The 71650-nt window shown below is 42.9% G+C and overlaps 4 protein-coding genes across 7 annotated transcripts in view; 2 read left to right on the forward strand and 2 right to left on the reverse strand.

Annotated features, from left to right (window-relative positions):
- Positions 1-1834: 1834 nt before the first annotated feature.
- ccdc78 (coiled-coil domain containing 78) lies at positions 1835-24348 on the reverse strand. Its single transcript, XM_007908192.2, has 19 exons — positions 24147-24348; positions 23779-23922; positions 21430-21626; positions 20273-20447; positions 18606-18737; positions 17799-17930; positions 17002-17088; positions 14028-14207; positions 11382-11555; positions 10115-10165; positions 8651-8739; positions 7780-7858; positions 6350-6475; positions 5642-5847; positions 4926-5100; positions 4507-4550; positions 3656-3737; positions 2808-2908; positions 1835-2142 (listed from the first exon to the last, which is right to left on the reverse strand). The coding sequence occupies exons 2-19, from the start codon at positions 23791-23793 to the stop codon at positions 2073-2075; spliced, it is 2115 nt and encodes a 704-aa protein (XP_007906383.1). The 5' UTR covers positions 23794-23922; positions 24147-24348; the 3' UTR covers positions 1835-2072.
- A 19056-nt stretch (positions 24349-43404) lies between these two features.
- igfals (insulin-like growth factor binding protein, acid labile subunit) lies at positions 43405-48387 on the forward strand. Its single transcript, XM_007908190.2, has 2 exons — positions 43405-43628; positions 46110-48387. The coding sequence occupies exons 1-2, from the start codon at positions 43598-43600 to the stop codon at positions 47930-47932; spliced, it is 1854 nt and encodes a 617-aa protein (XP_007906381.1). The 5' UTR covers positions 43405-43597; the 3' UTR covers positions 47933-48387.
- Positions 48388-50667: 2280 nt separating this feature from the next.
- nubp2 (nucleotide binding protein 2 (MinD homolog, E. coli)) lies at positions 50668-60505 on the reverse strand. Its single transcript, XM_007908182.2, has 7 exons — positions 60433-60505; positions 58353-58471; positions 57723-57921; positions 55026-55180; positions 52678-52788; positions 51488-51557; positions 50668-51018 (listed from the first exon to the last, which is right to left on the reverse strand). Exons 1-7 carry the CDS (start codon positions 60476-60478, stop codon positions 50864-50866), a joined length of 855 nt encoding a protein of 284 aa, XP_007906373.1. The 5' UTR covers positions 60479-60505; the 3' UTR covers positions 50668-50863.
- A 406-nt stretch (positions 60506-60911) lies between these two features.
- The window catches only part of LOC103188258 (SPRY domain-containing SOCS box protein 3), an 18084-nt gene continuing 7345 nt past the window's right edge, over positions 60912-71650 (forward strand). Inside the window, exons 1-3 of one of the 4 annotated variants that reach the window (XM_007908185.2) lie at positions 62132-62150; positions 67008-67078; positions 70524-70672. In XM_007908185.2, the coding sequence (XP_007906376.1) occupies positions 67060-67078; positions 70524-70672 (168 nt within the window). In that variant the 5' untranslated portion in view covers positions 62132-62150; positions 67008-67059. Of the gene's footprint in view, positions 60951-61050; positions 61109-61344; positions 61367-62131; positions 62151-67007; positions 67079-70523; positions 70673-71650 lie in introns of those variants that run through there. The other 3 variants (XM_007908187.1, XM_042341119.1, XM_042341120.1) reach the window with 3 other exon arrangements.

Here is a 71650-nt window from a genome sequence, read left to right on the forward strand (position 1 = left end):
GTAGGTGCGCTGTCTCCAACGTGACATGTTTGGCAACAGATTGATGGAATCAAGTCAGTTGTCTGTGGTGGTCTCGGTAGTCCGGTTCCTGACTGTAGCATTCTAGGGCACTGCCAATGACAAACCAGCCATCCTGGCTCATCTACAGGACTTGGAGGGACGGACCAGTCACTGAGAGCAGCTATTCTTCACATTCAGCTCCTGTTAACCCTGCAAAACCAAGGCCCTAACCAGGAGGTGCCCTAACTGCTTCAGGAGGACATCCTCCTGACAAAAAAGGCACTATACAAATGTAATTTGTTGTTGTAGGATGTCTTAGCTAGTCAAACAGCAGGTAGCATGCTGGACGGCAAGCTTTGGTGTTATAGCTGGTTATAAGCTATCAGTTACCCAAACACATAATCGGGGGTCTCCAAGCCTTGGCTTTCAATAAAATTTCCCTAATACTTTTCGGAATTAGGCAAGCAGGGTGTGCATCTTTAGGGGAGAGTGCACATTACTATTCCAGACCCTGCTGACTGGTTTGGATATTCTCGAGCACGGTGATGGGTTTCTACAGGTGTCGGACACCTGGTTGACACCGGAAAATGGTATGTGTTCAGCCTTTTTCCGAGCTCAGCAACACCACTGATCTAAGGTGGTTAGAACCGTGGCAGATTAACCCGAAATGAAATTAAAATGTGCATGTCACTCCACACACAACACAGGATAGGATAAAGAGTCATTTCTGAAATTAAAAGCAGCAGCACTGCGCACACGAGGTTCAGGGAAAGAATTGCTGAAAGCTCACCTATTTATATAGGATGATGGCCTGCTCATCGGCCTCTTAAAAGGTTACAGGTGTGAAGAGCAGTGGCACGGTTGTGTGCTGTACACGAAACATGGGGTCCAACATTCTGTTAGGTCAGCAGGAGTCCCTGACGGAACTGCGCACATTGTTTCTTCCCAACTCAAGAATTTCCATGGGCCTTATTTTGTTTGCTTAAACAAAATGCATTAGTGATGTCAAAATGTTAGTTAGTCTGGTTGGCCCATTCCTTTATGTTCTAGCATTAATTACTCTGTAAATTCCATCCCTTTTGCCTGTGTTAAAATGAGCATACTAATAATAATAGTAATGATTCTTGCATTTGATATAGCGCCTTATCATGTCTTCGAGACATCTCAAAGTGCTTCACAGAATACTCTGTAAAGTGAATCGACTGTATATCTGTGGGCGAAATGCGGCAGCCAATTGCGCACAGCAGTGTCCCACAAACAGTCGTGGATTGAATGACCAAATTATTGTTTATTTTTAGGAAGGGATTATTATCCCTGGAAAAGTGATCCAACAATCGACTAACAAGCGTATACAGAATATGGCGCTAACAACCTGGAAGTTCTTAGATGGAGTTGGTTGGATTTCAGTAGTTACCCCAATGCATATCCTGCAGTCACTAAGCCTTGGCTCTAGCCAACCTGTGCCTAATACTCTTAGGAATTAGGAAGCAGAGTAAATTCCCCAGGGAGAGGGGTGCATTCAATTGCAAATACAGAGAAATTTCCATGTGTAGAATGGCATACATCTGTAGAACTCTATCCGGTCTGGAAACTCTTAAGCATGGTGAAGGGTTTCCGCATGCGCCAGTCAGTCACCCTGGGGACTACAAAAATGTACTAATTTCTTTCTACGTCCATCCTTCCCCTCCAACACATACACACAGGGACAGAGAAACTCATGCCTTTATTCAGAGACTAACATGCCGACGGGATTGAGCACTTATTCAGAAAGATATCATACACACACATACTGAGACAGTTGCACACCCCATGTATACATACACTCAGGCACAGGTTGTCCTGGAAAAGTAACTAAGTATGTTTTATTTCTGTATGTCAGAGCAATAGAAACCAACCTCCCTGTGCGGATTCTCAATGATCACAATTCACTTTGGATCCTAATCAATCAGGAAGGCCTTCTCTTCTTTTATATAAAGAAACGACGGTCGGATTGACAGCATTGTGTATCATTTCCCTGCATTCCTGAGTTGGACTTTTTGTCCGATTGCAACAGGAGATGAGGCCGATTGGTGTCAACACTGATAATTCAGGGGAACTTCCGAGCCAATGAGCTTCCTGAGCCGCACGATTTCCTCCTTGTATCTGCAAAGTTTCACAGTTGAGAGAAGGATACAAGACACAACAACATACATCAATAAAAGAGAGCCTTCACACAGGATAGCGTCTCGGAGTCCTGTACAGTTGGGGGATGGGGTGGGTGGGGTGTTGGCACTGAACAAGGGAGAGGGCGGGAGGGGAAGGTGCCCACAAGTGGTCGAAAAGGTGTCTTTAGGTGGGATTTAACCAGAGACAAAAATATATAATACAATATATATTTACAATTACACGGTGCCTTTTGCAACTGGAGGACGACTCAAAGCGCTTGACACTGGGGATTGGACATCACCAACAACTCGAACGTATATCAAGAATAAAACCAAGTAGCTTTCAGCCCTCTGTAGTCATTCTGAATGGAATTGCATTTTTTAAAAAAAATAAATCAACTTGGGGACAATTAATGAACAAAATGACTTCAAACATCAAAATCCTAGAACTCGCTGACCCACCAATATAGTGTGAGCACTATCGCAACAAGACCTCGGGGGGTAAATTCCACCTGGATCTAGATTTCGCAGTCTAAAGAGAAGGCCCATCATCATCTTCTCAGTGTAACTGTAACAATGGGATCTCAGAGTCGCTCACACACCTGAGCTGTGTAAAATCAAATTGCTTTCACTCTGAATTTCTTTGATATAAAAGGCTTTTACCTGCCTAGGTGCTTGTCCACATAGTCCTGCAATTCAGCTAATTGGCCCTCGGTGACCTTGAGCCGTGAACTGAGCTGGCCTCTCTCGGACTCCAACTCCTCCTGTTAACAAACCGCAGTGTTAATACAGGGCAGCGCCCAGACCGTGTGCTGCTGACCTAGAGGGATCAGCTGTGTTCAGAGGGCTGAAAGCTATCTGGTTTTATTCTCTAACTCTCTGCTTCCTGCTGCTTTAGTGGTTCAGGTCCAGTGGACATGCACGAGGAAGTATTTCTTTACCTGAAGGTTAATGAATGGATGGAATTAAGTTACCAAGATGGGTGGTTGAGGCCAAGATCCTGGAATATTTACAGTTAAGAAACCACTTGATGCTGTAAGGGGAGGGTGCAGGGTGGGTGTTCTGGAAAGATGAGATCAAATGGGTCAAATGGGCCTTCTTCATCCAAATCAATCTGATTTAACCTTGCGTGCAAAATCTGCTAGCTAACAAGGCTGTGCAAAATAAATGAAGCCTCTGAAATTTACAGAGCCGATAAGTACCAATTAATACCTTCGATCAAAGAAAGTGGTTTAATTCATGTTGTGCCCGGAGCTCTGGCTTTAATAGCTCCCAATTAATTGCCAGATATAATTTAAATTAATCTAATCTATACTGTAAGGATGCAGTCTCTGGACCCGCACACTTGTGGGGATGAGTTTCCTTCCTTACTTTGACCGTGCTGAGTGCTTATCTAAAGACAAGCAGGGCCCAAGCTGACTCGCTCACTCTTTCATCTACGCAAAGATGATAACATAAATTATACATGAAAGATAAAGGGGATTTCCTAACATCAGATGTTCCCAGTGTACCTGTGTGGTCAAAGTAAACTCTCTCATCTGCTTCTTGAGTTCCATCCAATTTCCGTCATTGACCTTCCCACGAGTCTCTGACCTGGGAACGTGACAGTTACAAACAGTAAGACTGAGACCTGCTAATTTAACCAGCAAACATAGAAACATTCCTCTACATGGCTGTCCCCGTATACAGCTTGTGATTCTTTTTAAATAAAAGAATAATACTTGAATTTGATACAGGGTGTTTCATGTTGAGGTTCACAGGATATACAATGAAGTGTAGTAACTGTATTTTGTAGGCAAGCAAGACTGCTAATTTGCACCCGGCAATGTCCCACAAACAGCCACAAAGTGAGTGACTAATTTTATCTGGGCATCGTTAGCCAGGAAACCAGGACAAACTCCCTTCTCTTTTTGAATAGTGGGATATATCACCTGAATAAGAAAACAGGATCTCGGTTTAACGTCTCATCCGAAGCATGGCATCTCTGACAATGCAGCAGCCCCCCAGCACTGCAGCAGCACGTCAGTCTGGACTATCAGCTCCAAGTTGTGATGCGGTGATTGAAATCACAGCTTCTAACTCAGAGGCATGAGCGCTATCAACTGACACCCTTGGTGTAGAATACAACTTCCGTTTATGATAGGGCTCTTCACACAGGGAAGTGTACCAGAGCACTTAAATAAATTTAGTAAGATACAGTACAAGCCAGTCAACTTTTTTTTGAAAAAAAATAATTTGTCTCAATTTTAAGGTCACGAGTTCCTGACCTGCATTTCATACTAAGTAATTTGATACACTTTTTGCATATCCTCTGCATATTATGTCAAAAAACGAGCAGAGAAAGAATGAGAGCAATACTTACATTGGGAACAAAGTGGTTGGTAAATAACTTCCAGATGGTTTGGTCTACGTAAAGTAAATGAATAAGACATACTTTCAGAGTGATGTACAGAATGATAGAATACGCTGGGGGAGTTGGATATTAACCTGGGCTAAACCTCTCCCAGTAATGCCTCCTTTCCGCAATCTGCACCTTGCCGTCTAATTTGTGGTTATATAGCATTAATTTCAACTTCCTAGGTTTACTGCTGGCAACTTATTCCAAGTCAGCGAAACTCCAAAACACAAAGGGCTGTTTCCTCCCCTCCTGCAGGAGCTGATTGATGCTGGGCCTCTTCCACTTTGGTGCACACCATAGTGGTTATTCTTTACAAAATGGGCCTTCCAGCTCTCTTTCAACTCCAGCCAGCAATCCCCCCCCATCTCTCCACTACCCTTCACCTGCTCCAGGCCGTTTCTCAGCTGGGATTCCAGGCAGGCTTTGTCCTCTCGCAGTCGGTTCAGTTCCTGGGCCTGACCAGAGAGCAACTCGCTGTCTGTGACCACAAACTCCACTTCTGAAGGCCCAGCGTCCAGATCCTCGTTCTTCAACCCCAAGATCTGCTCCCTCTGGGACCTGCACTGAAGAAAAATGACGGTGGCTGACGCAACAAGGAGCAAAGAAGTTATCATCCTTAATAATTCTTAGATTTGAAACAGGGTCTCTCACGTCAGGAGACATTGGAGGGACAGAACCTGATGAGGAATCTGGAAATAAATACTAAATGTGTATTCAAGACATGTGCGAATATACCAATCCAACCCTGACCCCAAAATATATACAGGTTTGTCTGGTCCGGCTAAATTTATTCAACACGGTTTCTGTTTTCAATAATATCTGAATCATATTCCAAATCAGTGTAACAAGCATTATAATAATTATAATCCTTGCATTTGATACAGTACCATTTTCACACATCATTGCCCCAAAAACTGCCTCAAAGTGAATGATTAATTTATCTGGAGGATTGTTGGACATGACACCAGGAGAAACTCCTTTCTCTTTTTGAATAGTGGAGTATGATCTTCACCATCCACCTGAGCAGGCAGCCAGGGCTTTGTTTTAACACCTCACCCGAGGACACAGAAGTATAAGTGGGACTCTTGAATGTTTTAACCTGTAAGCGATCAACAGCATTTCATGCTTTTTGTATATATCCTTCATCCTTTTCTTGTAATTTCTAGCTGCAGATGCCAACTGTTCTTCACGTGCCTTGTACGCACATCGGATGTCATTGAGCATGCTGTCCACAAACCGCTTCAGGTAAGGCTGCTCAGCTGGGAGCTTGTCATGACCAAGTCTTGCTGTGTTATCCACATAGTCCTGGTATGGAACACCGAGAAGCAATGCATGTTTAGTTGGCCGTACAACAATATTTGCGGAAACCTGTGTGCAAGTCAGCCTTGCAAATTACATTAGCAATAATGATCCTTACAATTGATACAGCGGCTTTCAGATTGGAAGCCACTCCATGTCTCAAAGCGCTTCACGGATTGCCCTGTACAGTGTAGTGGTTGTGTATTTTCTGGGCGAACGCAGCAGCCGATTTGCGCACTTCAATCTTCCACAAACAGCCACAAAGTGAATAACCAATTTTATCTGGGTAATTGCTGGCTAGGTCACATGGCCTGGGTTTAACATCTATTCCCAAGGTCATCACCACTGACAATGCAGGCTCCGCCAGCATTGTACTGGAGAGTCAACTGTGAGCTCAAAGTCCCAAAGTGAGGCTTGAACCAACAACCTTCCGACTCAGAGGTGAGAGCGCTGCCAACTGACAAACATTTCTGGTATTTTGAGGTTTTGATGTTAAGTATTTTCTTACAGTAATATCCTGAATGTAGTGCACGAGACGCAAGCGATACTCCTCATTCAGTTCTTTCAGATGGAGCTGTAACTGTGAGTTCTCACTTTCGGTCTCTTTCAGGTGGCTCTGAGAATTCAGCAAGGCCTCGAGTGGAATATGGTGAAGGAGAGAGAGGGGAAAGGGTCAATACAATACAATTTAACATTTATATCTGAAAGTGCTTTATTACACAGCTGCCTTGGCAACCAAGTCACAGGGATGGGGGAAATAATACCCGAAAGTGCAATTGAAAAGGCATGTCTGAAGTTGGATTTCAACAGTGGGGATGGAAGAGGCAAAGTGGATAGACTCCAGGATAGAGTTGCAGAGAATGGAGGCAAAATGACTAAAAGCTTGCCTGGTTGGTGGGGTAGATCGGGCAGGGGGAGAGGAAGTAAGCCGGGGTTTGCTAACACAAAAACTACAATCAATAGTTCTGGGTCTGAAGTGTATTGAGGTGTTGAAACTGTGAAGGTTACAGCACACAATATATAACACAGAGTAATCCAGCCCTGACAATGAAGGTAATACTAAAGCTGTAATACTAAATTGATAAGCTTACTCACCAGTGGGAAGCTATGGTTGAGGTTGCAATCTCAATTTATCTCTGCCCATAACTTTCCGTTGCAAGTCACTCTGGGTTATTTGTGTCTAGAAGGGAAAACCGTCCAACCAGGATATTCCCTTGGGCTGCCCAAGTGGGAATGACACCCAGGTTTGGAATTGGGTTAAATGGTCATGCAATGGAACTACAGGTGAGAACAATGTAGTTCAAGGGAAGCAGCAATTACTGGCTTAATGGTGGTAAGGCCGTAAGGCATTCTAATCAGATTGGAGTCTGCAGTAGATAAGAATTCCACTCTTGCTCCAGGCGCAATGGCAGTGCATATTCACAACACAGTGAGAAATGAATAGGCAAGCTCCCCCTCTCTCACCTTTGCCTATATTCCACTGGAGCCCCTTCCAGTTGAGAGGCCGAATGACTTGTTAAAAAATCCTCCTTTTGATAGAGCGGCAGGCTGCCTCAAGACACTTTACATTATTTGTGTCTGTGCAATTTTTCTGTGAACACAGCAGCCAATTTATACACAGCAATGTCCCACAAACAGCCATGGAGTCAGTGACCAATCTTATTTGGGGGATTGTTGGGAGAATCTCCCTTGTCTTTTTGAAATGTGCAGTGGAATGTTTAATGTCTACCTGAACAGGCGGACAGGACCTCGGTTTAACATTTAATCTGAAGGGCGGCACTTTCCACAGTGCAACAGACAACAACAAGATTACATTTATATAGCGTCTTTCACGTCGGGAGGAACCCCAGCACGGCACTGGAGGGTCAGCTAGCACAGGCTTCCATCTGTGCTGACATTTTATTCTTCTTCTCCGGCTGTAACTCTCTCAATTCTTACCACTGATTGCTCCGATAGTTGGTGGTGTGTGTTTCGAATAGCTCGTTTGGCTTCTTGAAGCTCTTTTCCCATCTTGACTCTAAAAGACAAAGGTTCCAGTCAAAATCTACAGTCAATTTATGCAGTGGAGAGATCATGAACTGCAGATTGGGTACAGATAATAATAATCTTTACATTGTGTTTATTGTAATAATAATCTCAATATTGTATGGCACCACTTACTGGATAGAACTGTCTCACAGATCAAACCTAAAACTAACAATTTCAGGTGAAACATAGAAATAATAATAATCCTTGCATTTGATATAGAGCTTTACCATGTTGTCAAAATGTAGCAAAGCGTTCACCTACACAAAACATACATTTTGCAGTAAATCCGGTGGAGCACTTTGAGGCGTCCTGATGTATAATATCAAATGTAAGGATTATTTTTATTATGTATTATTTACAGGAGTTACTGTAAAGTATTGCGACCATGTACTTGTAGGTAAATGTAAATGCCTATCAAAAAATCAAGTATTTTTTCATGTGTGTGGGGTGGGGGAAAAGAAACTGCATAAAAAGCAACGAGTTATGAATAGCATCAATCTTTACCTCACCACCAGCAGAGGTTTGAAGAAGCAGAGTATATATAGAGAGGGTGTTCATAGCAGGTCAACAACACTCAGCACAACACTGCAACATCCCCCAAATAGGCATTGTAACACTAGTGACTGACTGGAAAGTTACCTGATTGCCCAAATGTGGCTTCAAGGCATGTCTACATCGGGTGCCCTGTGTGACAGGCTTGCTGCTGTATGATTAAGCTGCTGCAATCAATGGATTGAGTGATTAAGTTTAACAAGGGGGTGTACTCCCGCTGCACACTCACATTCGCTCTTCCATTATGCGCTGCTGTTCTTCGTGGCTTTTCTTCATATTTTCAATTTGCTCTTTGATCTCCTCCTGGTTACCCAGCAACTGAAACACAAGCACCAGCCTCAAACAGCAGCATCCAGTTCCCATTCTGTGACCTCAACATCTGCCGCTTTGGAAAAATGAGGGGGCAGCCACTACTCGTTGTGCACGACAGCACTGTCATGTTGTGTCCATCTCGTTCAGATAAAACTTGAGCTCTTTACAAGCGGCTCTGGAATGCTCTTTAACATTGAGCTGTTTATTAAATGAATCCAGGATCCTGGCCTCAAAACCCTTCCTGGTAACCCACTCGAGAATTAAGAGATTCTAAAGTGTCTCTAATTAGCATTAACACATTCCCAAGAACTCACAAGATCAGAGATTCAGATGAAGAAGGCCATTCAGCCAATTTGATCCATCCTCCCAGGTACCCAGCCTAACAGCCGTCCCATCACAACTTTAAACTATTCCTTGAACAAGTGCCTGCATCACGGCCTCAACTACCCTCTCACCAGTAATTATTTCCAGTCAATAACTACGCTCTGAGCAACAAAATATTTCCTGGTGTCTGTCTGGAAATTGCACTTTGCAACCCTGACCCCTGCGTTCTTGCTCTGCTACCTGGACATATCTGAAAATATTGTTCTGCGTTTACTTTCTTTAAAAAGCCATTTAAAATCTAGTAATATCTCTATAAAGTCGCCTCTGAGAGTCTCTTTTGAAGGCTGTAACACTCTGTGAACCATATCCCTTTCACGACTTAAGCTAGTTAGAATGAAAAGAACATAATGATTTCTATCCTTTTAAATGATTTTTCCCCACTGGAATCCTTTGAATTCTAGCATCTTGAAGTGACTCACTGTTGTGAGTTGTTGTGAAGGTTTTGCCCACAAGATATACAGTCAATTCACTTTACAATATATCCTGTGAAGCGCTTTCAGACTTCTCGAATACCTGATAAGGCGCAATATCAAATGTAAGGATCTATTCCACTCTTTGTGGAGTCCTGTAGCTCAGTGGTTAGAGCACTCGCTTTGCAAGCGAGAGACCTGAGTTCAATTCCAGGCAGAGGGCGAAACCTTGGGCAAGTTTCCTTACTCCACACAGAGCCTAATAATATCCCTCCAAAACAAAAAACAATAATAAATTGGTCATTTTCAATCTACGACTGTTTGTGGGACATTGCTGTGCGCAATTGGCTGCCGCGTTCGCCCACAAATATACAGTCAATTCACTTTACAGTGTGTTCTGTGAAGCGCTTTGGGACGTCCTCCCGACGTGAAAAGCGCTATATCAAATGCAAGGATTATTATTATTATTATTATTCAAGCCAACAATATCGTGGCCATATTTTTGAACCAGATTTCAGCCAAAGCATAAAAATAATAATCAGGAGGAATTCCTGAATTGAATATTAACACCTTTGATTCAAACTTACGTTTTTTTCTACTCTGTTGCGCTCGGATTCAGAAGCCACCACCTCTTCTGCCTAAACGCATCAAAACAACAAGGAATTTCGTCAACGTAATGTAAGTGGATCAAAATAATTAAAATTCAAAATTATGACTAAAAAGCTGTACGGTCCATCAATTTCAGTTCCGTCTGATACACGCGGCCATCAATGTCACACTTTTCGTTGATTTCCCACATTCTATATTAATATAGCCAGTAGCAGATCTAAAAGGGAGTTTAGGTTGAACCTCCGTACGCAGATGTGTCGAGAATTTGGAACTGTTGCAAACAAAAACTGCTCATTGTTAAAGCAGAAAGCATCAGCCTATTTAAGAGGTAACTTGGTGCATGCATGAGGCAGAACAAAATAGAGGGGTAATAGAAGAGGAGGGGTGGAGGCTCAAGTAGAGTATAATTACCCCCACAGGCTAGTTGGGCCGAGTGGTTTGTTACTTTCTATGTGATTCTATGTAAATCTGTCTTGAGTCACAAATTATCATTAATTCTTAGAAATGCATCACTCAAATCCGGCTGGTTGTTATCAATTTGGAAGAATGTTTGAATAATTCCTGGAGAGATGAATCTCGCTATATTGCATGACAAAATCCAGACAATGTCCTGACGGATGCAAATTCAACAACAATAGCGGCATGTATATAGCGGCATTTATATAGCGGCCTTCATGCGGGGTAGTATCTCGGAGCTATTTGCTACCAAGTCTAAGCTTCCTTCCTTAGTTACATTACATTCCGTGTAGTTAGTGTCAACTAGTAACCGTGGAACCATCGAAATCAATGGCACAGTGGGAGTAAATACAACACAATCGGAGGATGGCTCCTCCAAGAAACCATCCATCCTACTCCAATTCCTTGCTCTTTCCCAGTCCCTTCTGCCTGTTTTGGAGGTTGGAGGAGGGGGGAGAACAGAGAAAGATTGGTCAAAGCAAGACATGAACATATATATCTTTCATTGCGTTTATGGTCAACATCTTCAAATCACTTAATTCCTTTCTGGGTGTCCACTATTTTATTTGCCAAAGGTTTTGAGATGATTTAGCGAACAGCACTGTATAAAATAGTTAGGATATTGGAGTGTGCTGTGTGTCTACAGCAACAACACACTGCAATATCCTAAATAATTTATACAACAAATTGCATTTATATAGCGCCTTTCACATCAGGAGGATGTCGCAAGGCAGTGACACATACATGAGAATTAATGAAAAGTGACTGACTATCACTAGAAAAACATACCTTAATCTTTTCACTACTGAGCTGAGCAACAAGACTCCGTACTCTGTTAAGTTCCTCTGCTGCTTCTTCATAAATAGCCCGTGACTTGGTATAATTGTCCTGTTGTTTCAAAAACGAATTCCTAGAATTGGCCAAATTTAAAAGCTCCAAACCCAGTTCCTCATTCTTTGAAATCTGTTGTCAAAAAATATCACATAGAAAAATTCAACAAAATCTGTCTTGTTTTCTTAAGTAGGAGGTCCTTATGTCCCAGATAAAATCAGTCATTCAGTCCATGGCCGTTTGTGGAATGCTGCTGTGGGCAAATTGGCTGATGAGTTTGTCCAGAAAATACAGTCACTGCACTTTACAGTAAAATGCCGTAAAGAGCTTTGGGATTTTCAACAAACTTTTAGTTTGAGACTTTAAATCAAAATGAAGGGTGCCGTAATTACTCTGAGCTAAAACTCTGCTGTCCTATAATAATATTCCTTGCATTTGATGTAGCGCCTTATGTCACTGAGATGTCTCAAAGCGCTTCACAGAATATACTGCAAAGTGATATTATACATGATATAATATATCTAGTCTCTGATTCTTATTGCAATGTTCAACTGTCTGTTTAAAAGTAATATTATGCTTGTTTCATTTATTTTGGTTTCCTACTGAGCAAAATGACCATCGGTCTATCGACCTTGCCAAACTCCTCTTTGCTGTTAGTGTTTGAACTTCTGAAGAAGAGTTGCCTGATAGACGGAGCTGAGGGCAGTTTCTTCACCTTCTCCTGCCTCTGGTTCCCCAAACAATCCCTCTCCCTCTCCATCCCCAGTACCCGAGTGTACTGATCAGATCTCACCGCCTGCTCCAGTTGTGGATCCCTTCAAATAAAGACTCCGTTAACCCTCCCCAACACTGATGGTGCTGAGCATTCAACATAAAGACGCAACGCACTCGAGCCCTGCTGACCAGAGCCTCTGGTACCGTAGCAGGTAGTGCCAGCTTGGGCAAGCATCAACGAGAAATTACCAAACAATGACAACTGTGAATGCTAATGGTAACCAAACTGCCTCAATTTACCCTACCTGCAAGGTCGGTCGGTCATTGCTGCGTTTGCCTATAAAATACACACACACTACATTTTACAGTAAATTCCTGTGAATGGCTTTGAGATATGCTTCTGGTGTGAAAGATGCTATATATAGTGGAAGGATTATTATTTTACATGGACGTACACTATTGAGTGTATTAATTCGAGCATACAATGAATATAAAGCATTAGAGTGGTGTGAAAAGTACTTAAATTCCACTAAACCCCAAGGTAGTCTTTTTAACAAACAACCGGCTGTTGCTTTATACAGAGTGATTTGTTGTTAAGGTTATGAAAGCTACCGGCCTATGTAGATTAGAAAATAAATCCCTTTATTGTGACATGCTCAAGAGAGACTTTGGCATTGTGATGACAGTGCTCAGCGAGACATCATTAAGTGAGAGAGAGATTTCAATAATAATAAATATAATAACTTTGATAGCGATGATCAACTGCTATGAGCATCAACCAGCAAAAGTGACCTTGAGAAACAACAACAACTTTCATTTATAGAGCGGCCTTCAGGTGGTGTAGGATCCCGGAACACTTTTATGATAATATCTGGTCTATTACAGCTGATTGTCCTCTCTGTATGTACTTGTGAATCCCAGATTATTGGGATCCACGAGTGTTTGTGGGACACTGCTGTGTGCAATTGGCTGCTGCGTTTCGTCTACGAAATACACAATCAATCCCCTTTACAATATATTCTGTGAGGGTTGAGGGGAGATTTAATAGAGATGTTCAAAATTATGAGTGGTTTTGATCAAGTAAATAGGGAGAAACTGTTTCTTCTGGAAGGTGGGTCAGTAACCAGAGGACACAGAGTTAAGATAATTGGCAAAAGAACCAGAGGGGAGACGAGAAATATTTTACCCAGAGAGTAATTACGGTCTGGAATGCACTGCCTGAACCGGTGGTGGAAGCAGATTTGACAATAGCTTTCGAAAGGGAATTAGACAGGTACTTAAAAGGAAAAACTTGCAGGACTATAGGGTAAGAGCGGGTGAGTGGGATTAGTTGGATCGCTCTTTCAAAGATCCAGCACAGGCACAATGTGCCAAATGCCCTCCTTCTATGCTGTAAAATTCTATGATTCTATAAACACCTTGAGACATCGCAACGACGTGATAAGGCTCAATATTAAATGCAAGGATTATTATTATTATCATGTTTCTTGTGGTCTCAAAGCACTTCACACAGCTGACTGGGAGCCCGAGATGAGGGTGGGGGGAGCTAAGGGAGGCAGGAAGAAAAGGTGACCAAAAATACATCGCAAAGGAAGGTCTTAAGGTGGGCTTTAAAGGTGGGGAGGGTGCAGTCGAGGCAGAGGGACTTTGGGCTGGGGTTCCAGCGAGCGAGGGTTGAATGGTTGGAAGCTTGGTTGCCGACACTGGGGCGGTTCAGTTGGGGGTTATTAAGCAGTCTGGTGTTCAGTGAGCAGAGAGAGCGACTGGGGTGGCAAGATTACAGCACAGTGATCACAGCACACTGGGCATATGGCAAACCATATCAGCTAGGTTTCTGTTCCACGGCTTTTTTGCAACAAGCCAGGATTTGCCCCTCAACTCCGCACCCACCTCCTTCTCGTGCTCTTTGCTCAGGGCCAGGTAGTTGCTCTTCAGGACAACATATTCGTCCGCCAGCTCCTTGCGGGTTTTCTCCATCGCTTGCAGGCGATCCTCGCCCATCTCAAGCTCTCGTGAGCTTCTGTCCTTCTGTATTTCCAGCTCCACTGCTCGGTTTTCAAGGATTAGAATCTGAAAATTAAGCACAAACCCATTCAACAACGAGTAAACACATCTTTTACATCTTCACTTTTTTACAGCCTACTAAACTGTGCACTGTTGTCCTGAGCTTATTGCTAAATCTGTTTCAACAACAACAACTTGCCCTCACATAGCGCCCTTCATGCTGGGCAGCGTCTCAGAACCTGAGGGAGGAAGTGACTATAAGCACGGTCGAAGAGGAAGGTCCTCAGTCGTGATCTAAAAGAAGGGAAGGAGGGGGCAAGGTGGAGGGATTGAGGGAGAGAGTTCCAAAGCTTCACGCAATAGTCTCTTAAAGTGCGGCTACCAATAATAGAGTGGAGGGAGTGAGGGATGAGCAGGAGTCCAGAGCCAGACGAGCGGAGGCAGCGGGAAGTGGAGTGGAGAGAAAGGCGGTTGGAAAGGTAGGGAGGTGCCAGAGAGTTTCACCCACATACTTGACTGTAATTAGTTTCTACATGTGCGCCTCCCGCTTGCTCGCTAAATTATTGTTTTTCACGTGTCAAATTTTGTGAGGTGTCTTCAATGCTCCCTGTGTTGCAAGCTAAACTACACACAATAATGCGGATGTACGAGAAGGTAAACAAGAACAACAACTTGCGTTTATACACGCCCTTCACGCCAGAGCGCTTAACAGTGGCGGAGTAAGATAAAGGTCATCAAGCTGTTTTTTGGTGCAGTTAAAAAAAGCAACAACTGCATTGGATACAGAAGTGAGCTAGAACATAGGCAGGCGATCGGATGGACAGAGCACAACACGACGGAAAAATGAGGAAAGAAACGTAGAAGAGGAAAAAAAGAGAAAAGGAAATGAGTAGAAATTGAAGGCAAAAAGAACGGAAGAAAATAAGAAGTAAAAGTAAGGAGTTTAAAAATAGGATTTAAAATAGCAGGGCACAGGAGGATACTCAATCTAGGGCTATAGCACTGTTTCTTCTTGTCCAGACAGATGATAGATCTAAGAATGTCTTCTCTTGCCAATGTCTTCAGGAATATACTGTAGTTAGGCACTCAGTCTATATATCTGTGGATAGGAATTTTCTTTTGAATTAATCCATTTCACCTTCAGAACTTTTAGATTGATGTTCATTTCAATTCTCTCCTTTCAGCTGCCTTCATTAGGCTCAATGCTTTAGATTCCTACAATATTTCAGCGCAGTTATTTATCTTATTTGTCTCTGGGGCAAATTTATGTGTTTTTCCAGACGTTCTCCAGACGACAAAACACTCCAATACCCAGACGTTCAGCTCCTGTGATGTATTATCATCTTCACTGACCGCAATCGCAATGAAAATTAACTTAATTTACTCAATGTCCATTCCATCAAGTGTATTGCTGATAGGTAATCAAGAAGGTTAAAGACACAGCTCACAGATCAGAGAAGTAATGCTTCCAAACAAAGACTCGGTGCAAAACAAACACAAAAGCTCCACAATAGGGGTTTTGTGCTTTGTTACTTAATGGGGAGAGAAATCCCCCCAAGGTTCTCAAATTTACTTCATTTAGTTATCATTTTAGCAGAATTTGGCAAATTGTTGACCAGTCTTAACTTTAAGCCTTTTTTATGTGGATTCTTAAAAGAACTTTACAAATATACAATTTGAGACTGTGAATTACAGCAACAAATCATTTGGCTCAACCAGTCTGTGTCAGTGTTTATAATAATAATCCTGCCACTTGATATAGCGGCTTATCAGTCACTGAAATGTCTCAAAGCGCTTCACAGAATATACTGTAACATGAATTGACTGTATTGTGGGGGTGAAACGCAGCAACCAATTGCGCACTGCTGTGTCCCACAAAACAGTCGTGGATTGAGTGACCAAATTACCAAATTATTATTAAAAAAATTTGAAGGGATTATTACTCCCAGAAAGCTATCTACCAATTAACTAACAGCTAGGTTCCAATTTAGTGCTAGGTAAAGGCATGTGAAATAAGGAAACTTGCCCAAGGTTTCACCCTGCCCGGGAATCGAACCCGGGATCTCAGCCACAGACTTCTCTTTATAATAATAATAATAATAATAATAATCCTTGCATTTGATATAGCGCTTTTCATGTCAGGAGGACATCCCAAAGCGCTTCACAGAACACACTGTAAAGTGAATTGACTGTATATTTGTGGGCGAACGCGGCAGCCAATTGCGCACAGCAATGTCCCACAAACAGTCATGGACTGAAAATGACCAATTTATTATTGTTTTGCTTTGGAGGATTATTATTAGGCTCTGTGTGGAGTAAGGAAACTTGCCCAAGGTTTCGCCCTCTGCCTGGAATTGAACTCAGGTCTCTCGCTTGCAAAGCGAGTGCTCTAACCACTGAGCTACAGGACTCCACACTAGCAGTAAGTAGGTAGTTGTTAGTTGATTGGCAGATCGCTTTCTGGGGGTAATAATCCCTCCCCCCAAAAATGTGGTCATTTAATCCACATTTCGCCCACAAAATACCCTTTACATTATATTCCGTGAAGCGCTTTGAGACGTCTCATCGACATGATACAGTGCTATATCCAGTTCAAGGATTATTATTATTTATTATTATCAGTGGGTGAGATTTCGGCCACTTTGCCCCTGCTATCTGGATTCCTCTCTCCAAATCCTTCCCCCTCACACTGTTTTAAAATCCTTCTAGAACCCGGCAAATGACAAAATAGATAGAATCAGCATTGATGGATCCACCTCATTCCCTTTTGTTTCAAGTAATTTTAATTCCAGAGATCTTTGTCTTGGCTATCAGCTGATGAATGGGCAGATGCACAGTGCCTAAGCATTGCCATGGATACCTTATTCTTCAGCTCAAAGTTCTCCGCCTCATACTTTTCCCTCATCTTATTTGTCTCAATCTGCAGATCAATGAGGTCCTTGGAAATCTGAAAGCGTCCAAGAAGAACTTCGATGAGAATACAACCTTTTGAAAGTAGGCTACCTTGCAAATAAACAGAGCATTCACCAGCCTACGGTTATAACAGCTCACACTTGTATTAACAACAACAACTTTGCATTGATTTAGCACATTTCGTGTCAGGGGGTATCTTAAAATGCTTCAGAGCTGACTGGGAGCCTGAGCTGAGGAATAGGGAGAGCTGAGGAAGGTGAGAGGGGTGGGGGAGAATGTGACCAAAAGTCTAGTTCGAAGGAAGGTCCTAAGCCAGGCTTTCAAGTGGAGCTGAGAGAGGGTGAGGCGCAAAGAATTGGGATGGTGTTGCAGAGTGTGGCTGAAACCTCGCCCACTGAGGGGGAGGTGGGGAAGAAATCAAACAGGGTACATGAAGCAGGCCAATGTTTGCTGAGTGGAAGGAACAGCACCTTTCACATCAGAAAATGGAAGTGCTTCATAGAGATAGGAGGGAGCCCGAGCAGGGTGCGAGAACCCAGGGGGAGGTGAGGAGGGGCAGGGATAAGGCAGAGGTGGCTAATCATCCTGAAAAGAGACACACAATAAATCATTCCTCCCGCAAACCCATGACTTTCTTAGAGCAGAGGAAGTTCAGGGATGATTTGATTGAGGTTTTTAAGATAATGAAAGGAACTGAAAGGATCCATTAAGGGAGGTCTAAAAGGTGTTTAAGGGTAACCTCACCTTGAGCTTTTCTTCCTCACTGAAAACCAGTTTGGAGGAGAGATCAGCCTTGGAGCCAGCCATCTGCGCCATGGTCTCCTGCAGCTCTCCCAGCTTGTGGTACAAACGCTCATTCTTATCGCGCAGGAACACCTGCCAGAACAATTGAGATCAAAGGCTTAGGTTAAGAAAAACAATCAACGGTGAGAACAACTCACATTAATACCTTCACTGTGCTGTGCAGGTCCAGGTTGGACCATATTCTATTAGTCTTATCTCTTATCCTTTCTTATCACTTCCCCCTGTAATCTTCTCCTCTGAAGACATTGACCATCGTGGGCTGGAGTTCCCTGAATGCTAGCTGGGTGTCTGTTCCTGGTGTGGTACCTTAGGCAGTGAGTTGGGCAATCATGGGGGGGGCGGGAAATAGCTGCAGATCTCAATCCTGCACGCACATTTTAAGTGGGTTATCGCACTATCATCACTGGAGAGTGGAGTCTCATGGGGTACTGTTTGTGGAACACTGCTGTGCGCAATTGGCTGCCGCGTTTCACCCACAAAGTCCACAAGCAATTCACTTTACAACAAACTCTGTGAAGCGCTTTGAGATGCCTCAACTTATATATATATATTATATATGGCGCTAAATCAAATGCAAGGATTATTATTATTATAGCTGGCCAGACGCTAACTCAGCACAGACTGAAAACTAATCGTGTAGCCTGCCAGCTCTGTCTGTCTGTTTAGCTCATTAACCCTTTATGTTGTTGCTAAACAGACAACGGGGTTTAAACCAGATACTGTACGCCCGAATAGATATTGTCTCACATTTTCATTATTTAATCTCCAGATCTGATCCTTGGGTGCGTTGACTTTATTGGGTTGTCCTTTGGTGTTGCCGGCCTGGTCAGGCTCCTGCCCGAGTGCCTGGATGCGAGCCCGGTACTGGATTATAAGTGACTGTATTCAATCAGAAAGCACAGGATCAGCCCAACAGCTTGCCAGTCACAGAACAACTTGTGTTTATCCAGCACCTCACACGCACAACAAGAAAATCTCAAAACTATGATTTTTTTTTCTCTCTTCCTCTCATCATCATCATCATCATCATCATCTCTGCGGGCACCGTGAGAACGAGACCAGCATCAGCCAAGGTCTGTTCAATAAACCAGCATGAGGTTAATGTGTCTCAGTTAGCGTAGGGTCCAGTCCTATCGGGACAAGCAGCAGGAAGTTTGCAAGACAGTGCTCGCAATAACACACTGCATGTTTCTAGATGCACGATTCCAGTAGTCATCTTTCCCCCACCCCTCCTTTCCCCCACCACCTACCACCCAACGCACAATCTGGGGTCCCCAAGCCTTAGTTCTTTCCAATTTGAACCTTAAACTTTCTGGGATTGGGTAAGCAGGATGTGTACCTCTCTGGGAAGGGAGTGCGCGCTCCCTCCCACAGGGAAATGGAAATGAATTTCCACAGGGAAATTTCCATTCATACATGAATCTAAGATGACACAGAAATGTGGAAAAAATGTTCAATTCAATCTTAATTTGGAAGTCAGTTTTCCTGGGGTCTTACAAAGAATCTGCCTTCCGAATTCAGACTCTAACTGAACAATTTTCCACAAATCGGCACAATCTCTCATTTTAAAACAAGACGGTCTCACAGCTGAGCACTGGGTGGAATTCCAGGCCTTGTGTCCTGTGAGAGTTAGGAATTCAAGAAGACGAGGAAAATCACACCAGAAACATGGATATAAAACAAAACCGTCATTTCACCACTACTTCAAATACTGCCACCTTCTGGTTCCAAATAGTTTCCCAATGATAATGCCATATAAAATAATATTAAATATGTTTGTAAAATATTGAGCAGGATTTTAGTTCTTTCATATATATTTTGTATAATTCTATGATTCTATTGGGACTGAATTAGACAGCTCTTTTAAAAGAGCCTGCACAGACACGGTGGCTTCCTTCTGTGCTGTATAATTCTATGATTCTATGATATCAGGGTTGGCAAGAAATTAGATTTTTTCGCTCGCGATCCAGAATATAACTGTTTGACGGTCTTAACGGACCTGCACTCAGTCTTAATCCATAACCATTTTCTTTTTATAAGAGAAAGACATTTCTCTCTGGTGTCCTCGCCAACTATCCTCCAGATTTTAAAAAAAGTCATTCACTTTATTAATGTTTGTGGAATGTTGTGTGCAAATCGACTGCCACGTTTACCCATAAAATACAGTCACACAATTGACAGTGTAGCACTTTGAGACATTTCTTAAAGCGCGACATCAAATGCAAGGATCATCATCACTATTATTATTATTAAGAATAAGAATAACAACTATGGAAAACTGAGTTTCCAAATAACCACTGAATTTCAGAGTCCTGTGCCAATGTAAATTGTAACACAGAATGTCTTGCAGAGTAAGACCAGATGGAATTTTGACTCTTTGATGTTACAAAACAAACAGATTCCTGGTTCCATACCTCAACACAGTATTCATTTAACACCGGGAAGTTTTTGACTTGAGAGAGATCAGTGCAGGTTCTCAGGACCTTAGCGAGGAGCTTAGGCTCCGGGTTTGATCGAAGGCAGCAGATAACTCGGGTCTTGCAGTTTCCACCCAAAGCCTCTTGCAGCAGCTGAGTTAATTTAGACTCACTGGGGTAAAGAAGTGCAAACATAAGGCATGGAGCTCAATGAAGGTGCAAAGCTCTGAACAGCTTACAAACAGTCATATGAGGGCAAGCACTGGAGGCCAGAAATTCCACCTAGTCTTAGCTTGGGAGACCATCCTGTCTTAAAAGTTTAGATGGCAGAATATTCTTAAAATCTGGCTTGATTTAGAAACCAGTTCCTTCCAGGAAGTGTAGAAAAATAGCTTCCAAACTAAGAATGAATTGAAGAATAAGTTTAAGAACGTTCACCTAGTCCTAGTATGTCTGAATTTGAGAAACGTTTACAAAGCTGTGCTATCTGAAAGGCAAAATGGTGTCCTGTAGCACAGTGGTTGGAGCACTCACCTCGCAAGGGAGAAGGATCAGGGTTCAATTCCGGGCAGTGTGAAACCTTAGGCAAGTTTCTTTACTCCACATGCCTCTGTTTACCTAGCGGTATGTAGGAACCCGGTCATTAGTCGATTGGTGGTTCACTTTCCGGGGGTAATAATCCTTCAAAAAAAATGTGTTCACTCACTCCATGACTGTTTGGGTGACACTGCTGTGAGCAATTGGCTGCCACATTTTGCCCACAAAATACACAGTCAATCCACTTTACAATATATTATCCTGTGAAGCTCTTTGAGACATCTCTAGGACGTGATAAAACACTATATTAAATGCAAGGATTTTAAAATGGTCTTGCAGGCTAAGCGGATTTTGGGACTCTTTATGACTTGGAGTATGTGGGAGCTTGTGTATGTGAACACATGTGACTTAGGTCTGAGCATCCAAATCCCACTCTTAGGATTGTACAAATAAAACAATAGTAATTTTATAAGTTTTTAAATTTAAATTTCTGACAAAAGATTAGCCAGTTTCTTTTGGATTTGTTAACGAACAGGGATATGCTAACAATAGTTTCTGTCACTTTGTCTCTTAATCCCATCAAGGTATTCGGGCATCAACGTTCAGCAAGTCCTTACCTATAATCGATGACTCTGTCTGGGTCTGGGGACCTTGCCAGGTTGTTCACCACTTGAGAGAATGCCATAAGGGATCTGCAGAGCAAAGGCCATTCCGGTGAATGTAAGACATTCTTGTCTTCTGCCAGTGTCTCTGCTCCTGGTAGCTCAATGATCTGCATGAACGACTTTGATGGATACAGCTCATTACGGTCATGCTGCAACGTTTAAATCCATGAGAAAGTGGGTCAGTCTGTTTACTGCAAACCATTTTATAATAATAATATAATAATAGTTACATTTGATATAGTGTTTTTCACGTCTTTTAGACGTCTCAAAGCGCTTCACAGAATATACTGTAAAGTGAATAAACGGTAAAGCCAATTGCAAACAACAGTGTTCCACAAAAAAAAGTTGGATTGAAGTGACCAATTTATTATTGTTTGCTTTTTTCTTGAGGGATTATTATTATATTTCTGTTGCATAACCTAAGCATTGTTTGCAGAATCTACTGTAATAATAACCCTTGCGTTCTACATAGCACCGTAACGGGTGAAAAACGCCACAAAGGGTGTAAGTCATTGTGTATTTACTTGGATTTATATAGCGTCCTCCACGCCGGACGGCGTCTCAGAGCGCTTCACAGTAATGGATCCCGGGGCCGAGCCAGGGGGAGGGGAAGGGGAAAGAGCCAGGGGGAGGGGGGGGGAGGTGACCAAAGGTGCGGTCGAAAAGAAAGGTATTCAGCCGAGACCTGAAAATAGGAAGGGAAAAAGGGGAAGGGAGTGAGGAAGGGAGTTCCAGAACCTCAGGGCGAAAATGAGCGAAATGCACCCCCTATTCCACAGCTCCAACTTGGCTGCATAATGAAATAGGGCAAGTTCCTTGCAGTTTCAAGACCAGAGCTTTAAAAAGTTATCCTACCACAGCAAAGGTGCGAGAGAGCAAAGATTTTGTGGTGCAACACGTAGACAGTTCACAAGCCTGTCTACTTTACCCCTGTCCTGTCCCATCTCCCCCTCCCCCCATTTTGCTACATATTAAGCATCTCATGCTTCGCTTGAACACTGAATGGCAAGTTAAAAAGTGTCAGAGAACTTACGCCCTGTGTTTATATCCACTGCTCCACTCACTCACTCACTCTCCCTCCCTCGCTCCCCTTTCCAAATAAGTAAAATTCTGTCCATGCAAATAAAAACTCCCTTAAAATATATTAATTGAAAAGCTATCTCCTTATTACTTGGTAACTGGAGCTTAGTGGTTATAGCACTCGCCTCACAAGCGAGAGGACCCGGGTTCGACTCCCATAAGCAGGCGATGTGATAAATAATAATGATAACCATTTGACGTAGATCCTTATCGCATTGTTGAGACAACATGATAAGGAGCTGGATCAAACGCGGGATAATGCTGTAACTGTAATTACCATTAATTGCAGCAATATCCCACAGACACTTGTGGATTGAGTGACCAAATTATATGTTTTTTTTGTGATCAGAGAATTCTGCTGCCATGCTTGTTACATAGATACAGGCCATGCAGTCCAACTAGTCCATATCGGTGTTTGTACTCCACCCCACTCTTTACCCTCTCCTATACGCTTCCCTTCTCAGTCAGGTAATGATTTGTTTTCCCTTAAATGCATTGCTGCTTTCACAAAATATACAATCAATTCACTTTACAGTATATTCTTTGAAGCACTTTGAGACGTCTTGAAGATGTGATAAGGCGCTATGCCAAGGGTTATTATTCCAGGGCCCCTATGGAAATGGTGGCAAACCAGCCAGAAATTAACTCTCTCAAGGATGCTATTGCAAGGACTGGCATCTATACAGTAAATTTCTGGCAGTACTCTCAGTCTCCCAAACAACGGCACAGAACTGAAGCCGTTCAACAGTGCTCCTCCTCTATATCAGGGGGATTTCTTCAACAGCTGCACAGTTAACATTTCCTGCACCGGCTTCAGTTACTGGAATGATACGATGTCTCCAAGCGCTACACAGTGAATTTCCTGAGTGAATTATCAGAAAATGTGATAATTTGCACACAGCAATGCCCCCTAAAGCCGTGAAGTGAATGACCAAATTTACCTGTGGGATTTCTGGCCAGGACACCGAGAGAAACTCCCTTCTCTTTCTGGTTGATGCCACGGGATCTTTAACACCCGTCCAAACAAACGGTTTATGGTCTCATCCAAATGAAGGCTTCTCCAACAATGCAGAGCTCCCCTAACACTGCTCTGGAGCATCAGCCTACACTGTGAGCTTAAAGTCCCCGGCTTGTGGACTTGAATCTTTAAACTTCTGAACCAGGAGTGGGAACAATTGAGCCGGGACAAATCTGGAGGAATAAAATAATGCAGAAACTCACCATGAACAGGTTCATCTGAGTGACGATGGCCGAATGGTTTGATGCGGGTCCAAAATCGGTTACTGCTCCTATTCGCCTAGCCCAGCCCTGGCGGTACACAGTGGTAGCCTCAGCCGCCGAGCAGACAGCCAACCGGCTTAATCCCTGAAACCAAGTCGAGAGCAGCATTCAGTCATATCCTTGCCTAAAACACAATCTGGATGCTAAGCATGGCTTAATACAAAAAGAAATAATTGGACGCACTAAATTTTAAAGAAAGCTAAATATGTGTAGACCCAGATAAAGCGTCTCCTTCCTAATTTTATTATTACTGATGAGCAAGGTTAGGCCTGCTCCCCATCCCGTTAAAATCAAATTAAACCAAATACCTTCCATTTTGGGGGTGAGGTTTATCCCCACCCCAAACTCTCTCAGTCCCAAATTGTCACAGGACAATGTGGATCTGAACCTGTCTTTAGGTCCTGCCCGAGCAGGTCTGGTGACAGGGTGGCCTCTGCTGCAGGGCAAGCCTGGCCTGAGCCTAGTGACCAGGTGCTCCAGTGAGCCCTACATTCCAGTTTCTCCCCTTCCTCCCTGTGAGCAGATCACACTACTCAGATCAGAAATACTGCAACACTGATCCCAACCAACAGAGGGCTGAAGGCATTACCTACAAATATACAGTCGATTCACTTTACAGTCTATTCTGTGAAGCGTTTGAGACGTCTAGAAGACATGAAAAGCGCTATATCAAATGCAAGGATTATTATTATTATTATTATTGCCAGGAACCAATCCTTCCCCTAATCCTCAATTTACAGGTGAGATTTGTTTGTGGAAACCCGTGAAAGAGCTATCCAACTAGCCCCACTCTCCCCCGCTCTTACCCCATTGCCATGTAAATTTTTTTTTTCAAATACCTATCCAATTCCCAAAGACACCACACACCCCAGATTCTCCTTTTCACCAAATTTCCTCTTAAACCTATTATGGCTATTGCCTCAACCATGATTTGAGATGGGACATTCCACGTTCAATTTAAGCAATGCCACGACATACATATATAACCTGTACCTTTATGAACGTGCCGTTCTGTGCATTATATCCAAGCTCTAAGGTGGTCGAAGCCGGACCCGATGGCTGTAACAAGTCCTTCAGCTCCTCAGCGTAGATCTCATACATGGACAGGGAGAGAGACCACATTGTGGTGGCCTGTACATTCTGCAGATCCGCTACACCTGGTATCACAACACAAAGAACATCTTCTTCTCACTTGTGAACACTTTAAAACATCAACAACTTGCATTTATTTGGTGCCCTTCATTTTGTAGGATAGCATCTTGAAGTGCTTTACAAAGAGTTCACCGTCAAGGAAAGGAGAAGGGACTGTGGCTATGGTCGAACAGGTTGGCTTTTATGCAAGATGGATTGGTGGGGGGATGTTGTGGAGATGGAGGAGTTGAGGACGGGAGTTCATGAGTATTGGGGCATATCGATGGTAGCATGGAGGGGACAGGGGCTTTGCAGCAAGCCTGTTTGCTGAGGGGAGGGGTGAGCAGAAGATCAAATAAGACATAATCTTATGGGGGTAGGGAAGATCAAATAAGACGTAATCAAGGCCTTTTTTTTGGGGGGGTGGGGAGGTCGGGAGGACAATCTTTATATAAACTAGGCACTCATGCGTCACCCTGTATCAGTTGGCAGTATTCTCGCCTCTGAGTCAGAAGATCGGGACTTTGAATACATAGAGGTAACTTCCTTCAGATGAGGCATTAAACAGACTTCAGGTGGATGTTAAAGATCCCTTGACACTATTCTAAAAGAGTTTCCCCAGCGTCCTGGGTGACAATTTCCTGAATGAAACTGGTCATTCACTTCATGGCTGTTTGTGGGACATTGTTATGTGCAAATTGGCTGCTATGTTCTCCAACAAACAAAACAGGCTGACACCAACTTACTGAAGATGTAATCTATCGCCAGCGGTATGATGGCTGACGGATCGCTTTGTTCCCCAGTCAATGTGTAGGATTTTCCAGAGTCTGTTTCACCGAACAAGACAACAGAAACGTTTATTCCTTCCGCAAACACATTGAGCAGCGGCTCCACAGTCTTGGTGAACACTTCCCGTGTGGAGACGTTCTGGTCAAAGAGCTCTTGAAAACTAAAAGGAAAAGGTTGGGACAGGGAAGCAAGGGGCAGGGCGGAAATATAGAGGAAGAGTATTCCAGAGTTTCGGGGCATTGTGTTTGAAAGTGTGGCCACCAATGGTGGAACGGAGGGCACGAGGGACATGCAGAAGACTGGAGCCAGTCGAGCAGAGGCAGCGAGTTGTGGGCTTTAGGTTGCAGAGCAAGCAGTTCGGAGAGGTAGGGAGGTGCCAGGGAATGAAGGGATTTGAAAATAGGCGATAACTGGCGATAGGAAGCCAGTGGAGCCTGGCTAGAACTGGTGTGATGGGAGTATGGAGTTTAGTACGGGTGACTATGTGGGTAGCAGAGTTTTGGATCAGTTGGATGCTGTGCATGGTGACGCTGGGCAGACCGGCAAAGAGGGCATTTGAGAAGTCCAGTCGGGAGGTGACGAATGCATTGACGAGTGTTTCGGCTGCGTCTGGGGAAAGGTACGGTCGAGGGCGGGCAATGTGGCAGAGGTGGAGAAAGGCGCTCCTGTCGGCCTGATTACCTGAAAGAAATTCCTCCAGCTGAGGTGAAGACGGTCTTCCCCGCTCCTGAAATCTGTAAACTATGGTTGTGCTCAGGCCTGCGGGCAGCACGGATCCGACCCACTACTTCGATGTTCATTCTGGCAGTCTGCGGAACAAAAGCAGTCAGGAAATACCTCTATACCTAATATCTGGCTTCTGAATATACTTAACAACAACAAATTACATTTAATACAACATAATAGAACCCTTGCATTTGATATAGCACCTTTAAGACAGGAGGTCTTCTCAAAGCACTCTTCAGGATTTTACTGTAAAGTTTAGTGCAATGCAGCCAATTTGCACACGATAACATCCCACAAACAGCCATGAAGCAAATGGCCAATTTTATTTGGTGGACTATTGACCGGGACATCAGGAGAAACTCCCATTTGATCTCCTTTTGAATCACGCTATGGGATCTTTAACATCCAATTGAACAAGCTAGACAGGACCTCGGTTAAACATCTTGTCTGAAGTATGCTGCCTCCAGCTTTGCAGCTCTCCCCCCAGCATTGCACTGGTGTGTCAGCCTGGACTGGGAGTTTAAATTCCTGACCTGATGATTGAACCCACAACCTTCTGACTCAGAAGCGAAACTGCTACCAACTGAGCAAACCTGATCTGAAATGGAGAACATATTTTGAGAGGTATCAACAAAGCGATAATATGCTATATCAAATGCAAAGATTATTATATTATTATTGTAATAAGGAAGAAAAGATGAGAACAAATTGAAGCCCAGGAGAAGTACTCGTTTCTTTAAGTACCCCGCCTGGCACAAGAGCAGATCACAGGCAGAGAGTGAACCAAACATGAAAATCCTGAGTGTTGGGTTTCCAACATGCAATTTCACAGTCTTTCTATGGCCTGAACCCACACAAGCAGATTTCTTGAAGAAATGCAATACAGTACATTCAGATATTATGTGGCAAATACATTAGGTTACATAAAAGAGTTGAGCACAAATGCATCCGAGTTTTACCGTTCTCTCGAGCTCCCAGTTATCTATGGAACTCTATAGGTCCTGGTTTTCTTACCTGACATCCAGTCTCCCAGTAACTGTGCCAGAGTGTTCTGCTGTTACCCAGGTGACAGTGTGAAGCAAACATAGCCCCACCTCCGCTTGTGAGAGCAGAGAGTGAATGGACGTGCTTCTCTCTGAAGCCCTCTAGGTTGTGCTGATCCATGGACTCGAACTGCAACAGTGCAGCAAAACCCGGTGGGTTTCACTGCGAGATTCTTTGTGGGACACTGATGTGGGATCTTTGCATTTGATATAGCATCTTATCATCTCATTGAGACATTTTGAAAGGGTTTCACAGGATATAGTGTAAAGTGAATTGACTGTGTATTTTGCGGGAAGAAATTCTACTCGAGTCTAAACTGCTCCATTTGTGTAGTATTTTAGAACCAGAATTTGGCAAATTCTTAAACAAAGCCTTAATTTTGAAGCTGATTTTCTATCCGTTTCTTCTAAGATTCTTATAAACTGTTGTGAGTGGAGCAGGTTACGTCAGTGCTTCCTGCTGACAGTCCCAGCAGTACCAGCAAAGTAACTGCTCCATTAAAGACCTTGAAATCAGTCTTTGGTTTTCAAGCCACACACATCATTGTTTGCTGTGATTGGTGATGTGTCAGTTTATAGTTCCATTGTGACACATCAGTGCGTTAAAGAGAGGGGTGAAAGAGAAAGAGAGGGGAAGAGAGAGAAATGTGGGGTGTTTGAAAAGGAAAACCAAAGAGAATGTCACTGAACATAATTCAGACATTTAAAGGCTGGCCAATTCTGCAACCCTGGGAAAGGTAAAGGCAAAGCCACTTTTAACAGAGCTGGATATGCATCAAATCATTAATGTACAAGAAAATCACCCGTACACTGCACTTTAAATGGACTAATAGAAACTAACTCACAGTAATGTATATTCTAAATATAGAAATCCCATTTTAAAATGACAAGATATGAATGGCATTCAGGACGGAAATTAGAATACATCACCCCAGATTGGACAAAAATTAGGAAATGCTTCATCTGTTTCTGTGATAGTGCTGCAATGTAATGAAATGCAGTGGACTTTATTATTGAGTGTTCAAGTCCTATGTTTGGACTCTGAGCTTCTGGTCAAGGCTGATGTTCCTGTGCAGTGCTGGGGGAGTGCTACACTGCCAGAGGGACCGTCCTACGGATGCGACATAAAACTGAGGCTTTGTTTGTGCTGTTGAGATGGATGTTAAAGATCCCATGACTTTGTTCAAAAAGACAAAGGAGTGCCTGGCCGACAATAACCCAAATAAACTGATCATGGCTGTTTGTGAGACTATTCTGTGTGCAAATTGGCTGCAACGTTTGCTTACAAAATACCACAGCCATTATACTCACTTTACAATAAATCCCCTGAAGCACTTGGCGATGCTCTGTCAAAGTGAAAGTCGCTATAACAATTGCAAGGATTATTGTAAATCAGTTTGGTCTGGAAAAAACAATTACAGAGTGAGTACTCTTTGATTGCAATTCTCTTCCTCACTTTTGCATGATCTCACTACATCATGAACTGCCACTGTTCTGTGACCGAGTGCACGGCCAGGCTACCCAGGTTCAGTCATTGTCAGATAATTTATGGTGTGGAAGAATGTCTGAGTCGTCTTCCCTCTTGCTGTTATCATTGAAGTAGTAGGTCTTACTCCTGGCACTATTCAAAAAGAGAAGGGAGATTCTCCCACTATCCTGGCTGGGAGATTAATTATTGAGTAACTTCCACTCAGCTCCCATTAAACCTGCAAGCCCAAGCCCTAAAAGGGTAGGTGGTCCTAGCTGGACAAGCAGTTGGAAAGCTTGACAGCGCTCTCAATGGCAAGCTATGTGGTTGTAGCTGGTTGTAAAGTCCAGTAATTACCCCAACGCACACTCTGGGTTCTCCAAGCCTTGGCTCTTGCCAACCTGTGCCTAATATTTTCTGGAATCAGGTAAACACGATTGTTTGTGGGACGCTGCTGTGCATACTTAGCTGTCGCATTCTCCCACAAAATACACAATCAATCCATTTTACAATATATTCTATGAAGCACTTTGAGACGTCCTAACAACATGATAAAGGTTATATCAAATGCAAGTATTATTATTGTTCATTGCTATTGGTGAGACATTGCTATGTATAAATAAACTGTTGCCAACTGAATTTATTTGGAGCTTTGTTGGAGAACAACACGAGAATCTCTTTGCTCTCTTTGAAGTGTCATGAGAACTTTAATGTCCACTTGAACAGGCAGATAAAACCTCGGTTTAATATCTCAGTACATAAAACACCTGATAAGACGCTACATCAAATGCAAGGATTTTTTTAATAATTGCTTGGATTAGACATCGAGCTTTTCACATTGAGAGGATGTCTCAAAGCACTTCACCGGATTTACTGTAAAGTGTAGTGACTATATTTTGTAGGCAAATGCCTATAATATTGATACCAATTACTAGGATTATTTAACAGGTGGATGTTGAATGTAAACTAACGTCTAATCATTTTCAGGTTATTATTGTATTACAACAATGTCCACTTATCATTCAGTGATATGGCCACAGTACCAAATACCTTCAAAGGCAAGAAGAAAGGAAAGGTTATTCTGACTCAGTACAGGGTAAATCTTTGCATTACATTCTTTTTGCTCAACTCAACCTTTTAACTTTATTTGTTACAACTGTCTCATGCAACTGCTCAAAATAGCTGTTTTCTACCCCAGGTGCTATTCCTAACGGCCAATCGCAGCGATCCAATGCGATCTTTTTCTATGCCGTTTCAACTCATCAGAGGATCCAATGTTGAGCAGAACCTGTTTAGCCCGAATCAAGTCACTGGCAAAATTATGGCTGAGAATGGAGGTGAGTTTACAAAAATAGCACCTCTAACAGTGCAGCACTCTTCCAGCACTACACTGGAGTGTCAGCCCAGACTCTGAGCTCAAAGTCTCGTTGCAAAAGGATAAGAAGCTACTTAACGTGTGAAATGCATTTTTGATTCATGGATTTAATAATAATAATAATAATAATCCTTCCATTTGATACAGCGCCTGATCACATCTTTGAGACATCTCAAAGCGCTTTGCAGAATATACTCTAAAGTGCAGTGACTGTATATTTTGTGGGTGAATGCAACAGCCAGTTGTGCACAGCAATGTCCTACAAACAGTCATGGATTGAGTGACCAAATTATTATTATTATTTTTTTGGAGGGATTATTATCCCCAGAAAAGCGATTCGCCAAAAGACTAACAACCGAGTTCCTATTTACTGCTCGGTAAACAGAGGCGTGTGGAGTGGAAACTTGCCCAACATCTCACCCTGCTGGGAATTGAACCCAGGTCTCTCATTTGCGAGTCGAGTGCTCTAACCACTAAGCTATAGGACTCCAACGATACAGTAGCGGTCAAAGAAATCAGATGCCATTTAGCTTGGCAGCACATATTTTAGGCCCAGAATTCCACCTAGTTTTAGCCTAAAGAATAGGCTGAAGGCATACCAGTTTTTGTCTTAGCATTTAAGATGGCTCAGATCATTTTGGAAAATTCAATCCTTGGCAATAGGATTGAAAGTTAAGCAATAGAAGGTTAAGATAAGGAATAAACAGAGGTAAGCAAATACTATTTTTTAATAGATTCTTAAATACAGCCTTAATTTCAAAGCTGTTTCTCTGTTTCCTTTAAGAGCGATAGAAAACCCATTTCAAAGTTAAAACTGAATCCAACAATTTGACAGATTCTAAAATGCTTCATTAAATAGAGTAAATCTAGACCCAGGTGGAATTTCTCCCCAAATGCCTTAACCTCAAACCTTAAAAGCCTGATGAGGGACCTGACTATTCAAGATCTGTCATTTGTTTAAATCCTCCATAAAGATAAGAGAATATAATAATAATTATAATAATTATAACAATAATCTTTGCATCCTTGCGTCATGTCTTCAAGATGTCTCAAAGTGCTTCACAAGCTATACTGTAAAGTGCAGTGACTGTATATTTTTTGGGCCAATTGCGCACAGCAGTGTCCGACAAACAATCTAGGATTGAGTGACCAAATGTGAAGTGATGTCCCTGTCTCTTCCCACCCCTACCCCTTTTCAGAAAGCCTCTATTATCTGACTGAGGAAATGGGCTGATATAAAATGGCAGGTCATAGCCTTGTGTTTGGTTGTTGTTTTGATAAATACGTGCCTGTCAAGATGGAGAAACTGCGAGAACTAAATATTGCTCTTCACTGAGCCTCAGCCTCGATCAGCCCAGTTGAGGGACCGAGCTCAGAGCTAACTGTAATATAAACCTCCCAATAATCCTCCCAACCGAATATACAAACACAGGTGGAAAATACTATTGTTCCACATTAAGAGTCAACATTATTGATTGATAATAATAATATATACTAATCCTTGCATGTAATATAGCGCCTTATCAAAGTGCTTCACAGAATATATTGTACAGTGAATTGACTGTATATTTTGTGGGCAAAACGCAGCAGTCAATTGCACACAGCAGTGTCCCACAAACCGTTGTGGATTGAGTGACCAAATTATTATTTTTTGAAGGGGTTATTACCCCCGGAAAGTGATCGGCCAATTGACTGACCAGCAAGTTCCTACTTACTGCTTGGTAAACAAAGGCTTGTGGAGTAAGGAAACTTGCCAAACGTTTCATCCCAGCCGGGAATCAAACCCTGTTCCTCTCGCTTGTGAGGCGAGTGCTGTAACCACTGATTTGTTTGAATGAGGAAATTGTAGCTAATTGTTTATGTCTCTATTTATCATAATTCGGAACTTTAATCAGGAGGCTGGGAAGGCACAGCAACTTTCAAATTGATATTCAATTCGGGAGGAGCAACCGAATTTATGAGACTCATGGCCCTGGCAGCTAATGAAGGTATGGAAAGAGACGACCAAAGGCAGCTAATAATAATAATAATAATAATAATCCTTGCATTTGATATAGCGCTTTTCACGTCTTCTCGACGTCTCAAAGCGCTTCACAGAATAGACTGTAAAGTGAATTGATCGTATATTTGTGGGTGAAACGCGGCAGCCAATTGCGCACAGCAATGTCCCACAAACAGTCGTGGATTGAAAATGACCAATTTATTATTGTTTTGTTTTGGAGGGATTATTATTAGGCTCTGTGTGGAGTAAGGAAACTTGCCCATGGTTTCACCCTGCCTGCTACCAGTAACAGGACTGCACAACTGAGGTTCACAATTCTACAGAACTCATACACACTTTTTTGATGGAACCATTTCTTTTTCTATGAAATTTAGTGTGTCTGATTAATTTTCTGCAATTAGATCTAGACATTGCGTCATCGGGGCTGCCCGAAATACATCTCTTACTGTACAGTTTAGACTGAGCTTGAAGTTCCACTGTGCAGTTGAACACACAACCTTCTAATCCAGAGGCAAGACTGTGACCAACTCAGCCAGGGAATAGTACCTCACTCGGCAAAGTATATAGTTGGCACCTGAACAGCATGCTTATATGGAGGCAATCTCAATAACTATTTAATTCTAAAACATGATGCAATGGCAGTTTTGCAGAGAACCCAAATACCCAGAAGCCGGTTTGTTTGGTCAAAGAACTTTCATAACAAACAACAACAACTTCCAGAATAAATGTCAATTTAAAACCAAGAGCACAACCCAAGTAAGCTAAGAGTTTAACAGTCGAGGGAATGTGCTGCTGTCACTGTTGAAACATTAGTTTGTAGTAAGCAGCATTGAAAATTGCTGTTGATTAGTTTTGATTTTATAATTATTTTAGCTGGCGCCAATCCACCCGTATTCCACCGGCCTTCTGTGATGATTAGTACGGTCACCTTTGCACCTGTGGGCAGACAGACCCCACAATTTGTGGGGTACATGCCACCACCTCCTCCTCCACCAGGTAGAAGTTTAAGATTATTATATTCGTACCATTGCCAGTTTCATTACAACTTGCATCCATGACTCCACAGCCCGACAAATGTTTTTAAAAAAATATTACTTCTAAAAGATAATCTTAATTGGTCTTCTATAGAAATTTTGCATCAAAACAGTCACCTTCTCATCAAATGTTATACAAAATAATACAATACAAAATTGCATTTGTATAGCGCCTTTCACATCGGGAGAACGTCCTAAGGTGCTGGGCCGCAGAAACAATTAAAGCTGTGGATTCACCCAGTATTGATCAAATTGACAAATTTAGAAAATATCCCAATTGTTTCTGCTACTATGACCTTTTGAGGCAGTGGGTTCCACATTCCCACAACCCTCTGTGTAAAGAAATGTGTTTTGATCTCATTTCTAACTCTTAACGGAAACTGCACAGAAACTGCTCTGGTCAAGGTCACAAACGACATCCTGACCATGTGTGACCAGGGCTCCCTCTGCCTCCTCGTTCTCCTCGACCTCTCCGCCACCTTTGACACCGTGGACCACTCAATCCTTCTCCACTGCCTCTCGTCCCATCTTAACCTTCAAGGTTCTGTCCTTGACTGGTTCAGGTCCTACCTTTCACACCGCCTCCACCTTGTTGCGGCAAACGGCTTCTCCTCCAGCCCCCGCACTGTCTCGTGCGGCGTTCTTCAGGGCTCTGTCCTCAATCCCCTCCTTTTCACCCTCTACATGCTCCCCCTTGGTGATATCATCCGCAGACAAGGGGTAAAATTCCACATGTATGTGGGTGACACCCAACTCTATCTCTCTGCCTCCACCCTCAACTCCAGGACTACTGGCGTCCTGATCGACTGCCTGTCCGACATCAAGTCCTGGACGAGGGACAACTTTCTCCAACTGAACGTCAGCAAGATCAAGGCCCTCCTGATTGGCTCATACCAGCACTTCCGCACCTCGGGCGCTGGCAGCATCAGCCAACACGGCTGCACACTCAACCTCACTAAGCCGGTCAGGAACCTGGGTATCATGTTTGACCCTGAACTGTCCTTTCTCCCCCACATCCGCACCATGACCGGCACTGCCTACCACCACCTCCGTAACATTGCCAGACTCTGCCACTGCCTCACCCCTCAGGCTACCCAAACCCTCACCCACACATTCATCACATCAAGGCTTGACTAAGGGGACTCCCTCCTGATCGGCCTTCCCAACTCTTCCCTTCACAAGCTGCGGATTATCCAAAACTCTGCAGCTCGTGTCCTCTCACGCACCAGGCTCCGTGACCCCATCACTCCCACCCTCGCCCGACTCCACTGGCTCCCCATCCCCCAGAGGATCGAGTTCAAGATCCTGGTTCTCACCTTTAAGGCCATCCATGGCCTCGCCCCCTCCTACCTCTCTGACCTGCTGACTCCCTACCAATCTGCCCACTCCCTCCGTTCATCGGGCTCCGGCCTGCTCCATGTCTCCCGCCCGACCTACCCTACCATCGATGGCCGGGCTTTCAGCCTCTCTGCCCCCACACTCTGGAACTCCAGTCCACAATCACTTAGCCTCGCTTCCTCCCTCGCCTCCTTCAAGGCCGGTCTCAAGACCCTTCTCTTCAACCGTGCCTTTGGTCTCCCTCCCACCTCTCTGCCTCCCCTCACCCCTACACCACCCCTCCCCCATGCTCGGGCCCCGCCAGCTGACTGTTCAGCGCTTTGGGACGTCCTCCCGACGTGAAAGGCGCTCTATAAATGTAATTTTGTTGTTGTTGTTCAGATTATGTCCCTTTGCTTTGGATTATTCCACTGGAGGGAAGAGGGGGGTGTAAAACCAACACACAGACATGGTAAAGTGTGCAATCAATATGCACAAGGGCTAGAACTAATTACGTATACAAGCTTGGTCTTCCTTGATATGGGAAAGTGGGATTTAAGAGGTTGTCAGCAGTTATTGAAAACACAAGTACCAGCTTCCACTTCAACTAACGGAAGGAATGGAATTGAGAAATATTTCTTATTTATATACATATTGTTGACTATTATTGCTGTGTATGATTGCTTACATTTCTTTTCCAGGCTTTTACTACCCTTCAGCTCCTACTCCTACCATCTATAGTCAGTACCCACCTCCACCACCGCCACCACCACCTCCTCCTTCTGTATATTCTGGTCCAACTGTTCCAAATAACAATGGCTCTGTGCCAAGCGCTCCCAATCTCGTCCCTGCCCCAGAACAGAACGGATCCCATCCTCCAGTATATCCTGGCCCCATACCCCAGCCTCCAGTCTATCCAGGCTTTCCACCCCCTCCTACAGGATATCCAGGCTATGGACCTCCTTCCCCTGGACACCCAGGCTATGGACCTCCTTCCCCTGGACACCCAGGCTATGGACCTCCTTCCCCTGGACACCCAGGCTATGGACCTCCTTCCCCTGGACACCCAGGCTATGGACCTCCTCCCCCTGGGTACACAAACTATGGACCTCCTCCAGAAAATCCTGGTGTTCCACCGTATAGTCAAGTGGGAACTGGTAATCCTTCAAGGCCTCGTAGTGTTTTACAATCTGCTTCAGGATTGGCTGGCATCATACCTGGTTTTATTACTGCAAAAACAGGTAGGAACGTCTCTCGGGTGATCTGTTATTTTGGGTTCTTGAGTCTTGAAAATGTGTCTGATGACCCCAAAAAAGTGTAGTGGTAAAAATAATATTTATTCTTCGTGAAATTCACATTACTGTTTTCAATGATGGATACTCAGGGTCTGTTTCCACTTGTAATCAAAGTAAACTCCCAAGTGGAATGTTTTGCGTGGTTTCTATTAAGACAACGGAAAGAAAGCCTGGGGTTTGGGGGAGTGTATGAAGCAGACAACAACAACGTGCATTTATATAGCGCCACACACGCAAGGGAGTATCCTAGCGCTTATATCTTAGCAATGATCATAGTCTGTTTGAAACAAGTAAACAATCTGGGGTTTCAGAACATATTTTGCAAAAGGTATAAGACAACACGGGGAGAAATTCCACCCAGGTGTAGTTTTCCTGTATGTAGGTAGCATTTCAGTTCATCCCGAATTTGTCAAATTGTTGAATTTATTGTTAACATTGAAGCAGGTTTTCTTAAATGAAATCTACAGAATAACAGCTTCAAAATTGAGGATGAATTTGACAAATTCTCGATGATCTGAAATCCTTAGAAAATAGAGTAAATCTGGATTTGAATGATTAACCAAGATTTGTACTGTAATTAACCCATTTTCTAAATTGGCTTTGTTGTTTTCAGGATTTACGCTGCCAAGGTTGTAAGCAGATGTGACAAGAACCTACAAATAGTCTAAATTAATGATCCTCTCCAACAAATGGCATTCCTAGTACAGTACCTGGACCCCTACTTTTGAAGCAGTTTGATATGAAAGGACAGATGAGAAACACAGCAGGCACTGGTCTCTTTCTGTTCAGAAAAGATGGAACACATCAAGACCACAGTTGAGAAGATTTAGTTCAATAAAGGTTGAAGCTTTCTAGGAGGCCTTTGAGGCAGTAATGAATTCCTTTAATTATCAATGACGTAATAAGGCACTATATCAAAGGCAAGGATTATTATAAACACTGACATCAACTGGTTCCCTTCAAAAATAAATAAAAATAATAATAATTTAGTCACTCAATCCACAATTGTTTGTGGGATACTGCTGTGTGCAATTGATGTACACTGTGAAGCACTTTGAGACGTCTTGAAGATGTGATAAGGCGTTATATCAAATCCAGGGATTATTGTTTATTATTAAAGGGATTGGTCAGCACTTTTTTTGTGGACTCTTCAGATCCGTCACCTGAGAGTGAGAGAACTAAATAAAGTATCTTCCCAGAATTTCAGAAATTCTCTGTTCCTTTGTTCAGCAATTGAAGTTTGTTTTGGCAATCATTGGGAGCCGAATTGGTGCCATTAAACTAAATGTCATGTTCTGCACTGACTTTTTTAATCTGTTTCATTAACCCCTGATTAGCCTGCCAGGCAATTCTACTTAAATGTTATTAATCTGTTTTCCTCACTTTTTACTAAGCTTCTACATTTCGGGTTAAAAGCACACCAGATGACATACCAGAATCGGGCATCTTTTAATGACTATCAAATTTTACTCAAAATATAATTCAACTCTAGCAATACCGTTCATGCCATTTTGAAATTATGTACAACCCATAATAATAATAATCCTTGCATTTGATATAGCACTTTATCATGTCTTTGAGATGTCTCAAAGCGCTTCACAGAATATACCTCCTAGACTCCAAGGGGAAGGACAAGGGGAGATTTGATTGAGGCATTGAAATAAATGGAAGGAATAGATAGTGGACAACTCTCCTCTCTAGTGAAGGGATCCATTTCAAGGGGGCCTAGTCTTAAAATGAGATCAAAGACGATTAGAACTAACGTCAGGAAGTATTTTTTCACGGAGGCTTGTGAATATGTGGAACGTTCTGCTCAGAAAGCTGAAGGCTAGATATATATAACTAGCTGTAGCCGTTGCAGCTTCGCTTGCAACCAAAGAATCCAATATGGAATGTAGATTGACACACAGAGACATCTTGTCTTAATCAATACTCAGCTGGGAGAACTCCTGTGGACTCGTGTGACACAAAGTTAGGTAGGGTAGTAAACAGTGAGAAGGATAGTAGCCAACCTCAGGAAGACAGAGACGGAATGGTGAAATGGGCACACACATGGCAGATGAGTTTCAATGTGGAGAAATGTGAGGTAATGCATTTTGGTAGAAAGAATGAGTGGAGGCAATACAGGCCGGTAATACAATCTTAAGGGGGGTAAAAGAACAGAGAGACCTGGGGGGGCAGGTAACTGAATCCTTGAAGGTGGCAGGACAGGTAGATAAAGCTGTAAAAAGGGCATACGGGATTCCAGGCTTTATAAATAGGGGCATAGAGTGCAAGAGTCAGGAGGTTATGATTAACCCATATAAACACTGGTTAGGCCTCAGTTAGAATACCGCGCCCAGTTCTGGACACCACACTATAGGAAGGATGTTAAGGCATTGGAAAGGGCGCAGAGGAGATTTACGAGGATGGTACCAGAATGAGAGACTTTGATTATGAGGAAAGGCTGGAGAGGCCGGAATTATTCTCATTGGAGCAGAGAAGGTTACGAGGAGACCTAATAGAGGTCTTCAAAATCATGAGGGGATTTGATAGGTTAGAAAGGGAAAAACTGTTCCCACTGGTGGGTGTTTCGGTGACTCGAGGTCACAGATTCAAAATAGTCTCTAAAAGAAGCCGAGGGGAGGTGAGAAGAAATGTTTTCACGCAGCGAGTTGTTCGAATCTGGAACTCATTGCCTGAAAGGGCGGTCGAGGCCGATGCGATAACAACTTTTAAAAACGTGGTGGACGGGTATTTGAGGAGGACGGGTTTGCAGGTTATGGGGAAAGGGCTGGGGAGTGGGATTGGCATTACATTGCTCTTTTCAAAGAGCCGCACAGACTCAATGGGCTGAACGGCCTCGTTTTGTTCTGTACGATTCTGACTCCTTTTGTGAGGACTCAGTGGGAGGCTCCTTTAATATATTTTTTCTCACAGTCTCACTCTCGGTCTCTTTCTCTCAGGCTCTCTCTTTTTTGCTCAGTCTCTCTCTCTCTCTCGCAGTCTCTCTTTCCCAATCTCTCTCAGTCTCCCTCTCTGACTTTCTTTCAGTCTCTCTCGCTATCTCTGTCTCTCTCAATCTCTCTCTCTCAGTCTCTCTCACTATCTCAGTCCCTCTCTCTCAGTCTCTCTCCCTGTCTGTCCCATATGGGAGGACTCTACCTCCCATGACAATCAGAAAAACTGCTATATATTTGTTGCAGAATATCAATGTATCTCTCTGAACTGTGTGTGCTTTCCTCTGTTGCTATGTAGTTGCAGAATACAATGCATACCTCATATTTTAGGGCTTAATTAAAGCATTTTTTAATATAACTCATTAACAATAGGAGATCCCCCCCAAAAAAAACACTGCCAGGTACAAGACATTTCCGATACACAGACACACATAGACAAACAGACATTTTGTCTTTATTAGTATAGATAGTCCTTATATTTGATATAGTGCCTTATCACATCATTGATACACGTCTCAAAGCGCTTCACAGAATACACTGTAAAGTGAATCGACTGTATATTTTATGGGCAAAACACGGCAGCCAATTGCACACAGCCGTATCCCACGAACAGTTTTTTTTAAAAAGAGGAACAGGCAGATACTTGGGTAGTAGAGATATTCAGGGATATAGTGAAAGGGCAAGGCATTAGGATTAAAAAATCTTCTAAAATTTAATAAACTAGTAGAGCAGACTCGATGGGTTGAATGGCCTCCTCCTGCTTTCCTGTTTTCTTGCCTTTGTGCATTGGTTGCTTTCAAACTACAGCTATGCTGAAAAACCTAATGGCTTAATATGATACTTAAAGAATCATCCAGTGCACCATCAACCTGTGAACATGATCCACTGTATTTTGGTCTGTCCCACTTTGATTGTTGGACCTGGATGCAGGTAAATTCCAGAACTTCCTTCAGACCACAGCCTGGCAGTGTGGCCTACAGAAGTGAACAGAATACATTAGAAGCATTTACTCATTGAAACAACAACAATTTGCACTTATATAGCGCCCTCCACGCAGGATAGCGTCTCAGAGTGCGGAGCCTGAATCCCAGCCAGGTGGTGGGTGGTGGCACGGTCAAAGAGGAAAGTTTTCAGGCGGGACATGACAGAGGGGAGTGAGGGGCATGGCGGAAGGAATGAGGGAGAGTGTTCCAGAGTTTCAGGGCATAGTGGCTGAAAGCGCAACCTCTGATGGTGAGGCAGAGGGTGCGAGGGACGACCGGTGCCAGTCGAGTGGAGGTGTTGTGTGGTAGAATGGGGGTTGAGCGGGCCAGAGTGGTAGGGAGGTACCAGAGAGTGAACGGATTTGAACACAAGTGTGAGGATCTTGAGATCATTCTGTTCGATGATGCGGAGCCCTGCTAGAACTGGTGAGGTGTGGGTACGGAGTTTGGTCCAGGTAAGTTTGCGGTTGGCAGAGTTCTAAATGAACTGGACTAAGAGAAAATTGTCCAAAGTGTGGTCTGTTTACTGGGTGATTGCCAGTGATAGACTGACACATCATCAATTTCCCACGTTGTACATAGCCCATATCTACAGGGCATACGTCAATCGAGCCAAGCGCAACAAACCAGAGTGATACAACACAAAGGGCAAGTGAACACAGGACAATGAAACTGAAGGCATACAGGGTAAAATGCGTAGGTGGAATTAACAGAACTAGTGCTGCCAGGGTCAATAGCTTATGAACATTGAAGTGATTTCATTGGGGACATTTGGCATTCTGGGACTCTCCAATCCAGTATTGGGAGAGTGCTGAATGAGACATTAAACCAAGGTCCCATTTACCTGGTCAGATGGATGTTAAAGATCCCATGACACTAATTGAAAAGAGAAGAGAGCTTCTCCCAGTATCTTGGCCAACAGGATTCTAAAATAAATTGGTCATTTACCTCCTGGCTTTTTGTGCCGTGCAAAAATTGGTTGCCACATTCACCAACAAATACAAAGTCACTGCACTTAAAAATGGTAGAGATTTCAGCCATTTTGATATTATATATGCTGTCTGAAACGCAAGATTTATTATTATTATTATAGGTAACCATTCATTGTTAATATATTCAGTAACACCTTATGCTTTGAAGATATTCCACTGCTGCAGTCTGGGAACCAGCATAAATGGGAATGCTATTAGCTTACAAAGGCTTATCACAGGAAAGAACTCTCAGTTAGGCTAAGGTATCCTCACAGTCATATCAGAGGAAATGTACGGACTGGAGCCAACCAACCTTCCAGAGCTATAATGAAATTAATAATAATTCTACATTTTGGTTGATTATTCTTACACTAAATATTGGGTGGAACTGAGATGAGAAAAAAAATGTTCTCAAAAAAAGTGATAAGAATCTGGAACACACGATCCCAGAAAGCCAGAGATTATCAACTGAACTATAGTATTTAAGATCGAGAGACTTTCAGATAACCCACAAAGCACATAGTCACCGTACCTTACAGCATATAATAATAATAATTTGATATAGCACCTTATCACGTCTTTGAGACGTCTCAAAGCGGTTCACAGAATATACTGTAAAATAAATGACTAGATTTTGTGAGCAAAACGTCAATTGTGCACAGCAGTGTCCCACAAACAGTTATGGATTGAAGTGACCAATGTATTATTATTATTTTTTTGAAGGAATTATTACCCCGGAAAAGTGATCAGCCAATCGACTACCCACCGGGTTCCTACTTACTGCTAGGTAAACAGAGACAGGTGGAGTAAGGAAACGTGTACAACCCTTCGCCCTGCTGGGAATCGAACCCCAGTCTCTCGCTTGCAAGGCAAGCGCTCTAATCACTGAGCTACAGGAATCCATATGCTGTGTAAGCTTTAAGATCTTCTCTCGACGTGAGGCACCATGTCAAATGCAAGGATTATTATTAGATATTTAAGAGGCAGAATGTTTAGGTATATGGGGGGGCGGGGGGGGGGGGAGGGGGAGTTTGAGTATGTGGCCTTAAAAAGGTCTGTGGCAGAGCTTGCTCGATGAACCAAATGGCCTCCTGATTGTTCCTAATTTCGCCTTCAAAATATATATCATTAGACATTACAGGAAATCCAGTGAAACACTTTGAGACGTCCTCCCAATCTGAAAAACATTATATTAAATCCAAGAAGGAATTATTATTAAATCCTTATTCTCCTAAATACCATCCGAAATTGCCTTTTACAATACTCAGTCTATTCTGTGCCCGAGTGCAGTTAGAAGCAAAGGAAAGCAATGCAGAAAGCTTTAAATATTTACCTTTGTTGCTGATTGCAGCCAAAGTCCATGTCTAGCAAAAAAAACTAATACTTTAAATACCTCGCTGCCAGTCAGCAATTTTGTGGTTCAGTAGATTTCATCCATTAAATGATTCTTTATCTTCTCCTTCACCACTTCAAATGGGCTGATATTCCATACAGCACAATGAACACAGGCACCATTTAACTGCTTAAGGACTGCACAAGATTTCCTGCACCAAAATCAAATGTTTCTATTCAAATGTGACTCCAAAAGAAAGATACTTTAATTTAGGCATCAGGATGAAGCAAAGATTGGAGCACCACCTTCCTACAGCTCAGAATGAAGAGATATGGGTTACAATTCCTCCATCCCACCACATTTCCAGTCTCCACTATGTTGCACAAGAAGTGCTGAGCAGAGAATAGAGCCCATTTACAACCAGTGACCTTACAGAGTTGTAAGTCTTTTGTCCACCCCTTTAAGCTCAGCTCTCCAATGAGTACAATATTCGTGTGGGATCTCAGTATATCAGTACCGAAGAATATAAATATTCTTCAAGGAAGAGAATGATTTCTCTTGTGCTGCTGTGTCAAGACAATGACCAGGGAAGGGGAATATTAGCAGAGAAAGAACAAAATTAAATAGTGAACCTGAGAATATTCTAGTAGCTTTGCTTGTTTACTTTCTGAAGATCAAGTTGACAATTGGTGCTTTGAAATGATGTAGTTAATTCCTACTTTGTGTAATTCCAAAACCCAGAATGTCCATATGAATTGATTAATATCATAAACCGCTTTGTAACAGATTATTTTAAAAGTTCTACTCCGTTTCCTCAAATAAGGTGGAGCAAATGTCTATGGATCCCCAAAGGGAGGTTAAGTCTCCCCCCCCCCCCATTTTAAATGGGGGCAAAATGGGCGAGACTTAACCTCCTGTTTGTGATCCATAGCCAGGCAATGGGATCTCATCAAGTTTGTGCTGTATATCTGTGGTGTCAAAGAGGGCATTGTGCTAGCATGCACTCTTTTTGGCTACAGAGCAGCTAAATATTACCACATGGATGCACTGAGTAAACACTATTGATTCTCTCCTTCTCGTGTGCCAGATGTTTACCTTTCAGCTTTTCTGCTGACCTTATTCTGGCTGCCTGCCATTCAGTCATCAAGACAGTTCACTGGTCAGTGGTGAGTGAAAGGTTTCAGTTACACCACTAAATAGACGTAGGGAATATTGTCCTGGTTAACTTAGCGTGAAGACCATTTCGTGAAGAGCTATTCAGAGCTTTCAGATAGAACATCTTAATCCTGCACCTATTTGACTTCCTCAATTGCATTAGCTGATTTGAAAACAAGATCACTCTTTTTATAGAAAATGTTTCAGAACAAAATGAACAAGTCTGTAGGTAAGAGGATTTGGGGGGAGCATTTATTCACAATGAGTTGCTGCGTTTTTTGTGATTTGCTATGTGTGTCAATATTTTCAGTCATAATTTTATGCTATTTATCTAAGATAAAGATTCTTCAGTGAGGTTGGCTTGCAAGGTTTTGTGCGTTTAAAATGAGAAATAAACTCAAGAAATTTTAAATCGTTTAAATGTTTGACTGAAACAATAAGACAAGTCTTATCTGGCTATATCTATTAAACATCACAATTATGAGCAACTGTTAATAGGAGTTAAAGGGAGGGGAAAGGAGCCTAATGTCACCCTCCCCTTCAAATGGAGTTAGTTCTATGATTGTGGTATTGAGTCTATTTCACAATAATGCCACTCAATACCATTACCATTCATCTTGTTTGCCCTGAGTGTCAGTCTAGCTCAAGTGGTAGCAGTCTCCCAGCTCAGTCAGAAGGTAATGGGTTCAAGTCTCACATCAGGTATTGTAAACTCTGTCCAGGCTGACACTCCAATACTGGGAGATTGCTGATCATTGGAGGTACTAAATGATTAAATAATTCAACTAAAAATGAATATTAATTCAAAGCCCCACGTCGGGACTTTGAATCACATGGTCTAAGATGACACTCCAATACAGTGCATTGTCGGAGATGCCATCCTTATATGAGACGTTAAACCAAGGTCCCATCTGCTAGTTCAGGCTGATGCTAAAGATCCCAAGGCACTATTCAAAATGAGAAGGAAGTTCCTCTTCCCTGGTATCCTAGCCAACAATCCCCCAAATAAAATTGGTCACTAACTCCTTGGATTTTTATTTTTATACAGCACAGAAGGAAACCATTCGGCCCATCCTACCTGTGCCGGCTGTTTTAAAAGAATTATCCAAATCAATCCATCTCCCCTGATCTCTCCCCATAACCCTACAAATTTGTCCTCCCCAAATAATTATCTACTCCACTCTTAAAATTTGTTATCGAATCAACTTCCACCATCCTTTCAGGCAATGCATTCCAGAACTGAACAACTCGCTGTGTGAAAAAAAATCTCCCATCCCATCCAGAATGGGTGAATTATCTACCTTGAGATAGAGGTAGATAAATCACCCGTCTAATCCCTCTTTTTTCTGGACTACTTCTTATATTTGTCTCTCCCAGTCCTCTATGTAACTTGTTTGTCTTTGATACTGCATCTTATTCCCTTCCCCTCTCAAAATTAGTTTAAACACTTCTCCACAGTGCTAGTTAACCTCCCTGTGAGGACATTGATCCCACCCTGTTCAGGTGTAACCCATCCACCTTGTACAGGTCCCACCTGCCCCAGAACTAGTCCCGATGATCCAAGAACCTGAAGCCCTCCTTTCTGCATTATTTCTCCAGCCATGTGTTTGATCCTACTGTTTTGATACCACTTGCATGAGGCACTGGGAGTAATCCGGAGATCATCACCTTTGAGATCCTACTCTTTAGCTTTTTCCCAAGCTTCTGATACTCTCCCTCTAAGATCTCAGCCCTTTTATTTCCTTTGTCATGGATCCCAACATGGACCATTACTTCTGGATGTTCCCCTTCCCCCTGTAGAATGTTTTGCACCCCTTCCGTGATGTCTTCAAGCCTGGCACCAGGGAGGCAACATACCATGTGAGAGCCAATTCTTTGGTTGCAGAAACGCCTGTCTACTCCTTTCACCATTGTGTCCCCAATGACAATTGCATTGACACTCTTCCCTGTGTCCCCCTGTGCATCCATTGGCTTTTGACTCCTCTCTCCAGAGGTGTCATCACCCTGACCGGTCTACAGTAGAGAAAACCGGTTTGTGAATGCCACACACTCAGGGGATTTCTGCACTGCCCGTCCCCTCTTCCTACCATGCCGGGTGGTCACCCACTCATTCCCCTTCTGAACCCTCAGTGGCTGTGGGGTGACCACACCCTGAAATATTTGATCCATGAATACTTCAGCCTCCTGTATGCAATGTAATGACTCCAGCCTCTCCTCAAGCTCAGAAACCCTGAGCTCAAGCTCAAGCAGCCCGAGGCAATTCCTACATACATGTCTGTCCAGGGTACACAAAGCATCCTGGAGTTCCCACATGACACACATTGTGCATGCAACCGGTCTCAGCTGCCCTGCCATATTCCCACACACGTTTTATATTAAATTAATGTAATTATTATATATTTTATAATTCTGCACCTCTTTCCCCCTCTGCACCAAATTCCCATTCTCACCAAATTCCTTAACAGAATTCTCACTTTTTTCCACCTCACTCAGTTCCCTCCTCACACTGTAGGCTCTCTGCTCAAGTTTGTGGGACATTGCTGTAGACAATTGTTGCTGTGTTTCACCCACAAAATTCACAGTCAATCCACTTGACAGTATATCCTTTGAAGCGCTTTGAGATGTCTCAATGGTGTGATAAGGCGCCATATCAAATGTAAGGATTATTATTACTATATATTCTCTAATTTAATTTTGTGTTTTTTTTAAGAATTTCCTCTTGGACTGATTATTCTCTTGCTGCGGTTCTGCTTGCTGTTAGGAACAGGATCACAGTTGTTGGAAGCGGCAATGGGATCAGAGGAAGGGTCAGACAGCTACAAATGCCCACGTGTATGCACATGTATCTTTGATGACTATAGCGAAGAACTGAATGTTTACTGCAGCTCTCGTAATTTTACTAAAATCCCTGAAGGCACACCGGTTAATGCTAAAGCCCTTTGGTTGGATTGCAACAACTTCACGATGCTTCAACCCTATGCTTTCAAAAACATGTCTAACCTGGACTTCTTGAACTTGCAGAATGGTTTTATAGTTAGTATTGACCAACACGCCTTCTATGGCCTGAAACAATTGGTCCATCTGCATCTGCAAAGAAACAAGTTGAAATATCTGTCACCAAACACATTTCTCCATACTCCATACCTTGGCTCACTTAGTCTAAACAATAACAACTTTGGAAAAATTGAGAATGGGTTGTTTTTTGGCCTCTCCCACCTCTGGTACCTGAATCTTGGATGGAATGTGCTGGCAGTCTTGCCTGACACAGGATTTCATGGTCTACTCTGCCTGAAGGAGCTTATTTTAGCAGGGAACAGGTTAGTGTATCTGCAGCCACAACTTTTTATCAATTTGATAGAGCTAAAGGAACTTGACTTGTCTGCCAACTTGTTGAAAGTCATAAAGGGCAACATCTTTGTCAAACTGCAGAAGCTGCAGAAGCTTTATATGAGTTATAATCAAATCAGCACCATTGCACCAAGAGCTTTTATGGGAATGAAATCTCTCAGATGGCTGGACTTGTCCCACAATCGTCTCACTGTGTTACATGAAGAAACGTTCTCTGGCCTCCTCAACCTCCATGTACTTCGGCTACTGAACAATTCCATAACAGGGTTAAGGCACAGAACATTCAGGGACCTTCAGTTCCTGGAGGAACTTCAAGTGGGCTACAACAAGATGAAAAGACTTTCTGAAAACATATTTGATGGCTTGGTACAATTGGAAGTCCTCACTTTGAACAATAATCAGATTCAGGAGATCAAGCCCGGGGCGTTTGCTGGCCTTCGTGACGTAGCCGTCATGAACCTGTCCAGTAACTTATTGAAGAATTTACCTGAACATGTCTTCAAAGGCCTTTCTAATCTTCATAGCCTGCACTTGGAAAACAACTCAATCACAGGAATCCAGCTGAGCACATTTTCAGAATTGACTGACCTTCGAAGACTTTTTTTGCAACACAATCACATTTCAGTTATTGATACTCAGAGGCACAATGGCTTGCAAGAGCTTTTGGAGTTGGATTTGAGGCATAACAAATTAACGCAGTTGTCTCCTCAGGCTTTCTTGGGTTTCCCACAACTGGAGTACCTTTTGCTCAAACGCAACCAACTTGCCTACATCTCGGTGGACGCCTTTCAGCCCCTGCAGCGCCTCTCTTGGCTTGACATATCAGAAAACTTCATTGAGTATTTCTACAATTACACTTTCAGACCACTAACCAAGCTAAAGTATCTGAACCTAAAGAACAACTCATTACAGGAATTCCCGGGTCATTTTCTGACCCAGCTGTCACAGCTGGAGCAGCTGTGGTTAGGAGGCAATAAGTGGCACTGTGACTGTACGTTGAAGTCGCTCAGGGACTATTGCCTGGCAAACCCCAGCATCGTTCCTCGTTTCATCGAATCACCTGTAGAAGGAGATGAAGCTCACACCATGATGTACATATACAACAATATTACGTGTACAAACTTGCAAACTGTTGCTGGCACAGATCTCAGAGACATCAGCGATGACTATTTCAGCAACTGTTAACATGCAAGTGTTCCTGAAACAATCTGAGAAAATAATTCAAAGACTTTGCCCTAACCATGTCAAGCAGATGGCATTTGTATGTAAAATTAATCCCGATTGTTACCTAATGAAACCCAAGTCCTTCTGTATACAGAATCTTTCAGATTAGGATTTAATGCCTCTGAGGTAATTTGTCAATAAGATATTTCATCCTGATTTAAATGAAAAAAATCTATGAATACGATCCTATGTGTAAATGAAATTTGGCTGTTCGTGTTTACAATATCAAGGACCACAGAACATAAGATACTTTATAAATTTAGTTAAAGCCGTGTACATTTTGTGAGGTTACCATGTAAATCAGAAATGATCAATGTTAACATTGTATCCTGTTAAGAGATTGGACCTCTGGTGGTGAGGGATAACTTCACAAGGATCTTTAATAGTTTACATAATAAATCGCATTACTTATTTTATATCCATTGTGCTGTTTACTATGAAAGTTCACAAATTTTTTTTGTCTTGAAAACATAATCTATCAGTTCACAATTTGAGGCCTTCATTTTTTCCGGCAGAATAAGGCGTTAAATAACTAAACGCTTCCCCATTTAAAAGGAACATGCAATACGGTTTGTTTCTATAACAAATTGAAGCTCCAAAATAAAAGTGAGTAGAGCTAGAAATACAGCTCAAAATGCAGCGGGGGAGGGGGTAAGGCTGAAATGATAGGAGTTCAATCACTCTGACTGAAGGCAACAATTTCAACATTCCACTGTTACTAATGGGTTAAGTGATGCTGAATGAATTCTGTTGATCAGATATTGTACTCTACTGAACTGCATTAAAAACCATGGCAGTTATTCCAATCACGTTTTTGGGGTCTGACACAGGCAGAAATCCAGCTCAATCCTTAGGAATATCCAAACAGCATTCTACATACTCACAACACCTACAAATGGACATTTCAGTTGAAATGAATGAATAAATAAATAATAATAATCCTTACCCATGATTTGGCCATTTTATAACACAAGCTGACTTTATTGAGTCTGCAATTGAAGGGGTTAAATTCAGAACGAATCTACACAAACACTGTTTGAGTGTGCGAACAGTGAACCTGTGGAACAGGCTCCCTAGGGAGACGGTTGAAGCAGGAAGTGTTGATTCTTTCAAACAGTTTAGATAGTTTTCTTTTAGGAAATAACATTATGGGATATAGTACAGAGGTAGTTCGGGATATATGTGCATGCAACTGCCAGGAAGGTGGAAGGCAAACTAGATGGACGTTGATCTTTTTTATCTAGCATTTCTTATGTTCTTTTATTCATACTCTGAGTAAGATGTTACAATGCTAGTTGGGATTTTATAGTTATAACACAACTAGTGTTCTACTGTAATAACTAGGGAAACCCAACAAGTTTTCCTTGTTATTCAGAAAGCTGTTTTTGATCATTTCTGAAGGAATCTGTCCCAAGAATAGCCTTCTTGTTTTCAACATACTTCTCTTACATAACTTCCATCACAAACATCACATTTCACCATTAGGTTCCTTTGCGTGCAAACAGCATTAAAGACTGGTTGGAACAAAATTGCTTGCGGAAAAGAGAAAATGGGATGGTGCTTCCAAAAAGAAAAAATATTAATCTAGTACAATTTCAGCATAGACAAAATTTGGGGTTTTCTCAAAGCTGCAGAATTTCACTTTCAACAAACATTCAGCAGACAAATCCAAATGTTGTGTAACATTGTCAAATGCTGGCCGGCCCTAGAATAGAATAAGAATCCATAGATTCTTTCCTTTTTGAACTTTTATCAGACTTTGCCAAAAAAACACAAAAGCGGCTCATTTAATATAATTATTGGTACCCGGAATTTTTTGTTAAATTTTTTTAAAGTTACCATCAGATTGCTTAAAACAGTCTCATATTACAAGCCACATCAGGATAACCCAGTAACTCCAGTCATAGTGCTTGAATCCTAACCTGGAGGCTTGTGGCATTTTAAATCCCAACAACTCCTGACACTGAGTGGGTCAGTTTGTGAAGCTGGATGGACAAGGGTTTTTTCCATCTCTGGGAGCAGTACTATTATTATAATACCTTCATTTACCTTTATTGAATCATCTTAAAGCGCTTCTTGGAATTTTACTTTAAGGTGTTGTGATTGCTATTTATGAATATTAGAGAAGCCTTATCCAGGCATACCTCCATGGTCAGAACTCAGCAAAACTGAGGTACACAAGGGTAGTGGAGGGGGAGAATGTCTTGAAAGATTTTGCAATTGTCTGGTGAAACCCCCACTTCACTACAACAACTATGGTTAGACACCATCTCCCAGCCTTATAACCTCCACCATCCAGAACAAGAGTAGCACTGCCTCTCCCAGTCACTCATCATCCTGACTTATATCACCACTCTATCATTGCTGGGTTAGAGTGCTGAAACTACCCGTTCAATATCATTGTGGGTGTGCCATTGCCACAAGCTGCTCACCACCAGCTTCTCACAGCACATTGGGACATCCTCCTGATATGAATGGCACCAAATAAATGCAATTTGTTGGTGTTGAAACTAGGGATGGACTTTCCAGGTCATCTACTCAGTTATGACAAAACAATTGGTGCTAAGTCCATTGTATTTTGCATCATGACAGATAACATAACTTCTCTGCAGCAATACCTGGAAAATATTGGATTCCAATAATAATCTTGATTTATAAAGCTCAAACACCTGTTGTACAAGTATTCACAAAATAGCTTTCAGTAGAAAACATTTTTATTGTATACTTGAACAAGTACATCAAAAGGCATAATTGGTCCAGATTTTCCAATTCTTTCTATTTCTGCAAACTACGCGTTAGACCTTCTAAACTGGCTTGTTTCTGTGTTTCAGCAGTCTTTTACACCTCTTCTTCTGTTTACAAGAGTCCAATACGAATATACAGAGAGTGCTCTCACGTATCAAGCGCAGAAGGTTTACCAACATCGTTTAAAACCTTCTGTGCTATATTACTGATGGCATCAAAGGTTGCACTCTCTGGAAAAGCTTGAATGAAGTCTCTTCCTTCCTCCAGACTACGAGTCAGCTGAGGATCTAAAGGAACACGGCCTGGATAGGAGAGAACACAAAACATGATGACTCCAGAACCAAGTTACCACATATACACGGATTCACTCAATAACTTACTGGGGTCTTCATAAGTGCGGGTAGACTAAAAACAAGACTGCCACAGGTGGGAGACATAACGGAATGAATCAAAAAAAGCTACCGCTCCGACTCCCCTCTTTCAAGGCTAATCTCAAAACGCACATCTTTGATCACGCTTTCGATCATCTTTCCCCTTGCCAACCCCTCGGCTCCCACCCCCAGCTCAGGTAACCAGGCAGTCCTACGAATGTGCTTTGGGACATCCTCCCAAAGTGAAAGGTGCTGTATAAATGTAAACTGTAATGGACTTATATTTCAAAAAACAGACTTTTAAGTTCCTACATTGGCTCGGTTCTATGAAAGGTTAATTAAGCAAACTGGAATAACCAAAAAGATTTTTACAAAATCCTGTTGACTTAAAGATGCTCACCTAAAAATGGAACTCCAGATTCCTGTGCCAGCGCTTCTCCTCCGCCTGTAGAAAACACATTGGTGCATTCCTGAAAAGAAACATTTATTGAAGTCAAAATGTACCACCATAATACAATTCCTTGCATTTGATATAGTGCCTTGCTTGTCAGGAGCGCCCCACAGGATTTACTATAAATTGTAGAAGCTGTGTACTTTTGTTGGTGCAAACAGCAGACACCAACGCTCCATAAACAGCCATCAAGTGAATGACAAATTTTATCCGGGGATTGTTGGCCAGGGAGAAACTACTTTCTCTTTTTGAATAGTACAGTAAGATCTTTAATGTCCTCTGAACAAGCCAACGAGACCTCGGTTTAACATCTCCTTTGACAATGCAGCATTTTTTCCAGCACTGTATTGAACTATTAGCCTTGACTGTGAGTTCAAAATCCCAACATAGGTCTTGAACTCACAAACTTCTGACTCAAAGACGAGAGTATTAGCAACTGAGCCAAACTGACAACTCACAAATCCTTTCGGAGTAGGTTTACTACAGACTCATACACACCCACGTGATTCCCAGGTTGAGAAGAAAGTGGAAGGTGAGCTGCTATGACTTGTCAACGAGCATTGCTCTTGACTGTTTGTATATAGCAGAGAACAATCATGTGACCATTTTTTTTTGCTTTCTCCTTCCTTACGATAAAGTACTCAACGGCATGATCAAGACTGGAAACTCATTGTATGGAGATCTGCAGCTGCCTCTCCAGAACCTCTTACTCAGTTTCTAACCCTTACAGCACTCCTCTTTTTCCAAATATACTTCAAAATACCCACTGAGTACAAGTTTTGTAAGGTTTAGATTCCTGCAAAACTGAATTTACCATTCATCTATCAGAAAGGTTTTACCATAAGCATACAGCACTTTCAATTTATTCCACTGCAAGGAAAAATAGGAAAATTATGACACTTAATTGAACTAAGATGTTCTCTCCTAGCAATGTCACTTCTGGTTAATGTTGAATGTAAAGCACATTAAACCTTTAGCATAATTAAAGCTTTTAAAGTGGATTTCACATTAATATTACAATGTTGACTGAAATCCAACTGTGATCATTTCATGAATGAAAATGTCATGTTTTTGACAAGGGAGTTGTAACACAATCGCGACACAAGAACACACACACTATACTGATGACTGACACTCACTGAACAATTAGGACAGACAAAACCGCTCATGTTTTCAATAATCCCCAGCACTGGTAGTCCAGTTTTCTTGCAGAACGTCAATTCTCGTCTTACGTCTCCTATGGACACCGCCTGTTAATAAAATCAAATTTATTATTTCTGTAGCCCAAAAACATGCCAACTCCTTAGCACTTGGAACCTCCCTCGACTTTAAAAAGAGTCCTTTTGCTATGTTGCAGGATAATATTAATTCAATATGACAGATACTGGAGAGAGATTGTGAATTTCTCCTGTTCCATGGAAGAGAATACCTATACCTACACACATACGGTATTGCAATGGGATTTTTTTTAACGTAGGTTTATGACAAGGAAATAGGTGTATTTTTAATGTAATAAACGTACATTTCCCACCACTAAAAACCCACTTCATCTAAATAATAAAACAATCTTCAATCACAGCAGCTGGAAATCAGTATCTTAATACAAGTTCAAAATATACAACAACAACAGGGCCTTGAAGGTTGAGGTGGGAGGACAAGCGGTGGAGGAGGATAGAGTGGTCGACCGTATCGAATGCAGCCGATAGGTCAAGGAGGCAGAGGGAGCCCTGGTCGCAGACGGTCAAGATGTCATTAGTGACCTTGACCAGGGCAGTTTCCGTGCTATGGGCAGCACGGAAACCCGACTGGAGGGGTTCAAATAGTGAATGGGTGGAGAGGAAAGAGCGCAGCTGGGAGGCGACGACTCTTTCGAGAACCTTGGACAGGAAGGGGAGATTGGAGATGTAACTGTTCAAATGTAACTGTTTAAATGAATTGTGGCATCTTAAGCATTAAATCAATGGGGTGAACTGGAGTTGTCATTTTCAGGTTAAACTTCTGAACACAGATTAGCAAAGACAAATGTAATTTGACTGCTTTTGTTACCTCAATGTTTTTTTTCTTGAGTGACCAATTTTTTTTGGGGGGGTTGCTTGTTTTTGTAAGGTTTTTGTAAGGTGATCTGCCAATCGACTAACAACCTTCCTACTTAATGTTAGGAGGACAGAGGAATGTGGAATAAGTAGACTCGCTTAAGATTTTGCACCCCACAGGAATTGAACCCGGGTCCTCTCGCTTGCGAGGCGAACATGTTAATAAACTCAGGCAAGAAAAAAAAACATTGAGGTAACTAAAACAAAAGCAGTCAAATTACATTTGTCTTTGCTAATCTGTGTTCAGAAGATTAACCTGAAAATGACAACTCCAGTTCACCTCATTGATTTAATACTTGAGATGCCACAGTTCATATGAACAGTGACAAACATTTCAACTCTCAAACAATATTAAAACTGAAAACGAAAACTATCAACATTAAATCTAGTGCACCAAACGTTAACCCTTTAAATTGTTACTACCTCTGAGTTTTGTGTATAATGTTTGGGGAAGGCCTGTCAAACAGCTGAATGAATTTCATGAAATCACACAATGGGTCGTGTTAACACTAGAGGGCACTCCAATCTAAACGGCAGCTTCTTACTCAAGTTCAGCACTAATCCGCAGAGGTGGAAGTGAATTCTGCAGCATGAGCTCGAAAATCATCGGCTATCAGTACTATCAAGTTACTATATCAACTATAATAATTATAATTACTAAAATAATCACTCTTGCATTTGATATAGAGCCTTATCATGTCGTTGAGACGTCTCAAAGCACTTCTCCAAATATACTGTAAAGCAGACGAAACGGGCAGCCAATTACGCACAGCAATGTCCCACAAATAGCCATGGATTGATTCAATGATCAATTTTTTTTTGAGAGATTATTACCCCCAGAAAGTATCTAGCGTTCGACTAACAACTGGGTTACTGCTTACTGCTAGACAAACAGGAGTGTGGAGCAAGGGAACTTGCCTAAGGTTTCACCCCGCCTGGGAATCGAACCCAGGTCCTCTTGCTAGCAAGTAGAGCAAACTAACCATTACGCTATGGGATTCCCTTGTCTAATCCTATGATAACATTTTGTGGTACCAAAGATGAAGAGAAACGGGGCCTTAAGAGGAATATGGTAAGTAAAATAGTAAACTAAAAGTAGGGAGGTGGTGTGTGGCTTGAGAACTGATTGTGACCATAGCTTAATGTAGATTTTCTCTCGGCCTTTGCTTCTTGTTCAGCATTTCCAATTACACCAGGTCAAAAACAAAGGACAGAACTCACATCCCCTAATTCCACAGTAACTGTCCCATCCCATTACTTATTCTAATTTGAATGAGGTTTATAAATTTACTTTAATATGAATAGATGTCTGCTGGGGACACAAAACACACCTAATTTAAATGTCTAATTTCAGGGCATTTTTTAAAAAAATGCTAATTTTGCCCTCAGTCCACCTGTGGTGTTGTAACCAGCACAGCTCCATCAGGTTTATACCGGCGAAGACTTTCCACGACTGAGATATGTTCATCAGAGGTCCCAGGCGGAGTGTCTACAATGAGATAGTCGAGCTCTCCCCATGCTACGTCGGAGATAAACTGCTTGATAAGAGCTGAAGGGAAAAAAAAACAAAAGCTTAAAATCAAATCAAAGAGAAGAATATCAGTAAATTCAGATAGAAAACAATTGCATACTTGTACACTTCAAGCTTGGCAGCCTGGATTTCTGAGTTCAATAACCAATTTTAATACTTAGCTTTTCCCAGAGAGATGCAAGTTCACTGATCATCATTGCACACGATTCAAATATATGACTATAATAACAATAATCCTTGCATTTGATACAGAACCTTATCACATGATCAAGAAGCCTCTAAGCCCTTCACAGGATATACTGTGGATTGACTGTGTATTTTGTGGATCAAACATGATAGCCAGTTTGCGTACAGCAATGTCCCATAAACATAAGTGGAGTGAGCAAACAATTCTATTTGGGGAAGATTTGTTGGCCAGGATACCGAGATAAACTCCCTTCTCTTTTTGAATAGTGCCATGTGAACAGGCAGATGGGATCTTGATTTAAAGATTCACCTGAACATTGGCATCTCCTACAATGCAACACGCCCCCAGCACTGCATTCCAGCATCATCTCAGAAGATGTGATTCCACATTCCAGCATGAACCCACACAACCTTCTGACTCTGAGGCAAGAAGGCCACTGAGCCAGGCTGGCACTTTGCAAATACAATTTAGTTTTGTATAGTGCTTTTCACATCAGGAGGATGTCTCAAAATGCTTCACACAGTTATAATAATAATCCTTGCATTTGATATAGCGCTTTTCACGTCAGGAGGACGTCTCTAAGCGCTTCACAGAACACACTGTAAAGTGAATTGACTGTATATTTGTGGGCGAACGCGGCAGCCAATTGCACACAGCAATGTCCCACAAACAGTCGTAGGTTGAAAATGACCAATTTAATTATTGTTTTTGGTTTTGGAGGGATTATTATTAGGCTCTGTGTGGAGTAAGGAAACTTGCCTATGGTTTCGCTCTGCCTGGAATTGAACTCAGGTCTCTCACTTGCAAAGCGAGTGCTCTAACCACTGAGCTACAGGACATCCAAAAGTGTGGTTGAAACGTGGTTAAGGAGGTAAGTTAAGGCAGCCTTTAAAAGTGCGGAAGGAGAGAGCAAGGAGGAGGATTCTGGGCTGGAATTCAAGAGCACAGGGGCAAAATGACAAAGCTTGGCTACCAATGGTGGGCCTGAATCAGACAGGGAACACGCAGCAGGCCGAGCGACACGCGGCAGGCCGAGCGACACGCGGCAGGCCGAGCGACACGCGGCAGGCTGAGCGACACGCGGCAGGCCGAGCGACACGCGGCAGGCTGAGCGACACGCGGCAGGCTGAGCGACACGCGGCAGGCTGAGCGACTCGCGGCAGGCTGAGCGACACGCGGCAGGCTGAGCGACACGCGGCAGGCTGAGCGACACGCGGCAGGCTGAGCGACACGCGGCAGGCTGAGCGACACGCGGCAGGCTGAGCGACACGCGGCAGGCTGAGCGACTCGCGGCAGGCTGAGCGACACGTGGCAGGCTGAGCGACACGTGGCAGGCTGAGCGACACGCGGCAGGCTGAGCGACACGCGGCAGGCTGAGCGACACGCGGCAGGCTGAGCGACACGCGGCAGGCTGAGCGACACGTGGCAGGCTGAGCGAGGAAGCGGCCGGGACAATAGGATTGCAAAATGTCACAAAAGTAGGGTGAGGCGAGGCCATTTGAACAAGGCAGTGAATTGAATTTGTCTATTGGGGGATGGGGAGCCAGTGGAACTGAGTGAGCATGGAGGTGATAGGCTCAAGGAGTCTGGTGTGGTAGAAGACACAGAGTTCTGTTTTTGTTTGCAGCTTGCATAATGAAAAGCTGGGGGGTCTGGCAAACAAGACATTGGAATAAAACAGTGTGTTTGTAATAAAGGCATGCATGAGGGTCTCAGTAACCAAAGGAGAGTTAGACGGACGATGTTGCGGAAGCAAGGGAATGCCGAGCAAGTAAAATGGAGATGTAGGTTGGTTGCAATGTTGGTTATAATAGTAATAGTTTTGAGTTTTGGCCATAAAATACACAATTACTCCAAAATGCTTTGAGACATCTCGATGGCGTGATTAGCCGCTATATCAAATGCAAGGATTATTATATTATTATTATGCTACGGGACTCCAGGTATAAGACAGTTGTGAGGACAAGCTTCTGTCAGTCCTGGATATTCGGTGCCTTCAATTCACAGCTCACGGGAAAACAGTTTGATAGTAAGGTGCCATTTTACAAAAAATCCCCAGTAAAGTGCGACTCAGACATAGAACTCAACCTGGTCCGAGGTGGATTATTAAAGGACTGTCGAACAAGGTATTGCACCGTCAACATATACTCCAGATGAAATACAGCATCTCTTTCCTAGCTCGTTTTGCAAATTAAACATTAGATTTTTAAAAAATCACAAGCCTTGAAGGACTGTAATTTCCACAAAATTAAGAAAAGGAATCCTACCTAAACATGCTTTTTAAAAATTATCTATCACACATCTGGAAAGTGTGGAAACATTTGACAGGACGTTGCTTCTTATTTTTTCAGTAACAAAGCAATGTGATCTCACCAGTTTTCTTTGGGCCTCTCCAAATCACTGCTTCATCCTGAGTTTCCAAAAGGAAGCCAATTGACATCACGGATATGGTTTTCTCTTTGTCTACATAAACCGGTACCCAGCCAGCATCACACTGGTGTACTGCACTATTCAAAGTATTCAGCATACGAGGGATGCTGGGACCACAGAGATCAATGTCCAGGATTCCAACCTATATCCAAGCAATTCTGAAATGAATTATACAAGTAACTAAAAGAAGCTAAACTTTTTCCTGCCCGGTGTCAATAATTTAACCATCAATAATAACTTAATTTTCCCAGAAAAAAAACATGAGAAAATAAACCAGCTCAGCTTTTCACACCTTATTAACCTTACGGTTGACTTATTTTTCAGGAGGCTGAAAAAACTACAAGATCTTAAAAGCGTGAATTTAAGAAATTTCCACAATGCTCTACAGTCTTAAATTTTAAGACAATACCGATATGTAGGCTAAAAATTGGGTGAAATTTCAGGCCTCTTGGCTGGAAATGTATGTTACTTTAATAAAAACATATTCCCTTCACGTTACAAACATAAAAGGAAAGTTATATATATTTTGCCATGTGCTAGATACGATTCCTATTCTTACATACATTATCTTACCTTCTTTCCTGCATTTCTTAATGCAAGTGCTAGCTCTGATGTTATGGTGCTTTTCCCAACTCCTCCTTTGCCAGACAAAACCAGAAGGATGTGGTCAACAGAAGCAAGGTTATCTTTCTCTGTGCAAGAAAACACACAGCAATCAGTTACATTCAGCAACCCAAACAGATCTGGAAAAATTCCAGGCAGAAAGTATACATGAGTTCCAACACATTATTATATATATTACATTATATATTAGTAGTAATCCTTTATGATACAGTGTTTGTCACTCAAACCCCTGTTGTGGCAGAGAACTGGTATTGCACCATTTCAATATCATACACTAAAGTATTTTAAGTACTAATGTATTGCACAGCAATGTTCTTTTCAAAGTGTCATGGGCTCTTTAATCTCCACTCCAACTGGCAGACAAAACATGAAACCGGGGTCCCATCTGTCTATTCAGGTGGAGATTAAGATCTTGTGGTACTATTCGAAAATGAAGGGAGTTTCTCTGGTGTCCTGGCCAACAGCTCCCCACCCCCGCCCCCCCCCGCCCCCGAGGAAAACAAGTAGTTATTCATGCCATAGCTGCTCATGGGGGGGTATTGCTGTATGGAAATTCCTTGCCCCATACTTTTAGAAATACAGTCACTGCACTTTGCTGTAAACCCCATAAAGAATAATGACGTTAATATCAAATGGAAGGATTATTATTGCACCAGAGAGACATCATTCAGCCTCACTGTACTAACTATTATAGTTAAAACAACAACATTACACTTGTTTGAGCGCCTTTCACGTCGGATAGACGTTCCAAGTACTGACACAGGACATGAGCCTCCGAACCCTCCGCTTCCCTTCCCCCGGAGTTACCAGGTAACTCGGTGAGTAAAACAAGAGGCGCCACCCCAGGCCCTCAGTGACAATCACAGCACAGGAGGAGGCCATTCGCCCCCCCCCCCAGGAGGAGGCCATTCGCCATGAGGAGGAGGCCATTCGCCCCCCCCCAGGAGGAGGAGGCCATTCGCCCCCCCCCCCCAGGAGGAGGAGGCCATTCGCCCCCCCCCCCCCAGGAGGAGGAGGCCATTCGCCCCCCCCCCCCCAGGAGGAGGCCATTCGCCCCCCCCCCCAGGAGGAGGAGGCCATTCGCCCCCCCCAGGAGGAGGAGGCCATTCGCCCCCCCCTCCCAGGAAGAGGAGGCCATTCGCCCTCCCCCCAGGAGGAGGCCATTCGCCCCCCCCCCCCCAGGAGGAGGCCATTCGCCCCCCCCCCCAGGAGGAGGAGGAGGCCATTCGCCCCCCCCCAGGAGGAGGAGGCCATTCGCCCCCCCCAGGAGGAGGAGGCCATTCGCCCCCCCCCCAGGAAGAGGAGGCCATTCGCCCTCCCCCCAGGAGGAGGCCATTCGCCCCCCCCCCCCAGGAGGAGGAGGAGGCCATTCGCCTCCCCCCAGGAGGAGGAGGCCATTCGCCTCCCCCCAGGAGGAGGAGGCCATTCGCCCCCCCCCCGAGGAGGAGGAGGCCATTCGCCCCCCCCCCCCAGGAGGAGGAGGCCATTCGCCTCCCCCCAGGAAGAGGAGGCCATTCGCCCCCCCAGGAGGAGGAGGCCATTCGCCCCCCCCCAGGAGGAGGAGGCCATTCGCCTCCCCCCAGGAAGAGGAGGCCATTCGCCCCCCCCCCCAGGAGGAGGCCATTCGCGCCCCCCCAGGAGGAGGCCATTCGCCCCCTTGTGCCCGTGTCGGCTCTTTGAAAGAGCGATCCAACTCGTCCCCCTCCGCTGCTCTCGCCCCGGAGCCTCGCAATATTTTTTTCTCTTTTCAAGTCGCTTTCCAATGGCCTTTTTTGGAAGTCGTGATAACTGACAGGTGTGGGCGCGGGAGGAGGTATGTCCGGGGCCCGGGAGCCGCGACACCGCACAGGGAGGGAGGGACGGAGGGACGGCCTCTGCTCCTTTCAAAAGGAACTCCGAAACCTGGCAACCGCCGGCGCCCGGATCGCTCCGGTAAAGCCGTCCCCCCCGCGCTGCACGAACCGCCAGGGCCTGCTCTGACCGCCGAAAGCAACCGGGCGAGAAGCGGCGCGGCGGCGGCGTCGCTTACCCGGCGCCGCCTCCTCCATCTTGGGCGCCTCCCGCCGACTGCGCATGCGCGGGGTGCGGGCGGCCGTCGGCCAGACCCGTTTAGTAGCCCAAACTCCCGCCCAAATCTTCCACCTTTACCCGCGGGTAGAACGGTTCACGCTTTTGAAAACTTGCGGCAAAAAAAAAAGAGAGAGAGGTCTCCAAAGGAAACAAAAAGGTTTTCATTTAATGTTTTTTTAAAGAAAAGAAAAACGTTTTTTTTAAAAAACACACACGCACACACCCGCCCGATTGGGCTCGTGCGCTCCCGCTGTCTCCGCCTCCCGCGCCACCTCTGGGAAAAGGGGGGCGGGTCCGACCCGGAGCGGCCAGAAAACCTGCTGCTGACCCGCCGCGTGATGGGCGTCGCCTCCGCTCCAATCAGCGAGCGGATCGTCCCGCCCCACCCCCCCGCCCCACCCGACGCCGTGGACGAGCAGCCAATCAGAGCCCGTGGTGGCCGGGCCAGGAGGGCGGGGATACACGTTTGGTCGAGAGGTGAGCGTGAGGGGAGACGTGTTGACGGAAAAGGCCCCCCCCCCACCCCGCCGAGCCCGGCACCGGGAGGAGCGACGGCCGCGTGCGTGCGTGGCGCGGGAGCCGCTCCACCCGCCGGTTGCCCCCCCCCCCCCCCGGGCCTCGATTAGACTGCGCAGGTGAGACGCTCGTGGGGAGTTCGCTGCGCGCGTTTGCCTGAGGGATGGACAGCGGATCCGGGCGCGGCCTCAAACTGCAGCGAAGGCCGCTCGGTCACCTCAGAAACGGCTGGGAAGCCGTTTCTGAGGTGACCGAGCGGCCTTCGCTGCAGTTGAGGCCGCGCCCGGATCCGGAGCCTTCCTGAGGCGAGCGGCCTTCGCTGCAGTTTGAGGCCGCGCCCGGATCCGGAGCCTTCCTGAGGGGAAGCCGTTTCTGAGGTGACCCGAGCGGCCTCGCTTGCAGTTTGAGGCCGCGCCCGGAGCCTTCCTGAGGGAGGTCCACCCCGCGGCTGTCCCCCCCACTCCTGTCGGGAGCGCCTTTTTTTTATATATATATATATATATTGTATAAAAAAATAAATTAAATCCACGCGACCAAACGCCCGTCCAGAAGACGGGGGGGGGGGGGGGCGGCGGGCATTTTGACGGTTGTTGCACTCGTAGAGAAAAGCGTTGGGGGGGGCGGGGGAGGGGGGGTGAGGGCGGGGGGGGGTACGCCAGGCAACGGGAAGCTTGACTTACATCATGTAAAGGGAGTAAATGTCCTGACAGATGGGGGTTGTTGTTGTTGTGACTGTTACGGGTGGGGGTGGGGCCGGGGGGGGGGTGGGGGGGGGAGACGAGCAGACAGACAGGAAAGGCATTTATTTGGATGATCCGCTTTGCTCGCAAATTAGGTTGTCAACCACGTATTTTTTTTGGTGGAGGGGCTAAGGCGGACCGTAGTTTTTAATCTGCAATTTGCGAACCCTCCAATCCGAGGATATCTGGGTTTGTCGCTGTCACACACTAATGTGTGTGTGTGTGTGTGTGTATATATATACCCAAAGAACAAGAGTTCTTCCATGCACCTCGTTTTGGGCGTGGATAAACTCTTCAAATGGCATCAGGTTTGTCAAGGTGATCTCTTACCACTTTCCAGTGACGTTCCTTGTCGCTCTGCTCCCTGACTTTACTCGGGTTTTTTTTGGCCACGGGCAAAGGTGACTTGTCTGTTCTTGAGGTGAGCCACTCATCCGTTTGTTTCCTGCTTTTAAAACCCTGTAACCAAGGAATAGGCATGCGAACCTGAATCATTCGGATTTCATTCCAAACACAGTATCTTTTAATTGTCTGTTTTTGAATCCTACTGTCCAAAGTATAATGATAATAATAATCCTTGCATTTGATATAGCGCCTTATCACATCTTCGAGACGTCGCAAAGCGTTTCACAGAATATACTGTGAAGAGAATTGACTATATTTTGTGGGTGAAAAATATAGAGTGGAAGGGAGCACCACCAGATTGGATTGGAAAGTGTGCTGAGGGTTAGATTTTATGTTTTATGTTATTAGTCATGCTCACCGGTTGTAAACACCAGTTAAATGAAGCTTGACCTTTGAAGAATCGGTCTACTGATTGAGATAGATGATTGTCTTACGTTATACGTATGTAGATTTCCAAAAATATGTGTAAATATATAGTACCTGGCTTATGGTTAGTTATAGTTGGTTAGTTATCTGCTATTAAAGCATGATAAATTAGGCTTTAAAGATATTTTGCAGTCCAGAATGTTTGTGGGATTCATGTTGCTGAACTTCGATCTTATTGTAGAGCAATTTGTCAAAAGTTTAAACGGCCTCTTTATTACCTGCTGTTCTGCCTCAATACTGTGCGCGGTTACTCAAACAAAATCCAAGAGATAAATGCAGCTTTAAGAAGAACACAGACATGAACAGGGTTGTTTGTTGATCATAAGTTTATGTACAAAATTGTGGAAAGAAAACTGTTTAGCAACAATTGCAATCCAAATACTTGAATTTAAATTACAATTTGCAAGAATGCAATTTGTTTCTCAAGCACTGCGTCAAAGATATTTAAGCCGCTGTATTTTAGTGATTGCAACCATTTATTTTTAAACTTGAAAAATATCATCCATTTGTATGTTTTGTATAAGGAGAATGGGTCGGTTAGCATGTTGCCCTTTGATTTGTGGAATATGGATTCAGATCCAAAACAGTCTGGTAATAAAACTGGTGTAAAACACAATGTCTGTTTCTCCAGAGGAAGAAAGTTGCTCTATGGTTTCTTAAAATTATAGAAGGGTGCCAATCATCCTATCAAGTCTGAGCTTGAATTTTTCTTCTGTTCATTACCCTTCAATGTTCCTCATTTTCAAGATGATGAGTATTTCATAATTAAGGGTAGAATAACAACGACAAAATTACATTTGTATAGCGCCTTTCATGTTGGGAGGTCGTCCCAAGGCGCTGGACAGACAGAGTTTCGGACCCGAGCTGGGGTTCGGGTCAGGGTGTCAGAAGGCCCGCCCGCCCGCCAATAGTGGGGCGAGCGAGGCAGGGGGCATGAAGCAGGCCGGAGTCCGCTGAGCAGAGGGAGCGAGCATGTTGGTGGGGGTTAGGAGGTTGCAGATTAGGAGGGAGCAAGACCATGGAGAGCTTTGAAGGTGAGGAACAGGATCTTGAATTGTATCCTCTGTGTGATTGGAAGTCAGTGGAGTCGGGCGAGGATGGGGGTGATAGGGTCGCGGAGCCTAGTGCGGGAGAGGACGCGGGCTGCAGAGTTCCAGATGATCTGGCGGGAGGAGTTGGGGAGGGCGACAAGCAATGAGTTTGCAGTGTCAAGCCTCGATGTAATGAAAGCATGTATGAGGGTTTTGGCGGCCTGCGGTGTGAGACAGTGGTGGAGCCGGGCAATGTTGCGGAGGTGGTGGAAAGCAGAGCGGGTTATGGCGCAGATGTGGGGTAGAAAGGATTGTTGAGGGTCNAAAAAGACCCCAAGGTTCCGGACTGGCTTAGCGAGGTGGAGCGTGCAACCATGGATGGTGATGCTGTCAGCGCCTGAGGTGAGGAAATGTTACATGCAGTACAGTATTATGGTTAGGGTGAATTGTTAGCAGAAGAGAGGTAGATTTTTCCTGCTTATTACCTGCCAGTGTGTTTTATTGACTGTAACCTTTTTTGTTTCCATGGAGGACTGACTTTGAGAGCGCATGTTTTTTTAAATGCTTCAATAATTGGGATATTATTTGTTACCCCAGGGTGCTACAGATAGACTTACAGTTTTAACTAATTTAAAAATAAAGGAAATGTGTTTAGCAGTAATAAGCCACATATTGTCATTGGCTCAGTAGGAGCACTCTCACCTCTGATTCAGTAGGTTGTGGCATCATATCCCATGTCGGGACTTGAACTCATATAGACCAAGCTCCATTGCAGTTCTGAATTGTCGGAAGTGTGTCTTTTGGATGAGACATTAAACCGTGCCTGTTTGGGTGGAGGTTAAAAATCCCATGGCACTATTCAAAAATAGAAGAGAGTTCTTCCAGTGTCCTGACCAACAATCCTTCAAATAAAATTGGTCATTCATTTCATGGTTGTTTGTGGGACACTGCGCAGAAGTCTTCCGCCATATTTGCCTACAAATACGGTCATTCCATTTCACAGTAAATCCTGTGAAGCGCTTTGAGACATCCAAAAACAAAACAATAATAAATTGGTCATTTTCAATCCACGACTGTTTGTGGGACACTACTGTGCGCAATTGGCTGCCGCGTTTCACCCACAAATATAAAGTCAATTCACTTTACTGTGAAGTGCTTTGAGACATCGAGAAAATGTGAAAAGCGCAATATCAAATGCAAGGATTATTATTATTATCCTTCTGACGCGATAAGGCACTATGCCAAATGCTCCACTATTAATATTATTATATTAGGGTGCAGATGCTGTTCCAAGTTGTGCATAGTTCCTTATATTCCTCAATATACTAAGTTTACTATACTAATCCAGATCATTTTTTCTGTTTCCTTCCCTGTGGATCAATTAGTTCACTGTAAGGTAAAAATGTAAGATATTAGTTTGCTCTCCAGTTAATAACTTGAAATGGTATAATAATATATTGATGTATCTCAGCATACAGACAGCTGTAGTATAACAATGAAATAAATTAAGCAGGTGCTGAATGGAATTTGACCTTCAATAGTTTTCTAATTCATGCCAGGAAAAGGACATGTTGCAAAAGCAATCTTTATAGTTGATATCCCTTTCCTGTATGAATATCTGGTTGAAGTAGCATAAAAAGGGAAGATCATAAAATTATGCTGAATATCATCCAGCACTGAGAACATTTATTGATGATTAAATTCATGAAGATGCACAAAATACTTTAATCTGTTGACACAGAAGCAGCTGCTTGATTCTGATGTAACAGCATTTTGAATAAAGCCTGAAGGTTTTGTTCTTCTCGGGATTGAAGCTGAAGATTCATTAGACTGGAAAGTGCGGTCCAGCAGAAAGAATGGAGCCTCAAGTCTTTAAGACTCGATGACAGACCCAGTCAGTAGCAGTAATGCTGTTAATGTGACTGCATTGTTACAAAAGCAACTAAATTGGGTTTATTATTTCAGTACCCATCAAAGAGAATAATAATCTTTGATTTTGGTATAGCGCCTTATTGCACCATTGAGACCTCTCAAAGCGCCTTGCAGGATATACTGTCAGTTGAATTGTCGTGGATTGATTGCTTGATTGATTGATTTGAAGGGATATTACCCCCAGAAAGCGATCCATCAATCGACTAAAATCCTTGCCTAAGGTTTTGCCCTGCCCGGGAATCAAATCTGGGACCTCTCGCTTGCGAGAGCTCTAGCCAATATGCTACAGGACTCCACTGGAGCATAAATTAAATAGGATCTAGGACAAGGCTCATGTCTGGTGACTTCAGTCATTTAAAGCATTGATTTAGCTTTGTACCTCTGTATTGCATATCATTTAGCATTTGTTTCCTCACTTTTCTCTTTTCCCCTCTGCTATTTGATCTATCTGATTGTTTCTTATTTTTAGACTTTTTTGCTTCAGTTACTTTAATCATATTCTTTCTTCCCTTCCACCCCTCCTTTATAATTTGTTCTTCTCTCCTGTTCCAAAAGTACTACCTTTTACTGGAATATTGTGTTCATGCAGCCATCAAGTGTGGAGAATGAGAGTTGGCAGATTGTTGAAGTCTCTTGCATAATGCTTTACACGTGTACCCTTTATATGATGGTTATTGTATTGTAATAGGATGGAAAACTTGTCTGATATACTCTTCCCTTGCCTCGGGGTACTTCTGGGTTTCAGAGAGAGGATTTATTTGTTTGGGGATGGGGGCGGGAAGGATAGGTTGGAGTATATAGTACATTTTCTATAGTTATTACCAAGATCGGGTTAATCTGATAATCATACTAGGCGTAGTTGTATCTTTGGGGCTTAGAAGCAACTTGTCAGTTTTCTTTGATTGAACATTGCCCTGTGTCATTTTCACCACTTAACAGTGGTGTGGAAAATTTAATCATTGCTATAATACAGCTTTAGAACCATATTTCCAAATGATAGTATTCAGTACTTGGGTCTCAGAACTGATTTGTGGACCTTTTGCAGTATTGCAGATCATTCTTGTTCCCTATAGCTTCTGTATGTCAGGGTCCCCTTTGTGTACTTGTGCAGCTGCAAATAATTGCCTCACTCCAGCACTCCGATACTGTTTTCTCTTCCCAGTCAATGTGTCATTTCCACATTTTAAAATAACTTGATATATTGGGTGGGGTGCAGTTCAGTTCATGATGGAGTTCATCTTTTGTTTAGACTGAAAGAATCACGCTTGATGGGACAAACATCCTTTTGATGTTTAGGTTTTATGTTCTTTCTTTAATAAGCTGTACTAATCTCTGGCAGCAAATGCTTCTGAAGCACGCAAGTACTTCTTTCTGATAGGTTGACATCTGCTGCTGGATTCAGTAGGGTCTTATCATTCAGTGCCTTCTGGAATATTAACTGTTCACTCATTATTAATGCTGCACACCTATTTTTCATGACTCAGTGAGGAACCTAGAAATTTTCCCTTTTGGGGGGATAACATTGGAAGTACTAGGATGGAACAAGTTGGATCCGGTTAGTATGAATTTGGCTATTATCTTTTTATTGCTGATTATTTCAACCTCCATTGTTTACACCAGTCCTGTACCCACATTTACCAGTTTGTGGATTGAGGTTCACATTGGATATAACTACATGAAATATTTAATCCTTAAAAACAGGTTTCACAGTGAATGAAGGTTAACAAATTTAGTGCAAATAAAACTCATTAATCTTTTTATGCTCTACGAGAAGCAATAGCATGAATTGAATACTTTGAAGTGCGAACAGCTATGATGATACATGCTGATTGGGTTCTGTTGCCGTAGGGCTAATCTATAAGGCTGTTTATATGTTACTTTACAGATGCATTTAGATTAAGGTTAGCCATTGGATTGTGATTGTACTGCGCGATGGTTAAAGTAGAAGATGCGAACATTAAGAAGCCTTTTTGCTTACCATTGTTTTTTTGCAGGAAAGCTATTGACAATGTTGCCTCACTTAAGTTGTGTCGAAAAACATGGAAAGTAGACGACTATTCAGCTTTTGTCATGTTGTTTCATCTATAATAAAACAACCCTTTTTTTAAACTAAGCATAATCAGATGCAGCCTTTTTTGTTTACTGACATGAAAGATACATAATTATAACTAGGGATGAAATCTAAAATTAAATTTAATAAAGGAATATAGGCCATGTATAATAAAACTGCTGCAACATTTATTTGTTCTAACGTCTTTTCTTTTAATTTCCATTCATTATAGGTAATATTATTGACAAAAGTAACAGTTTTTTTTCAACTTTGTAAACAGTTAGTTTTGGTCAACTTAATATCCGAGTGGAATGTGTTTGACATGAAATAGATTTTTCATTGCCATTACATAAATGGTTTACTCACTTACATTAAGTCTTTTAAACAGGAAAAGATTTATAATCTTGAAGTGCTTAAATATTTTAAGGCTGGTAATGCATGTCGAAGGTTTAATCGCGTAACTACTGTATTATGTTGGGAAATCATGAAACATTGTAATATTTATGTAACTTTTATGCATGTATGTGTATATTTCAATTTTTACTTCATCACATCAGCATTCGCACAGTTCTGTAAAATGGGGAAATTAATCGGAATGTGAAAAACTGCAAAATTGAATGATCCATCAGTTTATCTTAAAAGTTTCCCTTTAGAGAAATGATCACAGGATTGAAACCCAATTAATATTGCATCATGTTGCCACTTTCTCACCTTGAAGGAAAAAGATTATTTTCAAATGTTCATTACATATGACAAGATTCAATCAAGCATGACCTGTGCTGATGGGAATGTAGCTATTCAGACCTTCACATTTGTCTGAATAACACTACGGTCTTCGTGCTTTAAATGTTATTGCTTTGTACTGTGTGCTATAAAGAACATAATGGGCTATGGTGGGTGCTGCAGGTTAGAAGAGATCAAAATGAGATTGAAAAGTTGTTTGCCACACGTTCCATTCTGCTTACACTTTTTTAAAAAAAGACATGTACCAAACATTTTACGTGTTTTCAATATACAAGATGGGTAAGATTGGCAATTAATTGGGGAGGGAGGAATGAGTAATATCCATGCATTTGTTTGGCAAGATTTCAGTTCTCTACACTGGGCCTCTTGAGAGAAGCAAGATACAAGGTCAGTGTATTCTGGCTACTGCAGCATTTCAGTCATTTATGCCAATTGATGAACATGGCAGAGATCCATTAATTGAGTATGTCTGATAAATAGTTTTATCGTTACAAACAGAGCTCCTGTCAGGCTGGTTCACACGTATGTCAGAGCCTTTTAAGATACCTGAAAGTCCTTTACTGGTAATAACATTTCTACAAAATGTTAAGCACTTTTCAAATCTTGGAGAAGCTTTCGGAAGGTATAGGCAGATCACCTAGAAACTTCCACGACTGCTGTGACTAAATTGTTCTCTTTGTGGCCATCAATCTCTTTTTCACCATTTAAATACTCTGCCTGTCTATACTCGGACAACACAGATGTATGGTAGCAGTTTGAAGCAATGGCACTGTTCCAACTGCACTGTTCAACTGGAGATGCCACTTTGGAGCATTGTCTACCTTTCCCCTTAATCCCGACTTCCTCTCAGCCACCCCCCACCCCCCCACTTTGTTGCTCAATCTCTCTTACACCCCTCCCCAGGTCTTTCGATGTTTCCAAATGTCACGTCAGTCCAGTTTAAGATAGTCAGCTTGTCTGACTGGACTGATGCAAATCTGTTTTTCCTTTAATCCTCCTATTGCTATCGGAGAGTCTGACAAGTCATGCTTGTGTTCTGATGCCTCATTTCCACTCCTTTGACTGTGAGTCATATTGCTTTCAGCATGGGCGGCGACGTGGCTGCACTCAATGTTTTTTTCCTATATTTATCAATGAATTCCTTTGGGTGTATCCAGGACTATGACCAAACTTGCTAACGAAAAGAGGAAGCTTTGAGAGAGTTCAAGACTCCTGTCCCACATATAACAAGTCATTACTCGTTTTCCCACTTAGGGAAGAGGTTCAGAGCTCCACAATTAATACATGTCAGCTGGTCACAGTCAAGGCAGTTGAAAAGAACACTTCAGTTGGTCTTAGTGGTCTCTTGAGTTAGGGAGGGAGAAAAACAACTTTTTTGAAAATGTGGATTTGGCTTAGCCTCTGCTATCATATGCTGATGTTCACTGGGCTCACGTGTGAGGAAAGGTTGGATAGTAGCTGGCACCTGTGTGGGCAAAAATCAGGCACATGGAAAAGGTGAATTCCTAAAGCTGCCGGGTGTGGATTAGAACCTCAACAATTTCCCCTCAACTCTTTTGCTGCAAAGTTATTCAGATATAATGCTTCCATCATATGTGATGGGTGTGTTCTGTTTAGCTATTAATGTGTAGGTAGCAGAGCTGTAAATCCAAGTGCACAACTTTATTAGAAATAATGCTCCTTTCCATTGCCATAAATACTTGTTAGCTAGAACAAATTCAAGGATAATTTATTACTATTGGATTAAAACAACTGCGCGGAACAACATATTGTTAACTTTATTGATGTGTAGAGGATATGTTTGTGTGGAGTCCCATAGTTTAGTGGTTAGGGGAATTGCCTCACAAGCGAGAGGACCTGGGCAAAACTTTAGGCAAGTTTCCTTACTTCACACGTCTCTGATTACTAAGCAGTAAGTTGGAACCCAGTTGTTAGTTGATTGGTAGATCGCTTCCAAGGGTAATAAACTCTTCCCCCCCCCCCCCCCCAAAAAAAAGTGGTGCTGCTTTCACAGTTACCTCAGACATCACCCCGGCCTTACGTCATTGCAGTGGCTTCACTGCATTTTCTTTATTCTTTTAATGAGGTGTGATTAACAGTCAATACCTTTTTTATTTCAATTGAATATATTCTGTTCTCAAAATTGCTATAAAAATTATTAAGATGTGAAATACCTTGACTAATGAATAAATGCATTATGTTACAGGCGAGATTTTTCTGAGCACCATGTCTCGTCGTACCAGAAATAATCGTGCCTGGCGCTACGTGTACAGTGGAGTTCATAGAGATACTGATGCCCGGGCTCTAGTATTGCCCAATGGGGCCGAAGGTTCTGGCTATGATTCCGACGGGCAGGTAAGTAACCATACAGAGAAAATCATGTCATCGCTAACCTATTTACAAACCCAACGAGCACTCTGCAAAAAGTAGAACAAGGCCTTCAGTCCTAACCTTGTTTCTAAATCACATATCGCTGTTCATTCTTCAATTGCCCTGTGCCCCTCTCTCTGGACATGAAATGCAGAGGAGAGGAAGGGAAAGAACGCATGCATCCCAGACTGAATTAAAGGGATTAATGCTTGTCTGTACTGAACTTGGTACCTCAGGCATAATTGGACTATCTGTAACCAACTATGAACCTACTGTGGTAGGTTCCAAATGATAAGCAATTTCTGCCTCTGGTCCAAGATGGTCAATGAACATTTTAAATGGCATGGGCATTTGTTTAATGCATACCTTTAAAATTCCTCTCCTCATCTATTTAATAACTAGATTTTAAATCCAGTATTGCACCATTCTGTACATCTTAACCTTTATTCTTCTGTGCGTGTGGTTTATGTGATGTGTACTGAAAACCTTGACCGTCGCCAATGGTGGTCTGCTTTTTTGCATTATCCTAAATTGAAAATGTCAAATTGTCCTATTAAAAAAAATAAAGCTACCATACTTTGAAGTTGTTTGGAGAGAGTGAATTAGTTTTTGCAATAGACCCAATAAACAGGTTCTGTAATGAATCAATTTGGTAAAGATCAGAAAATATATCTGTTATCAAGTAATCTTGGGTTGTACTGTGTACTGTATTTTGTGAATCAGCAAATTGGAACTTCTATTGATGTAAGCATTAGTTATAGTTTGTTCCATAGAAATTTACAGCACAGTGGGCCATTCAGCCCATCTGTGCTGGCTCTTTGAAAGACCAAAGTTCAGAAACATTTGGTATGGAAATTAAATAATTACAAGCGCAGTAGTGTGGAACCATTGGGAATTTTCAGAAATAAGAATTTTGATAAATGTGAACAAAATGTAGAAGTTCATACAGTGATTGGCTAAACA

The sequence above is a fragment of the Callorhinchus milii genome, unplaced genomic scaffold (genome assembly GCF_018977255.1).
Source record: "Callorhinchus milii isolate IMCB2004 unplaced genomic scaffold, IMCB_Cmil_1.0 Scaffold16, whole genome shotgun sequence".
Lineage (NCBI taxonomy): Eukaryota > Metazoa > Chordata > Chondrichthyes > Chimaeriformes > Callorhinchidae > Callorhinchus > Callorhinchus milii.

Excerpts from the sequence above, each read along its gene's own strand:
- igfals (XM_007908190.2), top strand. The coding sequence starts at position 43,598 with ATGTTTCAGAACAAAATGAACAAGTCTGTAG. Across the intron at positions 43,629-46,109 it reads CAAAATGAACAAGTCTGTAG|AATTTCCTCTTGGACTGATT; the intron begins GTAAGAGGATTT and ends GTTTTTTTTAAG.
- ccdc78 (XM_007908192.2), bottom strand. Across the intron at positions 10,166-11,381 it reads TCAGTAGTGAAAAGATTAAG|GCAGAAGAGGTGGTGGCTTC; the intron begins GTATGTTTTTCT and ends TGATGCGTTTAG. Across the intron at positions 7,859-8,650 it reads CGCATAATGGAAGAGCGAAT|AGTCAAGATGGGAAAAGAGC; the intron begins GTGAGTGTGCAG and ends TTTGTCTTTTAG.
- nubp2 (XM_007908182.2), bottom strand. The coding sequence starts at position 60,478 with ATGCGCAGTCGGCGGGAGGCGCCCAAGATGGAGGAGGCGGCGCCGG. Across the intron at positions 58,472-60,432 it reads GATGGAGGAGGCGGCGCCGG|AGAAAGATAACCTTGCTTCT; the intron begins GTAAGCGACGCC and ends TTTCTTGCACAG. Across the intron at positions 51,019-51,487 it reads ATCTGGAGTTCCATTTTTAG|GCCGTGTTCCTTTAGATCCT; the intron begins GTGAGCATCTTT and ends TCTCCTATCCAG.